The following is a 72,089-nucleotide window of genomic DNA, read 5'->3' on the forward strand; positions in this document are numbered from 1 at the left end:
TTTTGATTCTTGATCGATGTTGAGTGGTATGTTGATTTATCTGCTGATTTGTCTTGCCTATGTAAACCTTCAGGCATGGACACACGATAGAGTACCCAACATTTTTAGTTTTACAATTCGTAAATTCCGTACCTTCAATTGCAGAATCGCAAGCAACACATATGCCGCACTTGTGGTGGTCTTCAGAAGGTTTAAATTGCCACTTAGTTCATAGGTTACTTTTTGGTTGTGTGGGAAAAATGTCAGCCCTCACAATTTGTTGTCTGAGGCTTTGGTTTTTCTTCATGGCAAATAATGGCTTCTGGAAAGGACATTCTAAGTCCTGCAACAAATGCCAATTTTTTTGAATGGTTTGTCGGAATTTGTTAGTGACAGTACTGAATGTAGAAAAGCACCCTAATCTCTCTAATGGTGGTTTCACTTTAGTTTGGAGGAGTTCTCCATGAGGTGTGCAATTTCTTCGTATCCGCAGTAGACGACCATACAGAAGGGTCTCTGGAAAGGATATCCTGTACTACACTACAACTAAACTTCAAGGTATACATAGGCAAATCATCAGATAAATCAACAGATCACTCTACGTCGATCAAGAATTACAAAGAAACTTGTAGCCACACCTAAGGTTGAGGACTTTATTGAGAAATTACACAGCGAAAAAGAGTTAAAGTAGACAGTGTTATCAGTGTTATCAGTCCTAAACACAACAAAACAATTGATTGATATTGACACTGCATTGTTGCAAAAGGAAGCCTATCTTATTCTAAAATACAACAGCGCTGTCACTGGGCTGAATGGCATTACAGAATTTTCAAAAACATGTCTTTGACGAAAACCACAATAACCAAGATGCACTGGTGTGTTTGCTTTGAATTATTTGATACTTTTGAAACTCAGACCAAACCTTATTTGTACTGACCCACGGACCCAGGTCCTGAGTTTTAAGGGCCTACCCCTTTCATACTCATAGTCACTGGGCTGAATGGCATGACAGAATTATCAAAAACATAATGTCTTTGACGAAAACCACAATAACCAAGATGAACTGGAGTAGCTGCCAGGATGAACCATTAATAAGCTACATTGCAATTGGCTCCCTCGTTTATACTACATTGTCCATGAAGCCTTGCACATCGATGTATGCAATAAGTTCCATCAGGAAATGCCCCCCCTCTTCCTCACATGCAGTCTTGCAGGCTGTGAAGAGAGGAAGCAGAAGCCGGATTAATCCAATTCAAAGTGAGTGTTTAATCACCATTGAGTTCCTCACATCAGTGTTAGGACCCAATATTGATGTATCAATAAAACGCAAGTGATTATTAATTTCAAACCTGAATCTCCAATTTTGGGGGTATGCACCACAGTCACGTATCTGGAGGGTTAAGGTATCAGCCAAGGTTGGTCAAATTGTAACCTTAAACTACATACCATTACAGAAAGAAAGTACTAAACTACTAAAGAACTAGCACATGCTTCCCATAGGGATTTTAGGGAGATGTAATATAATTAAAATGAAAATATTCCCCAAGTTCTTATATTTGTTTAGGTCAATCCCCCTACTGGTTTCTAACATGTTTTTTTAAAAACTCAAGGGGGTTCTCAGTAGTTTCATATGGGGGTTTAAGAAGCCTAGACGGGCGATTGACCTTCTTAAGTCCCCCTATAATCAAGGCTGACTAGGTCTACCAGACTTTAAAATGTACTTTTGGGCTGCTTTTGCTGAACGTTTTCGCAGCCTTCGCAGTCTTGATCAGAAAGATTCCCTTTATCAGCTGGTTTTAGGAAACCATAGCCAACTATTTTTATATCATACCAATAACCCAAATTACTTTAAGCGAGTTAGGTTTAAGACAGTAAGGGACAGTATTTATATATGGCTGGCTATGGCTGCTAGAGGTAAACTATCACTATTTCATGATAAACTCCCATTGTGGAGCAATTCTGTTTCCTGAGGTGTTCCAAGACCATGCTAGTACATCCTGGTCCAAGTATCGGATTACATGCCTCGGCAATCTGTACGATGGGAGCGGATTTAAGTCATTAGAAAATGTACGACTTAATTACAAATTACCTGTCCATTCCTTTTTAAAATATCTGCAGATCAGGGATTACCTGGGGAAAAACTTGGCATTGAACGCAATAACTCATTCTATAATCTGGGACTGCCTGTATGGGGAAAAAACTAAGTCCCTAATTGGCGATATGTCCTAGCATTTGTATAATCTTAGGTTAGATGGAAGGGAAAAATTAGTGATGCGCTGAAGTCAAGTATTGGGGTAGATGTAACACCTGGTGTGATCAAACATGCCTTGGGTAATGTAGGTGATTCAGTTCACTCTGTGAGTTTACAATTACAACAATTTCAAACGATATGCATGTTGTAGTATAATCCTGAAAAGATATCTAAATGGGCCCAAGGGAACAACTTTGGTGACAAGATAAAATGCCCTAAATGCGGGACACATGCGGCTAACCTTATTCATATGTTTATAGAGTGTTCAGAATTAAAAGCTTACTGGCAGAAGATAGGTCATGTGCTCCATCTTAAATTACGATTGGATCCCTCAATAACAGTCCCGGAAATCATGTTAGGCTATAAGGGAGACAAACCAGCATTGGCACGACTTTTCTCAATTCTGATGGTTGCCGCTCGATTAGCTATCGCCCGAGCATGGGTTTCCCCGACACCGCCATCTTTTGGTGAGTGGTGGACCATTATTAGGGAAACGTTTGGCTTGGAAACTGCTCTGGCTAAAACTAGGAGTATTCGTTCTTTTGTCAAGCTTGAAGCAATATGGGGACACATGGCTATTGAGGCATCATACTAATCAAACAAGGAGGTGTATTTTTATTCCTATGTTATGTCTACATTTTGATATACTTGGGTCATTTGTGATTGCTTTTCTTGTAAATGGTAAATGCTAAATGTAAACTCTCTTGCTTTCTTTTTCATTTTATCAATATGAAAGGGTTGCTTTATATCTCTTCTCTATTTTTTTTCTCCCTTCCTTTGGTTTTTGACTAATTTAAATGTCGAGATTATATACATTATTCACATTGATCTATGTTCTGTGTTATTTGCCCTATTTGCCCTTTTTGACAACAATAAAAAACATAAAAAAAAGAAAAAAATGAAAATCGCCTACTGGTAGAATGCCGCCCCCTCCCCCCACAAGAAAATGGGGTGATATAAATGTGCATATAAACAGACGTGGTACTCTAGGAACAGTAGGGGCAGAATTGATGAATTAAGGTAGCGCTGGGAGGATGCCAGCAGCATGACAGGCCCCTACAAGGGCGTCATTGAACCATTCAATTGCCAGCCTAAGCTCCTGGGATAGGGAAACCAGTGACCCCAAGAGAGGCTTTGCTTATCATCAGGCACTTCTGAAATTGGATATTGGCCTTAATGTATTTTAGTGTTGGAATACTTGTTAATATGTACTGGGGTTTCTTTGCAGCCTGGTTGACGGTAGAATTAAGATTCTTATACTAGATTTCTTTGAATATAGGAAGCGTTGACATGAAGTTTGTTAGCAAAGAACTACAGTATATATTATCTTATGTAAACTAGGAAATGGGTTACTACCCTGACGTATTTTAATATTGATTTCCGCTGTGTTTGACTGTTCATTTTGCTTTTCATTACTACTATGCTGAAACCCTGGCAAAGCCAGTAGGCTTCTTTTGTTTTGATGATTAATGCCCTTCTCATGTTATGGTAGGTTCAGAAGGGTAATGTTTTACTATGACTTAGGGCTTGCTTGTGTGCAGACCCTTAATGGTGCCTCCAGCACAAGAGATCCAGTGTACATTTAGGTTGTTACTTCACCTCTGGAGCCTTTTATTGTTGAGCACTCTCTGTTGATTGTTAGACTAATTAGTGAAAAGTGAATATCGCAATAGACATTAACACCTGCCATTCTGTATATGTTTGTTAATTTGTGCATTGTAGTTTCTTTAATAAAATACTTTTCCTTTTTCAAAGAAAAAAAAGAATTGAATAACGGGTCTGAAACAAGTCTGCTTCGTGAGATTCCCTCTGTCGCAGGTACGCATTGAAATTAGCTTTTTATATTGTGCGGTCAAAATACTTATAGCATTGTGGCTTGTAAAAGTGAGGCACATCCTAATTTTGGTTGTTTCAAACTTTCAGATAATATTTGAAGCCGTCGGGCAGTTCCTTTAATTGACCCGTAAAGGACACAAGTGGGAGTAACACTCTATCTGTTCAGGTACGCACTCCAAAGCGATACTGGGCCACATTTAAGTATCTTTTACAGACTTTTTGTTATTGGTAGTGTTTTTCTTTTAAATTGGATTTACCTAAACTCCCTTCACGACTTATTGAGAAAATTACCGATGGTGACAATATCTTCCATCAGGTAATTTTGTCTGTGTAAATATATGTTATATGTTGTAGAAGTAGAGAACTGACAGTTCAATGGGAGTACCGAAAGTTCAGCAATTAAAGAAATATTTGTTTGCATCATTTTTTAGACCACACCAGTATTCACAATTAAGAAGCCCTTATGAGAGACCACTTACCTTTTTGCCTGGGACTCAAAACACGTTCGCATTCAATCACACTGAGGAACTGTGAATCAATAGGCGTTATGATTGAGGGCAATGTAATGATAATCATCCCCTGTCATATGCATAAGTTTGTTCCCTGTTTCTTAACGTTTCCTTGAGTTTGATGAACTAGCCGCTTCAAGGGTTACCAATTTGATAAATTATGAAATGGTGTAAGAATACACATGTTATTTATATTATGTAGTGATGTCACATTGTCAATGTTAGTTGTCTATGATGTTTTTTGTAATTGTCAATCGTTTTATTGGTTATTGTACATGACTCTGGAATGAATAGGTGTTTTTTCTTTTTCACAATGAAACGTCTTGGAAAAAAATCATATGAATATCTATAAATGAAAAGGTCAAATAAACAACCTGATCAAACCTAAGGAATGTGTTTGATCGTTGCTTCAAAGAACCAGCTTCCTAAATAATAAAGGTTTGAAGTTCTGCCCCTTTTTTCTCAATTTATACCGCCCTACCTTTTCCTTGTCCAGTCGGCCTAACCCCTTTTGTTGATTAACTTTCTAAAAGTGGCATTTTGAAAACTGTAACTTAAAATCCAACTTTATCATTATAGAGTAATTATACTTTTTTAGACACTTGACATGAAATGCTCACCTGTTCCCAATCAAATATTAGCATTAAGCATGGGCGAATTCGCGGATTTGCGAATTGGCAATCCGCAAAATTCGTGAATTTGCAGATTTTTTTTATTTTTGCGTGTTCGCGGGTCTTCGCAAGGCGCTTTGCGTGTTCGCGGGTGTTTGCGAGGCGCTTTGCAATTTCGCGGGGGTTTTCTTTTTGCCTGCTTAATCTCTGCCACCCTCTTGTTTTTTATGCCCATCTGCCCTCTGTACCACTTGTTTCTGTGCCCTTCTGTCCTCTGCCCCACTCATTTTTTGTCCCCTTCTGCCCTCTGTCCCACTTTTGTGCCCTTCTGCCCTCAGTCCCACTTAGAATGGCGCCGGCAAGCTGCCAGCGCCATTCTAAAATAGCTAGAAATAGCTTCAACAGGAAGCACTAATAGATAAAGTAAAGCAGGTGCTCCAGTTGAAGGTCAAATTAAGTTACACAATGATTAATCACCCCAAGTTTGGGGTGATTAATGATTGTGTAACTGAATTCGAGCAGCACCTGCTTTACTTTATCTATTAGAGCTTCCTGTTGAAGCTGACTTTTGTAACTATTTTAGAATGGCTCTGGCAGCTTGCTGGCGCCTTCTAAAAGAGTTACAAAAGTCAGCTTGAACTTTTGACCCAATCCATTCCATTCGCGGATTTTCGTTTGCGGATTTTGCGGGAAATTCGCGAATCTCACGGATTGCGAATTTACCGAAAATCCGAGAAATCCGCGAGCGGAACGGATTTTCCGCTCATGGTTAATTAGCATTTATTAAATGTGATAAGGCAACCCAATGTTATCCCATTGGAGAGGAATGGTTTTCAGCAGTGAAAAATGAATTTAGGAGTTTTTCACTACCAGAATATGGACATGTAAAACTTAAAAGAACATGCCCAACCTTTTTATTAAAAGGCACCTTGCGATATAGGCTACCCAGGGCCTACCTTATGGGTGACTTATATACAAACAAGGAGAGTTTAACCCCTTCCATGCACGCAACATTTTCGCGTTGGTCAGGACTTTTTTATTAGTGGCCAAGGGCCGTCCTGTCCATACGCCCATGATCCAGCAGGTCTAAAGAAATTCAGTGTCATATATAATTTCTACACCAGGATACTCACCATTATTTATAAATCTATCACTAGGCCCATATTTAGCAGATAACTGTATTTTGACCTACTGAATCACATGACCTAATTATTTTAATCAAACACATTCATTAATTAAGTCACATATAAAGGCAATGGATTAACTAATGGTAACACAAAAGAAACGATCAAAACCAGCTTGTCATTTCAAAAATCTATTTTATTAAATTTTATTTCATAAAGAAAGCTCAAACTTTTATTAGCAGTTTTATTTTTCAATCATTAATTATTAATGGCACAAAAAGGTCATGTAAATTCAATGCACCAACATCAGCATGAGAAAAGCTCAAACAGTTATTTATTTATTTCTCCATAGCCTATTTCCCTAACTTAGCTAAGAGTAGAGACCTATAAGTAAGCAAAATAATAAAGTCTTACTTGAAAGGAGAAACTGGCAGCATCTCTGGAGCACAGGATCGATCGAACAGTGCTCTTAGCAAGGGGGCAATTCTTATAGTATTTTCCTATCTAATACTAACTAAAAGAATACAAATATTCGAGCAGAACTAAATCTCATTGGCTGTTAGATGTCATACGATGCGGTCATCATCCGTCTTCCACATAGCCAGAGTCACTTTCAAAAGTACTATTGTTCATGAGTATGACACCGGCAGCTTCCGAAGAAAGTAACATTTAACAAGAGCAAAGGCTTCCTTCGTCCTCTCATGCTTGTCCGTCTTTCCGCTGCCGAACGACAAGTACGGCCTTGACCAAGGAACAAATTGAACCAAATGTCCAAAACTTCCACACAGCCTTTGTTTACAAGCCTCTCCAAGAATTAATGTAGAAAGATTTAATGTTTCATTCCTGCGTAGCTGTGCAAGGCTCACTCTGGTCAAGCTTTTTTTTTTGTCATCCATTTTAGAAGTAGGCCTCAAGCCTTTTGCATGCAATGCAATGAGGGTGTCTAGTATGCAAAGAAACACAAGACAATAATGAATTCAAGAAATAATAATTATTCTGTTACCCACCCTTTCCCACTAAGTTTAACCCATTAGCTATGTTACCTAATTTTGCATTACAAACAAATAAACAAACACATACACATGGGACAAACAATACATAAACAAAAGCACATGTAAAGAATGCACGTGCTATTATTTCCAAAACGGCTGCAGTTAATAAATAACAAACAAGAGACAAAGTGAATGTATTATTTAAAGCAAGACGACAAACGTAACAAGAGCACAAATGATTAAACCCACATGTTAATGATGGTGCATTTTAATCTAAGTTGAGTCAGTAAACATATAAATCATGCAACACACATTAGTAAAAATAAAAATCACGAGAGTTTCATTTGTCACGAACTTTTTACAAATAAATCTGAAAGTCCGCTCCATCAACTCCCTCCTCTGGTCATTTTAAAAATCACCAAACAAAACCCACAAAAATGTATACTAAATGTTTACTTTTATAAATGTCATATAATGAGTTCTCTCAGTATTAGTAAGTCTAAACTCCTGTCTCATCAGTCTGTCTCTGTCTTGGTCTATCATTTTGAGTCCTACGGAACTCATCCATTTCAATCTCCTTCTCTTGAGCCTTTTTGAGCTTATAAATTCTCTTTTTCTCCCTCATGTGCTTCTTTCTTTTATGAATCATGCAACTGATTTTCAACAGAAGTGTCACTATAACAGTAACTATAACAGGATAGAGTACTTTGCCAATAATTGAACTGCCAATGTCAGTGAACCATTCCTTAATTGCCCCAAATCTTTTTGCCAAACGTTCAGAAAAACTGTCATCTTCCATAGGTTCTATTTCAGAGTGGAATTCTGTAATATTCTTAATTAAAGATTCAATATTCTGGCTTTTATCTGGGATATATGTGCAGCAGTGCTGAACATGCAAAATACCACAGACTCCTCCCTCTTTTGCTGAAAGAATATCAAGGGCAAGCCGGTTTTGCATAACCATGCTTCTGGTAGCAATAAGCTCTGTGTTGACCAACTGGAAACCACTTGCAGTATCAGTGGACAATCTATCAACAATTGTGGAAACTTTTCTGATTTCTATTGCATTTAGGGTAATTCCCACCATAGGAATTATTGCACCAAATATATCTCCTATGATTTCTGAAAAACTTTCCCTTTTCATTCTATTTAGGTGTTTGCCAATTTCAAATGATCCTTCATTATTTCTGTCAACATGGAAAATTTTAGGAAAAACAAGACCAATGTAACATGTGCCATACCAATGGTCAGGAAGACTAAAATATGCCTTATTCCCACAGACAAAATAAATTCCTGGAAAAATTGGGTCTCTGCCACCTTTAAATCCCCAACCCCCAATAATCCGATAGGTATCTTCACATTGACTTGCACCAACAAAATAATTATCATATAGTGTATTATCTCTTCTGATACAAAGTTTTCCACTCACTGGTTCATCAATATGAATGGCAGCAAATCTGTTTTCTCCATTAGGTTTTTCATCCTCAATCTGCCAAAACTTCGACTGTCTGTTTCAACATTTCATTTCTCTTATAAATTGCCCTCCTCTCCTCAACCTGATTAAGAAATGATTTCTCTTCATCTCTCATTTTGCAGGTTAAATTATTCTTAAATGCATATTCATAGGTTAATTCATTAGTAACCAGGAAGAATTCTCTAATTTGTTTGGCAGGCTTAACTTTGTTCAGACTGCTCACAACCTTCACATTTGCAAAAGTCTCGTCATAGTCTGAATAATAATATTCCAAACAACCAGTTTGATATAACAAGCTTGATATAACACTACAGGTAATCCCATATGTTAGGGGAAGCATATTGTACTTGACCCCTTCAGAAACAGAAGTAGGAAGCTTAACACACACGTAACAATCTTTAACATCCATGACTCTAACATATTCTGAAAGAAGTCTGGAAAATGAGTTAGTAGAAAAATCCCCAACTGATCTGTCCTAATGGACATCTGGTTTGTGCTCAATGATTCTATTAGTTTTGCCTACTACATCATGATTAACTTGTTTTAATTCAGCTTTACTTGTTATATTTGCTCTAAAATGCTCTTTGTCAATTCCAAAAGGGAAAATGACTGCTAAAATTAGCCAAACTAAAATAATCATAATAACACAAATAGAAGACATTTTACAGCATCTCCTAAAAGTAGCACGCCTAGAGTTATCAGCATTTGGCATTTTACTCTATTAAACAAACATTTTAAAACTATGTAAAAATATGTAAAAATATACTACCCTCCTCTTAAATTTTTTTTTTAAGAGAACCTTCTAACAGCTTTTGTTCGACCTTGCCTCCGTAAAAAGTATTCAGCTAACACAATTTCTTCGACCTTGTGTCACTTAACACAATTTCTTCAGCCTTATGCCAAAAATGAAATCAACCCTTTCTTAACTGAAATTTAAACTTCAATCATTGTCACTGTTTTCTTCCAAATCTTCCTGACTGCTGCTGCTTACCTCCACTATCGGCGGGATAATTATATAGGCCCACTCCGGAGATGTATACTTCTGATTAGGCTTCAATGGTCTTTTACTTTTTCTGTTTATTACTTCGATTTTCTTTCCAACTTGATCTTGTTTGTCTGTTTCACCTTTTTGACTTGAAATCTCGTTTACTTGATCCTTCGACTTGTTGATCAATTTGAACTTTACATTTTCTTTAGGCCAAACATCACCTTTTCTCAAGACTTTCTTTTTCGGCTCTACTTCATTACTCTCAGCTTTCCAAGCCCTTTTTCTGAATGTTCTTATTTCTGATTCTTCATCACTGTCTTCAGAGTCAGTTTCAGAGATTTCAATACAGTATCTAGGAACTTCTTTACTCGGCAGTTTCACTCCGTTAGGAACCACATCTCTGTAGCTGGTACTTGGTAATTTGTCTTCTTCTTCTTCCTCTGGAATTACTTCTAACTTCCCAGTATCAGAATTTCCGTTCCTGTCTTCAGAGTTTTCAATCTGCTCTTCAATACTCTCCTGATCTTGAATCTCTTCTGACACAGTTTCTTCTTCAGTTCTTTTCACAAGAACATCTTCATCATTATCGGAATCAACGACAACGATGTCTAGATCTTTCTCATTAGATGCTTGTCTTGCTTCTGATTCCTCCAGATGTCCACTTCTGTGTCGATCTTCAGAATCTGGATTTTCAGGATTTGTTTCTTCTTCAGAATCTGAATCTGATGTAGTCTCGTCACTGTCTTCAGGATTGTCTGGTGCAGGTACACGAATGGTATGACTAGGATGCAGCCATCTTTTCAAGCCCTTGCATTTGACAGCATTAGTTGTTACCAGAATTACTTGCCTTGCTTTCTGCCACCTGGGTACCAAACAGTTCCTTCTTCGATGAACTTTTGTTCTCACCCAGTCTCCCGGCAAAAGATCATGAGCTTGTTCCTTTTCTTTTGAAATCACAGCTGTTCCCACCTGATGGAATACAGAGTTTACCACATCAGAAAGTTGCCTACAGTAGTCTAAAATTGCACTGTCATTTATTGCTAGCAACTTTCCAACTGGAACATGAGCTTGTCTCATTACTCTTCCCATAAGTATATCATGAGGGCTAAGACCTGTTTTCTTATCTGGAGTGTTTCTCAATGACATCAAAACAAGTGGAAGAGCGTCTGTCCATTTAATTCCTGTTGCTAGACACATTTTTGAAATTCTGTTTTTAATTGTTCCATTAATCTGCTCAACAACACCTGATGCTTCTGGTCTGTATGCACAGTGCAGTTTCTGTTTGATGCCAAATGCTTCACAAATCAGTTCAATTAGTCTGTTTTCAAAATGTATTCCGCGATCACTTTCAATAGTTACTGGAAAACCATATCTAGGTATGATCTCCCTCAAAAGCAGTTTTGCCACAGTGATTGAATCATTGTGACGAGTTGGGAAAGCTTCAAACCATCTTGAAAACAAACAGACAATCACCAACACATATCTGAGCTTATTATGTTGAGGCATGTCAATGAAATCCATCTGCAATCTGGTGAAAGGACCACCCTCCCGACCTATGGTTCCCATGCTCACCACAGTCTTTCTGTTTGGAATGATTTGCTGACAGATCAAACAACGTTGGCAAAGTGACTCTGCAATGACCCTGAATTTTGGATTATACCAAGTCTCTCTGAATTGTCTAATCATTGTGTCTCTACCTAAGTGACCTGGTCCATGGTACATCCGTGCCATGTCCTCAATCATACAATTAGGCATAACAGGTCTTCCATCTTTGTAAACCCAAATTCCATCTTCCTCTCACTGTCTGCAATCTTCCTTGAGCCAAGTATTTTTCTCCTCATCTTCAGCCTCATCTTGTAAATCTTTTACTCCCTGCCATGTTTCTACCACAGATATTAGCATGAGAGAATTCATTACATGCTCATTGTTCTTTTCCCGATTAAGTGAAAGATTATTTTTTGCACAGTAACGTGCAGTTTCATCTGCAAAAGCGTTTCCTTTAGTGATGTAATCTTGACCCTTTTTATGCGCACCATATTTAACTACTGCTATTTTTTCTGGCAATTGAATTCCATCAATTAATCTTTTAAATAATTTAGCATTTCTGATTGGAGTCCCTGCAGATGTTAAGTAACCTCTTTGAGACCAGAGCTGTCCATAATCATGGACCACTCCATATCCATACTGACTATCAGACACTATGGTAACTTTTTTCCCTTCAGCTTTTTCACAGGCACAAATTAAAGCCACCAATTCTGCTATTTGTGCAGAACAAATTCCTTCAAGAGATGAACCTTCAATTATTTCAGAAACTGTAGAGATTGCATATGCTGCTCTTAGGATGCCTTCATCTGTTCTTAAACATGAGCCATCCACAAAATAAACAATGTCTGATTCTGGCAAAGGTACATCTTTAATGTCCTTCCTGGGTTTAGTGCAATATTCTAGAACATCCAGACATTGATGTTCTACATCATCATCATCATCAGGAGTTACATCTGGCAAAGGTGTGGCTGGACTGAGATTCAAACATCTCGCAATAGATACATTATTTGATCCCAGAATAACTTTTTCATATTTCGTTAAACTATTGCTAGACAGGTGCTGTGTTTTACTTCTAGTAAGAAGTGTTTCAACAGAATGAGGTACATATACCTTTACAGGAAATCCCATTATGATTCCTTCACTTTGCTCAAGACTTACACTAGTTGCAGCCACTGCTTTTAAGCAACCTGGCAAAGCCTTTGCAACAGGATCTAGGACAGCTGAAAAGTAAGCTATGGGTTTTCTCATGTTTCCATGCTTCTGTATGAGAACTGATAAAGCACAACTTTCTCTTTCACTGCAATACAGTTCAAATTCTTTGTCATAATCTGGCATGCCCAGTGCAGGTGCTTCACAAAGGCTTTGCTTTAATTCTTCAAAAGCTTCTCGTTCTGTTTTTGTCAAAACAATTGGATCCTTAATGTCCGCCTTTGTCAATCTTTGTAATGGTTTTGCAATAACTGAAAACCCACAAATCCATTGGCGACAATAACCAACCATTCCTAGAAACATTCTGATCTGTTTCTGAGTTGTTGGTGGCTGTATTGCTCGAATCATTTTTATTCTCTCAATTGTCACTTGTCTGATGCCTTTTGCAATCCTGTGACCTAGGTATTTAACCCCTTGCTTGCAAAACTGAAGTTTTGCAGGCAACACTTTATGCCCTTCATCTGCCAAACGATTCAGAAGTGAAATGGTGTCAGTCACACAGTTTTCTATTGTTTTACCTGCGACAAAAAGGTCATCAATATATTGAACCAATGTTGACTCTCCAGGCAATTTTAAATCTTCCACTGACTTTTTTAACAACTGATTAAAAATGGATGGTCTCTCTGTATACCCCTGAGGATACAACACCATGCTAATATTCGATCCTGAAACCGAAATGCCAAAATTTGCTGGCTATCTGGATGTAATGGAACTGTAAAGAATGCATTGCACAGGTCAATGACTGTGTACCATTCTGCATCATGCGGAATCTGATATAGAATTACTGGTGGATTGGGTACAACTGGACAACAAGGAACAACTATTTTATTAATTCTTCTCAGGTCCTGAACTATTCTATACGTTCCATTTGGCTTTTTAATACCCATAATCGGTGAATTACATGGGCTGCTTTCAATTTATTTTAAAACTCCTTGCTTAATGAATTTTTCAATAACAGGAATTACATCTTCAATTGTTTCAGGTTTCATTTTGTACTGAGGAACATTTGGAAAATCTATTCCCTGCCTCACAGTAATTTTAACTGGGTCAACATGCTTCATTAAACCCATTTCATCACCTGTCAAATCCCATATTTTTGGATTCACTGTTTCTTTCAGCTCTTCTGGCATATTATTTTGATCAAAAGCAGGAAACATTTTACTTTCCTCATCAACCATTAATAGTGTCAATGTATACAGATCATCTTCTTCTAAAGTCTGTAGCTCAATACCTTCAGGTGAACAGTATATTTTGCAGTTCATCTTACACAACAGATCCCTACCTAACAGATTAACAGGACTGCTGTCACAGACAATAAATCTGTGTTTATCTTTGTAGCTTCCTATTTCTACATTTACAGGACTTACTTGTCAAAGTAGTTTTAATATGCTGATTAGCTACACCAACAACCTGGATCGTGTCACCCGAGAGAGGAAGATTTTCAATTTCCACTGATCTAACAGTAGAACGGGTAGCACCAGTGTCCACAAGAAAAGTGATAGCTTTATCATTCACTTTACCATTTACAAATGGTCCTGACTGATCTACCTCAAGAGTGGCTCCAATTACACACTCTTCTTCCCCTCCCAGGCACCGTCATGATAAATCTTCCGAATCACTTCTCTCATTTTCTTTAAACCAGAACTGTTGAGAAACATTCGACACATTTTGTGATCTTTTTACCTGCTCGGCTCCGCAGAAACCTTTTTCCGGATTGTATCTCTGTGAATTGCAGCAATTTGGTAGAGGTGGCTGTGGAATTTGGCCTTGCTGAATGTATTGATTCTGTTGCTGATTCACTAACTGTCGCTGTAGCTGTTGCTGCTGACTTATTTCATTTAACTGTCGCTGAAGCTGTTACTGTTGCTGTTGATTTATATCATTCTGCTTCTGTGGATTTAATGATGAATTCTTAAAATTTCTGGGCGGATTTTTACACTCTCTCTTCCAGTGTCCAATTTCCCCGCAATTAAAACAGGGTAGCTTTTGTTTCAATTCCTCAATGTTTATATTACATTTTGGCTTATTCGTAAAGTTTCCCTTAAACTTGCCAGGATTCTGATTCTGCTGAAAACCTTTATTTTCTAAAGCTGCTATCTGTTGCTCAGCTACCTTCACTTGTGCCCACATTGCCTTTTCCTTGAGTTTCTTCTGTTCTGCATCTATTTCATCACTGCAATATTTTGCTTTTCTCAGGATGTCATCAACTGAAAGAGCTTGCCAGCCTACAATTCCTGTCCTAATCATGTCCCCTATTTCAGGTCTCAGGCCATAAATAAATCTGTAAATGAAGTGGCTCATGTCACTTTCACTTAATTTTTCATAGCCACTGCATTGTTTAAATACCAGAAGCAATCTTTCATAATAAGAGTGAACTGATTCTTTTGGTTCCTGGTTAGTTCTGTCAATTTTAACCCAGTCCACTTCCTTCGCAAGAATTTTGTCTTTTAACCAAACAATTACTTTGTCATAATAATCCATGACAGTGTCTAAAGGAGCACCTGTTACTCTATGCCTTTGTGGTTCCTCTTTCGGCCAGCCCACAGAAATTTTGCATTCCGTCCAGAGATCTGATGGGACAACAATGTCAAAGAAACCATCAAGATCAACCCACAGAACTTTGGAAACCTTAATAAACCTGTCCACCTGACGATACCACTCCACTGGCTTTTCTCTGAGTCTGGGAAAATCATTCGTAAATAATATGTCCTGTCTTGTCCATGGAACATGAACATAACCTCCACCAGCTATTTCTCTCATTGGGAATTCACCAAAAACTACTCCCCTGTCCTTCTTTTCTTCTTCTCTTTTCTTTGTCCATTTAACTCTCCATTTACTTAAGTCACCTAATCTTTTCAGGAACACAATTAATTCTTTTATACGGGTTATTCTTCCTGTCGTATTAAGATTTTCTATGTCCCTTTCAGAAAAATCCACTCTGTAATGCTTTTGTAATTGTTTTTGACGAGTCAAATTTATTTCCAATTCAGCAGCCACCTCTTCAAACTGATCATATTTATTCTTTGTTTTCCACTGAATGGTTTTACATATAAAAAGCAGTTCATCATCCTGATATTGTTTCAGACAATCAGTACCAATTGTGCCAATAATCAATTCCTCTAAATCTGCTTTTAATTTAGCAATACCAAGCTGTCTTGATTCAGGAATTTGTGTTAACTCTGTTCTATTTACAGAGCCAGAATCTGATTCTGCAACCGATGGTGTGACATTTGACAAACCTTGATTTAAAGTTAAATTTGGCATTGTTTTATCTTTATGAATTTCTGTTAAGTCAGAATAAAAATTTTCAGCCACTTTCTGAATTTCCACATTAAAAGTATTCGCTATTAGTGACTGCCTTGTTTTATTTAAATCAAAAACTGGCACAACAGGACCAATCGTAACTGGTACTTTCACTGCTTCCATGCTTTTTGTCAATTGTTGAATTAATTCTCCCTTTGCCTTCAAATAATCTGTTATATTTGGAATATCAGACAGAGTCTTTTTATTATTTTTCTGAACATTATTTCTAGAATTCGAATTTTCTCCCAAGGACCTTGTTTTGCTTCTCGATCTTTCTCTATCAGGTAATCTCATAAATCTGGGTGACTCCTCAACTTCCTCCCTTGGTGCAGAAGGAGAAACACCTGAAAAATTTCTTGGAGTTTAATGTGAACAACTTGGTTGCTGATATGGCGGAGGACTGTTTAGCATGTCCTCTAAAACTGCATCAAATTCTTGATCTAATTCGCCTTTCTCTTGAGAACCCCTTTGATTGGTTTCTAAAACCATTTCTAATACTGGATATAACCCTGCTTGCATATCTCCTTTCCTCCAACGACGTACTTTTTCCTGATGAGTTTCTTTATATAAACTCCTTGGTGTTCCCCAATTTTCTCGCTCCAGCTCCATCATTTCAATTTCCCATTCAACTATTGCTTCAAATTGAGTGGGTCTGGTTCTTGGTGAAAGAACCATCATTTTATCTCTTAAATTTCTTAAAACTTTATCATTAAATGACCCATCCTCCGGCCAGGCTTAAACTCCATCATCCCTTGTATATTGCATCCAATTTTCAAACCAGAGAACAGTATGATAACCATGTTCTCCTTCCATATATGCCGCGGGTGTTTTATACTTATGAAGCAATTTTCCCCCACGCGTTTTAATTTTCTTGACGGGAGTAAATACATTTTTAATTTTCTGAACAAATGAAGGCTTTTTCTCTTCTTTATACCAATAACTCATGATTTAAAATGAGTTTGTAAACTTCGAAAAAGATTGTAAATAATTTCCTTGTTGCTCCGCTACTCCGACCAATCCGTGCGCGAAACACACCAACAAGCCAATGAGGTTAAGCCACTTCACGACCTTGCTCAACCAATAAGAACCCTGTTTTCAGAAACAACCAATCAGCTAACAGCTCAACTTGATCATGTGAACCAATCAGTGCGCTCACTATGACGTATGTCAGCCAATCACGGCGCGAACCCTGTGACGTACGCTGCCGCTGCAGAGAAGCTGCACTTGTCAGTGTCACTCCGTAAACTCTTAGCAAGGGGGCAATTCTTATAGTATTTTCCTAACTAAAAGAATACAAATATTCGAGCAGAACTAAATCTTATTGGCTGTTAGATGTCATACGATGCGGTCATCATCCGTCTTCCACATAGCCAGAGTCACTTTCAAAAGTACTATTGTTCATGAGTATGACACCGGCAGCTTCCGAAGAAAGTAACATTTAACAAGAGCAAAGGCTTCCTTCGTCCGCTCATGCTTGTCCGTCTTTCCGCTGCCGAACGACAAGTACGGCCTTGACCAAGGAACAAATTGAACCAAATGTCCAAAACTTCCACACAGCCTTTGTTTGCAAGGCTCTCCAAGAATTAATGTAGAAAGATTTAATTTTTCATTCCTGCGTACCTGTGTAAGGCTCACTCTGGTCAAGCTCTTTTTTTTGTCATCCATTTTAGAAGTAGGCCTCTAGCCTTTTGCATGCAATGCAATGAGGGTGTCTAGTATGCAAAGAAACACAAGACAATAATTAATTCAAGAAATAATAATTATTCTGTTACCCACCCTTTCCGACTAAGTTTAACCCATTAGCTATGTTACCTAATTTAGCATTACAAACAAATAAACAAACACATACACATGGGACAAACAATACATAAACAAAAGCACATTTAAAGAATGCACATGCTATTATTTCCAAAACAGCTGCAGTTAATAAATAACAAACAAGAGACAAAGTGAATGTATTATTTAAAGCAAGACGACAAACGTAACAAGAGCACAAATGTTTAAACCCACATGTTCATGATGGTGCATTTTAATCTAAGTTGAGTCAGTAAACATATAAATCATGCAACACACATTAGTAAAAATAAAAATCACGAGAGTTTCATTTGTCACAAACTTTTTAGAAATAAATCTGAAAGTCCGCTCCATCACCCACCGTGACGCGTGACGGCTCCCGGCCATCATGAGCATACAAGGAGTTAAGGCTTGGCATGTGGGTTATATTGCCAAGTCGAATTGGCGGTTTAAAACTGCCTTCAGGCTGCAATGGCAGTGAGTGGCACAATAAGTGCTGGAGGTCCACTAGTAGCATTTAATTTACACCATTGGGTATATGGTGTAAATTAAATCAAGAGAGTTATAAGTAAACTAAATATGCAAATCAGGTATCACATTAATGGTAAGGGACCAACATTGTGAGCATTAAGTTTGATTGCTGGTTGAAATACATGCCAGGCATCTTGTTTTTTTACTTTAATGTTGTACATTTTTTTATACTCAAGTGCAATATTCTTCCGTTCAGTGAGGCTCGCATCAAATTTACAAAAGGCTCTTAATTTTTTCGGTTTTCTTTCCTATCAATGGTTTTTATCCTCTGATTCTCTTTTCTTTGAGTTTTACAGTAGAGGACAAAAAATCATTACTTAAAAGATTTTCCCAGGTGAAAGTTGTATTATTGAGCTGGCAGTTAATGAGTGCAGTTGGATTAAGAATTTCCCAAATATGGGATTGTTCCCACAGCCTGTCCAAATGACAGCCAAATTTGCAATTCCATATTAATCTTCTATTCATTATTACCGAACCCGATTTGATGACATTTGAGGTATTACACGAGTTTGTTGTCCAGGTTAGTGTTATATATGTTGGGGGTTGTGATCACTCCTCTGTCATGGAATAAACTTCAATCAGAACATTTATAAAAGGCAGCAACTAGGAGAGTATAGTCAATTACTGGAAATGCCATTTGATCATTTAGTAGTTGTTATATACATTGTCTGTATACTAAATTTCATAGTGGATAATAAATTGACTACCCACTTTGAGTGTATTTCAATTTGTTGTTTTGAGTTTGAGGACAGAATGAAGTTTACCTAGGGTATCAAACTCCGTATTTTTGTTCTCACTAAATAGATTGCCCTTGTAGTCTCACATCATAATAACTGTACCTTCAATGCCAGAATCAATTGCAAATGTTACTTCATTTAGACATCGGTTAGGGTATTTTTTTCATTTTTGATGTGCAGGGGAATATAGGTGCTGGTCACAGTAAACCAATACAGATTTTAAATTTGAGAGACTATCAGGGGACTTTTCAGTTTGATTATGAATGCAGGTTCTTTCAGATCAAGATAATTTGTAATGAGGATTTCGTAATCACTATTTAAACAGCAGTCTCTGATTTCTTTATAATCCACGACTTGCAAAGCACCCAGTTGATGTTTATTTTTTAAAAAAGACATCAGAACTTAACTATTAAAAGTAATTACAGACACATTTTGATGTCACAATGTCTGCTGCCAAAGCCAGCAGCTGAAGTGAAAGGCAGGCCAGGTCAACAGAGCATAATTGAAGCAGCTTACAGTGAGAAGCAGAGAGAATATTTTTTATTTTTTGCACTCCTTAGATAGAGAAAAGCTACAATCTTTCTGCATGTTTCTACACATTCCAAGCTACTGCAGCTTTTTTTTTAACTGACTTGTATTGAACTGTTTCTAATATCTTTGTGCCGCGAATATCTAACAGGCTTTTTTGATAAGTTTTGCACTACAGGTTTTATTTTTATTCTTCATGTTTGCAAACATGTTTACTCTTTCATATGAAAGAGCTATGCACCAAGTTTGTGAATGGTTTGTGGAAAGGTGGTGGTGTGACCATGTATTTTATTGGATAAAGTACCTCCTGGTGTACATGATAAGGATATTGCAAGTCACCTCAGAGGTACATAACCCTGTAAAGGGACTCTGCCTCATTCCTCTATATGATTAGGGAACTCCGCAGTGACTTTCAAAATCCTTATAATGTATGGCAGCGGTTCCTTCATCCACTATATAATGGCGTTGTGTTCTCTAATTCCATTTTCTTTGACTATTGTTATCTGTTGAGGTTTGTTATATGGATCATTCAATGCTATTTTGTCTATAACTTGCAGAAAGTATGATCTGCCAAAAGAGAAGTAGAGATCATTGAAAGTGTCTTGGATGGAATCATTTGACAAAAGGTTGTGTTTACTCTATACAGAGTCCAAGTCAGTTTCATAACGTATATCTTGTTCTGATGATTTAGCTGCATGGCAGTAGTTTTTGTGATGTTGCAGTGCAGGAGCAAGTTTTTTATGGTTTCACTTCTGGTGGGAGGTTGTTCATGCAGGAGAGCCCTTTCCCCCAAGGTGACTTTATGTGTTTAAAAACAGTCTATTATTGTGCTTTGTTTCATTAGTTTATTTTTCTCAAACTCCGTATCCGTAGTTCGGATGCAAGGTTGAGCATACATTGTTTGCAAGCCAGGGGAATGAATATGTCTTGTTATTAGTAAATTGTATTTTCTTTTAATTGTTACCCTGTTTATGAACCTGGGTTGAGTACATGGGAGTGTTTTGTAACTCATGTTCATACCCTGATCAGTGTGGCGCTAAGGTTTTGGAGGCTTTTGTTAGTTTATAGAAGGCATACAGTTCCTTATATTAATGCGTGAACGAGTATGGTATCAAATTTAGTATTGCTGTCTACTATAATTTTGTTGTCATGTGTTGATAAAGCAGTCCAAACTTGGTTTTTGGAAAAACTGGCATCAATATTGTGTTGCCTGTGTCGTAGGTGCTAGCGCCTACCGAGATTTGGGCTTTCTTACTTTGTAATATTGACTTTTCTCGAACACCTCACAATTTACATTTGATCTGTCTCTGATACAGTGTAGATGTAGTCCTAAATGCTCAATGACTGAAATTAGGTGTAAGTTATCTATTTGGAAGTTATCAGTGTACCCACTCTCTTTGTGGTAGGACGAGTACCTTCAGCCTGAGACTACTCGCTAGTGTGGTGGTCTAATTTTGCAGTTGGAGAGAGGGCTGGAAGAGGCAGACCTTTGCTTCTTCACTTGCACTCACAAAGGTTTCTGTGTGCAGGTAACATCAAGGCTGCAAGCTGAAAACTCACAGCTACACCTTTCTGATTCAGGAATTAACACAAAATGTTTTTTCTGAACAATATTTGTTCAAGTATAATAAACTTAATTGTATCTGCTGGGTTTGAAGCAAGGAAATAGCCAGAACATTAAAATACCCCCCACTTTGAACTAAAGCTCTCATGACACCAAGCAAGCAAAGAAAGTCATCATGACCCTTCCCAGAAGAGCTCTCTTATACCTTCCACACAAGTATCTATCCATTTATATATTCATCTTTCCTTCCATGTGCTGATATCCACCATTCTACATTTACATTTTATCATCCATTCAATATTACATCCATATTTCCTTCTTTCACCATTCCTTCCCTCCAATTACTCATTCATATCCAATCTTATACATCCATCTCCAAACCTATCCATCAAACCCATCAATTCACCCATCCAGCCATCCTTTCCCTCATCATCCCTCTATCTACCCTTCCATTCTTCCGTGCAACCATCCTTCCATCCATCCAGCTATCCATCAACCCACCCATCCAACCACCCTCCCAAATTCCCCCACCCATCCATCTATCCATCCATCCATCAACCCATCCTTTCACCTTTTCGTTCAGCCATCCATCCTTACACTCATCTATCCACCCTTCCATCCATCTATCTTTCACTTATCCACCCTCCTTTCCCTCATCCATCCATTCAACCTTCCACTCATCATCCATCCACCCACCCATCCATCCATGCTATCTATTCATCCATCAATCCATCTATCCATCCATCCATCACCCAACCATGCATCCAAACTCCCTTTCCCATTCTTTCACTCATCCATCCTTACATCATCATTTCATTCATCCACCCTTTCATTCATCCATCTTTTCACCTATCCATCCTCCCTTTCACTCTTCCATCCACCATTTCACTCAGCTATCCATCCTTTCACTCACCCATCCACCCTTCAGCCCATCCATCCAACCTTTCACTCACAGATACAACCATCCATTCTCACTTTTACTTATTCTTCCACCCTTCTACCCATCCATCCATCCATCCACCCTTCCACCCATTCATCTCTTCATTTTCCCTTTCACCCATCCATCCATCTTTCCACTCACTTGTCCATCCATCTTTTCACTCATCCATGTATTCCTGCTTTCACTTATCCATCCATTCATTATCCATCTATCCACCCACCCTTTCATTCATCCATCCAGCCACCCTTTCACCCCCACATCCATCCTTACATACATCCTTTCACTCATACACTTACCCACACTTCTTTTTACGTTAAGAATGAGCCTTGATCTGACTATTGCAGATAAAAAAGGCACATAAAGAACCCCGCCCCCGCTGTAGCTGCTACAGCAGGGTTCACGACGCTCCTATTCTGAAGTATCTATTTCTTCAGACAGGGAGGTGATTGCCATAAAGAGGGCCTGGTTAAACAAGAGCCTCCTTTAAGGAAAGCTGGACATTGACTTTTGCAGGCTTATGTCTGTGATTTGCCTAAATGTCTGACTTCTGAAATTCACAAAAATGCTCTCAGTATATTTCTTGGAACCCATTACTGCCTCAGATCACAAGTTCTCACATTCACATTTGTAAAACAGTTTTGCATGCAAAAATGCAACACTTCTACAAAAGGCTGAAATTAAATGCAAAAGTGTAATAGCAGTTTTAAACTTTCTTTTGTGAATCCACAAGGATCTATTTTCCAGGTAGAAATCCCTTTACTCCAACCCAACCAATTTTGAGACCATTAAATCAATGGGGTATTGCCCATAGAATCAAAGGACCTGGGTGTCAATTGGTATAGAGAAAAACAATGGTCCTTGACTATTGATCAAAGAAAATACTTATTTGAAGTTATTTTGTAATTGGGGATGCAATTAAATCTGCATGCTTTAACTCAAGCAAACGGGAGACAAATGTTCAATATTCACACTGGTTTTGTACACAATAAATGCAAAACAAATGGTCGTACCCAAAATAAAGAAGGGGGAATATTACCACACTTTAGGGTTGTTCTTAACCAAATTTACACATTTATTTACAATTTAATGAAAAACATTTATGGTTATAAACGGCGCAAGTGCAGTGAGGAAAGGAAAGAAGTGCTCAAGTGTTTAGGTAGAGGAAAGAAAAGTGTATTAAACTGTACAATTCCAATATTTACAAAGGACAAACAGCGGGGAATCTTCCGCTTTCAAAGTGGCCTGTCCACACAATTTTTAAGGGGAAGGGGGTGGGACAATATGGGTACAGGCACATCAATTAAAAGGCGTCGACGTTTCGACCCTGGTGCTCTAGGGATGTTTGAGGCCTCGGCTGCGGGTCTTCTTCAGGACAGGAAAGGGGGCATGGAGGGGGTGGGGAGAACCTTGGCCGTTATCAGGCACGTATTCTGGCTGGGAACACCAAATGAAGCTTGTCAGGGAGCTTGTCAGAAAGAAAAAGATTTGTCCCGGCTTCCAGGGAGTAGATTACCTAATGATTTAGGGGTGATCTGGAGTAGAATTCACTGGGCTGGTAAGTCGATTCTTAAGGGTAAGTTGTCCACTTAGATGAGGTGAAGAGGGAAAAACCTACCGGCGCCCCCACAGGCTGGTCAGTCGATTCTTAAGGGTAAGTTGTCCACTTAGATGAGGTGAAGAGGGAAAAACCTACCGGCGCCCCCACGGGCGATCCGGTGGTAGGGTAGTTGGAGGTAGTCAATTTTCTCTCTCAGTATATGTCCGGTTTATTTTAGTTCCGGTTCCTATTTGGGATGTCTGGTAGCCTAAATTGATTTAAGCGCGTTGTGTTCCAGGCTCTGGAACACAACGCGCTTAAATCGATTTAGGCTACCAGACGTCCCAAATAGGTACCGGAACTAAAATAAACCGGACATATACTGAGAGAGAAAATTGACTACCTCCAACTACCCTACCACCGGATCGCCCGTGGGGGCGCCGGTAGGTTTTTCCCTCTTCACCTCATCTAAGTGGACAACTTACCCTTAAGAATCGACTGACCAGCCCAGTGAATTCTACTCCAGATCACCCCTAAATCATTAGGTAATCTACTCCCTGGAAGCCGGGACGAATCTTTTTCTCCCTGACAAGCTTCATTTGGTGTTCCCAGCCAGAATACGTGCCTGATAACGGCCAAGGTTCTCCCCACCCCCTCCATGCCCCCTTTCCTGTCCTGAAGAAGACCCGCAGCCGAAGCCTCAAACATCCCTAGAGCACCAGGGTCGAAACGTCGACGCCTTTTAATTGATGTGCCTGTACCCATATTGTCCCACCCCCTTCCCCTTAAAAATCGTGTGGACAGGCCACTTTGAAAGCGGAAGATTCCCCACTGTTTGTCCTTTGTAAATATTGGAATTGTACAGTTTAATACACTTTTCTTTCCGCTACCTAAACACTTGAGCACTTCTTTCCTTTCCTCACTGCACGTGCGCCGTTTATAACCATAAATGTTTTTTATTAAATTGTAAATAAATGTGTAAATTTGGTTAAGAACAACCCTAAAGTGTGGTAATATTCCCCCTTCTTTATTTTGGGTACGACCATTTGTTTTGCATTTATTGTGTACAAAACCAGTGTGAATATTGAACATTTGTCTCCCGTTTGCTTGAGTTAAAGCATGCAGATTTAATTGCATCCCCAATTACAAAATAACTTCAAATAAGTATTTTCTTTGATCAATAGTCAAGGACCATTGTTTTTCTCTATACCAACCAATTTTGAGGGCATCCTTATGCCAGTCTTTGCCAGAATGTAGACTTAGTGCTGCACTTGACAAGAACAAATCTCCAAACATGCCCAGGCTGGAAACGGGCCTGCCCAAAGAGTATGACTAACTGTATGACGATGTGACTTTCTGGAAGTTTACCTATTTTTGCAAGTAACCCAGTGGTTAATTTGTAAAACAACAAATCCCAGGACCCTCATTAGGAGGGCAGCTTGCACCGTTCATTGCCCCTGCCAGCACTGCCAATTACAGTACAAACACAACTACTAACCATCACACTCCTACATGTGTGACAATTCATACTGTTGTGTAGTACCTACTAATCTGTAGGATCTGTGTGTTTGTTGGACCATATAAACTAAAGGCTTGCTGCCTAGACTGATTCGGTACAGACCACAGGGTTTGTTGGCCTATAGATCAGTTCCCTCACAGTGCCCCCGTAAGCCCCCCTAACCTATTCAGGGAGTGAATGGTTTCTGGCAAACACTGAACAAGACAAACCTGACCCCTCAGGATCATGGAAACAGTACAGAACCTTTCATTCAGTCACTCATGCAGACTTATTATCAGAGAAGTATTCAGAGAATACGGTGGGACGTTTTCAATACATTTTTGAACCAACAATATTCTTGTATAAAATACGTGTGCTGCAATAATTAATAGACAGAAGCAGATAAACGTGATTACAAGCACCAAAAGAATAAATAGTAGATATAGTTCTACCAGGGTGCTGAAACAATGTATATATGCAGGAATATAAAACAAGGCAGTAATTGAGCATGCTCCTACTATGTGAACCCTACTCTAAGTGTTCCTAGAGTGTGTGTATGTGTGGAGTCAAGAATCTCCCCAAGCGACGATCCAACCCCATTGCCTAATGGGAGATAGTGAAGGAACCCGTCTTGGTCATGAACTGGACTTCCCTCATGAGATGTAAGACTGCTGCGTGGTGAAGTCTCAGCATGCAGGGAACCTCGGTGTCAGCTGAAGTGCCTCCTCTTCCAATCTATCGGGATGCTAATCTTTTATAATAGAAAGCAGCCTTGTGATGTGCATATAGATTAGTGATGTTATGGATATGTAGAGAGCACTGTCGCCCCGTGGATGAAGATGGAGATGACATTTGTACATGGTGCAAAAAGAGAACTTGTACATGATGTTCAGGGCATTGTGATAATGTTGTGCGAAGCTAGATATGTAAACAAGTTTAGTTTCAGGGAAACAAATCCAACATTCTCGTGCACGCAAATATGTGCAAAATTTCATGGCTGTGATAATATTGTGAGGCTAATGTGAGAAATTAGCTGCTCCACTACACGGGCCTAACCTGGGAAAATAACACCCACTCCTCATACTGAGGGTCGATATCTAAAAAGCCAGCAGACTATTTCAAAAATACAAAAAAACTTCTTAAAAGCATCGAAAAGGGGGCCTTCCTTTTAAATATTCATTTCAAAGTACTGAAATCAGTATACAATTTGAAATCCCAAACCCACTGCAAGCCATGGAACCTAGAAAAGAAAGCAAAAGCTCTTTTGGTACGATGCGTTTAAAAAATAGGCCAAATTGTTCCCACACTGAAGAAGCCAATTATCTATGTGTTCTGAGTGGTAAACACAACAATCCTATTGCTTAAAACCACAAACAATGTTCCCAGCAGCAGGTTTATGGAGCAAAGTTTATTCCATCCAATTCCCACAACAGCCACTGAGGTAGGCGTTGAAGCCCCTAAGTTTTCCACAGAGCCGCTATTTACATCACCAGGAGCTGAAGTATCCAGGGTGGCTCTAAGAATATATTCATCATCAATGGAATATGCTGGGGACAACAATACACATGGGATTTTACTTCAATGTCCAGTGGCGCAATCAATTCTTATCTGAGACATATATCCATTATGTATTCGAGGCTGCAAAGCAGACAGTAGAAGACAGGTTGCATGCAGTCAAGCCAGACAGGCCTTAAGGTTAGGAACCAATGCTTGTTAATTTCCTGAAGCCGAGGTGTACTGAAGCAGTGTACCATGCATTCAGGGCAATGCAGCACTATCACTGTTGTCTCCATTCTGAGTTGAACTGCAATGTCCATTGCGGAGCAGATAAAATAAAATCAGAATTCGAGCCACAATTAGGAGGACAAGCAGGAGCCCTCCAAAAATGCTTCCCAACACCAAGTGTGTGAAAGATGGTATAACTCCAAAATTCGTCTGAAAGGTGCTAACCAGACCAGAGCCAATACATTTATAAAAGTGTACTATTACTTTTGTATCAGACATGATAATGATACGCTAGACCAGCTGCCAAAAATGCTGCGGAAAGTTAGTGTCTGTATCCCAGCTGAGGACCTTGCAACCTGGAGATCAAACGTCTCTCTGGCTGAAGTTAAGGTCATATCCTTTTGAAAAAGCATGGCTTTCAGTTTGCTCAGAAAATCAAACCATATATAGGAAACATTTATCGAAGGCCATAGCGCTGCCTCCCTAACTCTGTGGACATGTGGAAACAGTTCTTGTGCACAACAAGTCAGTATGAAATGAACCGTAACTAGAGAAGCAATGCCCATTTTCATTTTGCAGCAGCCTTGATTATTCAGTAAGTGTGAGCGGGAAATCCGTTATGCTCGCGGATTTTTGGGAAATCCTCAATCTGCGAATTTTGCGGATTTCCAGCAAAATCCGCAACAAAAAAAAAACACGAACGTAACGGGTTCAAATGTTGAACCCCCACTCATGCAACTATTTTACAATGGCGCCAGCAAGCTGCCAGGGCCGTTGTAAAATAGTTAAAAAGTTAGCTTGCACAGGAACCACTAGATAAAACGAAGCAGGTGCTGCTTTATTTTATCAAAGTGCTTCCTGTGCAAGCTAACTTTGTAACTATTTTACAACGGCGCTGGCAGCTTGCTGGCGCCATTGTAAAATAGTTGCATGGCTGGGCACGGGTCTGCAGCTCACTCAAGGGACCCCTGCGCCCTTCGGGGCGATTGCATAGTAACACACACATGGTCGCTCGAACTAGTTGATGCTCAAATTCAGTGACTCATTCATTAGCCCAACAACAATCGTGAGCGTCGTCGAGGCTGGACAGGTGTGCCTTCTTCCCAAATCTACCGTGGAAAATCAGCTGTGATGCTGGATAGGCTTTGCATCCTTGACTTTCACGAGCGCAATACCCGTGCTGTTCCTGTGACCAGGAGCTTCTTTCTCTTCATCTGCTGAACTGATCTTTCTCTGACCTTTTATTCACACAAGAGGCACATACCCTACTGGGCACATTGTGTTCGCAAGGGTTTCTGCAAGTTCGCATGCGTTTTGTACAATTTCGCAATTTGCAAAATTGTACAAAACCCTTGCGAACTTGCAGAAACCCGTGCGAACATAAAAAAAAATCTGCAAATTCGCGAGAATTCGCGGATTTTGCGGATTGCGAGTTCGCAAATCCGCAAAATTCGCGAACGCCAGATTCGCAAAATTCGCCCATACTTATTATTCAGCATAAAATAGCTCTCATTCGAGAGCAACCAGAACACAGAATGAATCATGGAAGCTGGTGAACCCTTCAGATAACAAGACAAATTCACTTCCCAAGCATTGCATGCCCCGTGCAGAGAAAGGTCCTTGCAAACTAAGAATCGGCTTAACGCATCTTCACAGTCGGAGCCACTAAGGAAAACCTCTGTGTCCCCATTCCTGCATCTGAATCTGAATGGCAGTCCCCAATACTCATGCACATAACATTCCCCTAGCACTTCATATCTGCCTAACTGTTGGTATTGGACACAATATTGGAACTGGAAAGTGTTATGTAACCATGGATTATCCAGTCAGTGGATGGTGTCTCGGCCATGGTAAAAGATAATTGGTCTAATTTTTCATTGTGTAACATGATAATATTTTGCATCTCTGCATGCATTTTCTATTGTCTTTCCGGTAGATCATATGCCGGAAACTGACTTTTACTATCGATGTAACACCATAGGACGTGGCCAGAACATAACATTAGCAACATCCAGCTCAGTATTACAAGTGACCGTAATTGTGCCTGTTGTAAAATACACGTTTTGTTGTATTGTGTCAATTGTGGAAGACACTATGGTGCCCAGTGCTCAATGAATAAATGCTGGATGATAAAGTGGTCATACCGTGGTCAACGACAGCCAAAGCCTTTTCTACATTAACCCTGTCAATCTCGTGCAATCTCTCAGCAGCTTCCTGTTGACAAATCTTCCACAGCTCGTTGTAAATTCTGTACAAAAAGCACTTGTGACGTGGGTTCTGGGGATTTAATAAAAAATCCCTGCAATCCATGTCATCAGAAAGAAGGGAAACATACTGCTTCACCTGGGAAAGTTTTTACTCAATCTAGGCACATTTCCCCAACACTATATTACAGCACCACCCAAGTGTTCTGTCTGTACATATCACTGATCAGGCCTCTTGATCCTAAACCCTTCGGTATTACCCAGGAATCTAGATTGATAGCTGTTCATGTCTATAGGCCAAACCAACTACCCCTTCTATTTGGGATTCGATGAATCAAAAGAACCATTTTGCATCATTGAATCCAGGTGATCCTTACTAAAGTGTGTTAGATGCTGCCAGTTCTCAAAGCGTGGGAATGCGGGAATATGAGGGATGTTCAAATCCTTCATCTTGGTATTGCAAGACAGGAGGTTGTTTGCACGGTTTTGTTCAGGAAAAAATAATTTGATGTGGTATGGTTTCCAGAACCTGCCAATCTTTTGTCCCCCAGACAGATGTTGTGTCTATTGTGTCTTTCTAAAAGTCAAACCCCTGTATAGACAGTTTTGAGTTAAAGGAAGCAGAGATTATCAGTTTGTTGTTTGTAAGCATATATTTTGTTGTAGGTGTAGACCTATAATAACACAAGGCTGGGTTTGATGTACTGAAACCAGAAAATGTGCAAATGTCTTGAACTAGCTTTTGGCAGTGTATGGAATTGCTCCCATTGTGTGCAATTATAAACAGGGCGTAGGACACTAGCTTTGTGTAAAAAAAATGGTGACCATAATGCTGATAACAGAACATGCTTCCATAATTAGATGCACCATCATACAATTCATCATTAGAAAATGCAGCTGATTGGTCTAGATCTGCAGTGCTAGAGGTGATGATATCATTGATGGAAATTTTAAACAAAGAAGGAATTTGCAATAGCTCAGAAGAACCATACACATATACCATACCCTGTACCATACAATTCCTTCAGGAACTAGTACCGCTGTAATGTTCACCAGGGACAGGTCCCATAGATCACAGTGTGTTAATGCATGTGGTTTACGAACCAAGTTAACACGATTTACTGTGGAGCGTTCTGGAAGATAATGTCTATTCAGAAGTAGGAAAAAGACAGTCACTAAATCAAGCCAGAGAATCAGGAAAAGTAATCCAATTGGAATCTGGAGGTGTATCCAGGTAATAACAAAGCGGCAGATTTACAATAAACTAATGCAGCACGGTGCAGCAAGTCATTTTTCTGCACCGTGCTGCGTTAGTTTGGAAAGCACAGCGATGCAACATATTTACAACAATATGTCGCACAAACTGCTGCCATGCGCCTGCGCAGGCACCCGTGCACCATGGTGCAAGGATGCCTGCTTTATGGGGAGATTGTTTTTGTGGAACCCTTCCAGAAGAAAAACAATCTGAAATGCAGTTTTCCAACTTATATTTGTGCTGCATTAGCACACAGAAGTTGAAAAACAGCATTCTTTCAATGATTGTTCACGTGCAGGAAGGGAACCCTTCGTGAGCAAAAACAATCGTTAGAGGTGATAATCTATTTGTAATCTAGAGGTGTAGCCAGGTAACAACAAAGGGGTAGATTTACAATAAACAAATGCAGCACGGTGCAGCAAGTCATTTTGCTGCGCCGTGCTACATTAGTTTGGAAAGCACAGCGATTCAACATATTTACAACAATATGTCGCATGTCTGTGTCTCCCCCTGCACTGGCACACAAATTGCTGCCATGCGTCCGCACTGGCACCCATGTACCATGGTGCAAGGATGCCTGCGTCATGGGGAGATTGTTTTTGTCGAACCCTTCCAGAACAAAAACAATCTGAAAAGCAGTTTTCCAACTTATATGTGTGCTGCATTAGCAAGTTGAAAAACAGTATTCTTTCAATGATTGTTTACGTGTAGGAATGGAACCTGTCCTAAACAAAAACAATCATTAGAGGTGATTTCCTCTTTCAATGTGAGCTGCAAATTGCAGCACGCATAGAAACAGGGTGGCTTTTCCTGTCCTTGTAAATATGGGACAGTGTATTGTGCTGCCACTGTGTCACAAAAAGTGGCGTACTGGAAGCGCAAGGGGCTTGTAAATCTGCCCCAAAGTATGTATTTTTCAGCCAATGATAGAGAGCATTAATTCGTAGCTTAAAAGGGAGAGGTGGTGTTTCCAGTTCAGGTTCCCTTGAATCTTATGAGAAATTGTCATTACGCTCATAGTAGCCAGATGCCGTCTGGTCTGTTCTTGGCAGCTCAGCAGGTTTTGTAGAACTGAGAGATGACTCAATCTGTGACATGTTCACGTAGACGTCGTCAATTTTCTGAATTGATACTTCAGTACTAGTTGATTGTACAATTGTAGTTGTTTTAACAAGGAGAAGTATTATTTCATTGTTGTTTACTGCTTCTCTTTGGAGAGTGAAATCTTCTGTAGTTATTAAAGCTATCATCTTAACTTCCTGAATGGTAGTGAGAGGAGTGCGGTGGCTACTCTGGGGCCCACGTGGCCTACTGTAGAGAAGCCACAACATAGTCTGGTTTGATCAGATCAATAGAAACAAACCTTTTGTCTTGGAGACTGGCAAGAGGCAGAAGAAATACAGTTCTGGTACCTTCAACAGCCAGGACAGGCAGCTCCCCAATCTTCGGGACTCACGTAGGTCTTTCTGGTACAATCTTTACTTCCCCATAGGTGGTGCGTTTTACTTGGACATTGCTTTGTAAAGCCCGGAAATCATTGAGTTCCTGTAAAAGAGCCAAACATTCATTGATGTCAAATGGTGTTTCAGCCACCACTGTACTGACACTTTCGAAGTCTGTTGCTCACATTCTCACATCAAACAGGAGCTCATAAGGTGTACGACTCCCGAGGTATTTTCTTGGTATGTTGTTAAGTGCCCTCTGGACCCCATATAGAAGATTGACCCAACTGCCACAAAAGGCTAGTACTCTTGCTGTTAAAAACTGATTTAAGTCATGGTTTTTCTCTCAATCACCAAATTTCCCACTGAATTATAGGGGGGCACACAAAAACTTCCCATGGCTTTTTTATAAGCCAAGAGCTAAAAGCCGGGCATTGGTCAGAATGTAGTGTGCCAATTGCGTATGTCTTAATAAAGACTTGCAAATTCTTTATAACAGTTTGAGTGCCAGCTGAGCACTGTGGCCAAACCATAGGAACCTGGAGCATCAATCCACTGCCACCAAGATATAATTGCAAGCCTCATCTGATTGTAAGGGGCTGCAGTGATCCAAATACACAGAAGTGAAAGGCTTGTCTGAAATCAATAAACGCATCTGTGCTGGACTTGCTACGATGGAGCCATTCTTTTTGTGGCAGATTTTGCATTTGGTTCCATGATGAAATATCGATTACAAAAACACCGACCTACAAAAATATCGTCACAAAAACATAGTCTACAAAAATACCGTCACCATATACTTAAACAAGGATTTACACAAATATCGATAATTTTTTATCGACTACATTAATTTTGTTTACAATTATATCTACTACATAAATATCGACGACTACATTATCGACAAGCCTTAAAATAACATTACCTTCTACACTAATATCGATAACACAAATATCGAGTAACTTTGTACAGATTTAAATATACAAAAAATATCGCCATCTTCTCTATAAGCTTAAATACACAATACCTTCAAGTAATTTACTTTTTTATAATTATTTAAATTATAAAAAAGCGTTTCTAACATATATGTATGTACTATATATTTTATATATTTATATATAATATTGAAATATACATTAGTAATATAAACGTTACCAAACACTATAATACACTCATTTTCGATTAATTTAAATAACATTTAACAAATTTTAACATTTTTAAAATTATTAACAATTATAATGTGGAAAAAGGTAGGGCCGATGCCGATCGAGAACCTTTTTCAGTATTGCCAGGCGCTAACCGCCTCTGATACCACTCGAATCTTTCAAACAAAGAGGCAGGCGCTGGAGACTGGAAGGCAGGAAACAGAAGTTTTATTCCGACAGAGCAGAACACGTCAACTCAGACAACAGGGTATCTTCTCGAGGTGCTCTAACCGCATCTCTGAGGCCTGGCCTCTTATACACAAGTTTATTGCTTTATTGCATAAAACACATCTCTGTCAACATTTTGATGTACGGAAAGACATCTTTGGAATCCCTGCTTCAAGCCCCTTCCCACACACATTTACAGTAGAAGTCCCCACCGCGGTCACAACAGGTGATGATTGTCACACAGCTGGGCATTCCGCCGATTCCCGGAACGCATGTGGTTGATCGGATCTCATAGGGTGGGGGCTTTGATCAGTTGTGGATCCTTTGATGGGGGGAGCTGCCTACTGTATGGGGGCAATAAACAGCATCCGTAGGGCCAGGTGGCAGCCTGGGAACAGGCAGGACAACCGAGCACAGAGGAAAGGGGGTTTTATCAAAGGGATACGGGATCATGAAAGGGATGGAGGGAGGTGTTGAGCTGGTTCCGAGGCAGGGTTGGGCTGAAGAGGGGTTTTATGGCCCGGGCATGCGAGAGCGGGGGCTGTCAGCGTGCGGAGGCATGCTTGCGAGGTTAAGAGAGAGAGAGATGCGCTGGCCATCGGCAGTGGGCAGAGAGGCCATGGCATTCAAAATGGCTGCCGTTTGCGCGCACAGATGAGCCTAGAATGGGACAAGATGGCGCTGATAATGTTGATGTCGCAAACTAGATTTTAACAGTCCTCCCTTTTCAACATATCTAGCCAGCTTGCTTAATTGATATCTATCTTCATCAAATTCCTAACCTCGACATTGTACAATGCTCTCATGCGTTCTTTTTCAAAGTCCAGAGTCTTAGGGCAGATACAATTCGCACATAGTGAACACAGACGCGGCAGACATTGGATCCCTAGGCAGAACCCACATATCACAACAACAGGTATCAGTATAATTGTAAATAAACTCCATCCCCAGTTCTTTACAGTACTCCAGAACCAACCACCAAGCCACCATTCTTCTTGTTCCTGGTGAACTTCTGAGGAAAGTCTGTGGAGATATTCGATGGCTTTTTACACTGAGGGTGAATTGTCCGGTATATAGGTGCAGCAGCTGGACCCAATGATACGGCATGCTCCTCCACGATCCGCTAGACCCACATCTAGAACAAGGCGGTTCTGGAGAGCCACCAGGCGGACCGCTTGAAGCTCGGCTGTATTGTTCGTAAGGATGCCAGCTGTAATGTTCATCGTTGTTTCAACTGCCTTGGTCAAATGTAGGATGGCACGGCTGTTCGCCATCGGGCCCCAGAGTGGAACAAGTCCCTTTATTGCATCGAGGAACTGCGCTCCGGTGTAGTCGGCTTGCTCAATGTCCTTGGCTCGTTTCTGTCTGTGATGATTCGCTGGAGCCACATAGGTCGGAGGAAGGACAAAGACGAGATAATAGGTGCCCCCCCCAGCCTTTGGGGAGCCAGGTGTAAGCCTTTGTACCACAAACAAAGTACATGTTCGGAGAGGAGACAAAAGAGGGTGGGTCAGTGGAGTCCAAAGTTCTGGTGATGCGGCAAAGGGCTGCGGCCTACCAGCTGTGTCCCAAGCCCTTCGATGCACATAAGGCCTGTGACGTTGATGACGGATAGGGCCACAGTCAGGGTGGCAGCTGTTCGTTTCCGGAGGTAGGAGAAGGTGGGTCTGGTCGGATTGTTAAACACCTGCATTTCAATCCATTCTTTGACGGGGATGTCCATGTGGATAGAATCGTTGGATGTCTGTGGGCAGAAGTGTGCAGCAGTTTTCTTTGTTTTATTCTGCCAGACCTCATGAAAGAAATGTGTCATAGTTCCGCTGGAGGTGGCATTATCCCTATAGCTTTCTTGCAAGAGGATCAGCCAAGCAAGGCAGGAGCCGTGAACTGAGAAGGGTGAAGGGATGAAGGGTATAGAATGTCCAGTGGTGTGGGGTAGCAACCCACAGATCCAGCAGTTGGTGGCATTGGTAGCAAGATTGTGCTGGTGCAGCAGTTGCACGAAAGAGTTGTTCCAAAACTCCTTACGCCTTTCTCTGAGCTGGGGTGAAAGAGAAATCAGATAATTTTCTTTCATTGTGGTAGGCTGTGCAGTGGTCAGGAATGTCTCATGAGCTGGTGCGCTCTCTTCCACAATCCAGAGGGTGGTCATGAGGAGGAGGCAAAAGAGAAGGGCGATAAAAAGTGCAATAGTCTTTGAACTGTGGATTTTGTCAGTCTTTGGGTTTCTGTAGCGAATCTTCGGATGTCCGGTTGCTTCCATCCTCTTCATGCCGGGTGCTTCCATCATCTTCTTATCGGGCGCTTCTATCATCTTCTTATCGGGCGCTTCCATCATCTTCAAGGGGGCTCGGTAGCGGGCAGAACCACAAACTTCGTCTGGCTTTCTCTCCTGACAGCCTTAGTAGTGTTAGGCCACCGCTCTGAGAATTACGACTTAGTCAGTGGTCTGCTTAGCCGAAGCTCCCTCCTTTCGTCGCAGGTTATACCCTTCTCTAGATGGCACATTGGGGTCGTGAAATTTTGTTAATTCAAGCGTCTCTGTATCAGGATAGCAGTTCAGAGATGGCCGGTCTTTGTTCAGGAGCTCTTCCTGGGTGGCCACGTCTTCGGTCATCGTCAGAGTCGAGGAGATCTTCTTAGAATGGTGTGCATGCACCCAGTTGCGCTTCCCCTCCACTCGAAGAGCTGTTCGGGTGGTGATTAAGACTTGCCAGGGGCCCGTCCACCGGGGTTCCAGACTCTTTGCACGCTGAAAGTTCCGGATCAGCACTAAATCCCCAGGTTGGATGGTGTGCCCGGGACCCCTGGAAGCATCAGGGATGGCATGCAGCACCTGTTGGTGGATAACAGACAGTGTTTTAGTCAACTGGTACAAGTAATCAGACATTAGGACGTCCGGGACATCATGAATGGATGTCGGTTTTGGTGCAGACCAGATGCTCATGGGCCGGCCGAAAACAACCTCGTAAGGTGCCAAGTGGTGTTTGGTGGGGGTGGAACGCATTGAGAGCAATGCCAGTGGGAGAGCGTCTGGCCATTTCAGTCCTGTGGTAGCCACTATTTTAGCTAACTTGAGTTTCAAGGTGGCGTTATGTCGTTCAACTAGTCCAGCAGATTGGGGGTGGAAGACTGCGTGGAACTTTTGTTTTACACCCAACCCCTTCAAGATGAGTTGGATAACTTCGGCTACGAAGTGGGGGCCATTGTCGCTCCACAAAATTCAACAAAGGCCGTAACGAGAGAAGAATTCCTTTAGTAGTACTTTTGCAGTGGCAATGGCTGTGTTGTCACGGGTTGGATAGGCTTCCACCCACTTGCTAAATGCGCACACCACAACAAGTACATACTTCAGGTCTTGGCATCTTTCTAGCTGAATGTAGTCCATTTGCAGGACTTCAAACGGATGATTGGGAACCCTAAACCCTCCCCGGGGTACTATAGTTCCTTTCCCAGGGTTGTGTTGCAGGCATATCAAACATTGTTGGACCAAACGTTTGGCGAAGTCTGCGATCTTATCATTGTGCCAAACTTTGGAGACAAGCTCGGTCATAGGGGCTGATCCTATGTGTGCAGGGGAGTGTGCCATGGTCAGTATGGGGATCAGGTATGAATCGGGTAGCAACCACTTGTTCGTGTCTTTTGTCCGCCAGCAGCCTTCATCGTCTTTCAGTCCCACCCGTGCCCATTCAGTCAATTCGTGTTGTGAGCTGGCCATTTGGATGTCTCTAATAGTTTCCCTAGCGTCCGTCCATTTCTCTGCTTGTGACTTGGTCACGTACATGCGTGTCATCGTCCTATTCTCAGCTGTGGTTCGGGCAGTGATGTCGGCCAGTGCATTTCCCTGTCCAATGATGTATGTCACCCTTTTGTGTGCTTGGCATTTTATGACTGCAAGTGGTCTGGGAAGAAGGACTGCTTCAATTAAGGCGGAGACTAGATCTCCATGTAAGGTGCCGTGTAAGGTGCCGTGTGAGGTCAGGAATCCTCTCTCCTTCCAAAGGAGCTCAAAATGGTGAACCACCCCGAAGGCGTACTGGCTGTCGGTGTAAATGTTTGCTGTGGTTCCTGCTGCCAGGATACATGCTCGTGTGAGGGCAATCAGTTCTGCTGCCTGTGCAGATCGTTGTGTGATACGGGCTGTCTCTACTACAGTTCGGGCTGTGGTAACTGCATAAGCAGCTGAGGTGGTGCCATCGGGGAGTTTGATGCAAGAACCGTCCACCCACAGTTCTCCGTCAGGGTCTGGGAAGGCCTACTCCTAGTTTGTTCGTCCGTGGGGGTCACACAGTCATGTGCGGGGGACACATTTGGATCGTTCTCTGGTAGGGGTAACAAAGTCGCTGGGTTCAGTGTGGTGCATCTTTTCAGGGTGATATGGGGTGCAAGCAGAGTCAATTTGTATCCAGTCAGTCGTGCACTCGTCAGGTGTTGCGTCTTAGTCTGGTTCAGGAGGGTGTCAACCGCATGGGGTGCTAACACCGTGAGGGATTTCGAGAGCACGATCCCCTCACTTTGTCGGATCAAGATAGCAGCGGCAGCTACAGCTCGAAGGCAAGCAGGCAAAGCTCTGGCTACGGGGTCAAGAGTGGCAGAGAAGTAAGCACATGGTCGTTGCTTTGGGCCAATGGACTGGGTCAAGACAGACAAAGCACATCCCTCCCTTTCGTGAGTGAAGAGGGAGAAGGGCTTCGTGTAATCGGGGGTTCCTAGAACAGGGGCCGAGCAGAGGCCATCTCTTAGTTCTATGAAGGAGGATTGGCATTCAGGGGTCCAAGGGAGTGGGAAAGGGACATCTTTTGCTAGCAGAGAAAGCAGCGGCTTTACAATTAGGCTGAAATTTGGCAACCACTGTCGGCAGAAGGAAGTGAGGCCTAGTAGGGAACGAACTTGTTTCTGGGTCTTAGGGACAGGGGTCTCTAGAATGGTTTGGATTTGGTCGGGAGTAAGTTTCCTTCCGTCTTTGGACAAGAGGTGGCCTAAGTAAGTGACCTGGGGTTGGCAGAATTGCAACTTCTTCTTAGAGACCTTGTGGCCATTTTCCGCAAGGAAGTGCAGGAGTTGGATGGTGGCTGTGACTGCAAGTGGAGTGGTATCGGCCGCCAAAAGGATGTCATTGACGTACTGTATCAATACCACTCCATCTGGTAACTGGACTGCGTCCAGTTGTCTCTTGAGGACCTGACTGTAGATGCTGGGGCTTTCAGTGTAGCCTTGGGGTGATCGACAGAATCTGAATGAGCGGGCTTTTAGGGTGAAGCCGAAGAGATATCGGCTGTCTGGGTGGATGGGGATAGAGAAGAAAGAATTCTTTAGATCAATGATAGTGAAGGTGGTGGCAGTGGAAGGAATCGGGGTCAGAATAGTGGTGATGTCTGAGACCACGGGGTACTGAGGTACAACTACTTTGTTGACTTCTCGTAGGTCGATGATGAAGCGGTACGCTTTCTCATCTCCCTCTCCTTGCTTCTTTACGATGGGTAGGATAGGGCTGTTGCAAACATTGCTAACTACTTCCTCTACCACTCCTGCGTCTATTAGGGACTGAATAATCTTCACCAATGCCTTCTCGCCCTCGGGCGATATCCGATATTGTGGAAGTTTTGGGAGTATTGCGTTCTGTCGAACAGTTATGTGCACTGGGTCAATCATCATGCGTCCTACGTCCGAGTCAGTTTTGGCCCACAGGTACGGAGGCAGAGTGTCAAGTAGGGACGAGTCAGCGTCAGTGATGGAAAACATGCGTTGGGAAGGACAAAATCTGAGCAGAGCCGGGTTGTCGTACAGGAAGACCCGAACTCCATCTTGCGAACACCTAATAGTGGCTCGGAAATGTTTTAGCAAGTCAAGTCCCATAATGGCGTCAGGGGTATTTGAAGAAAGCAAAAACGTTGTGTCAGTGATGTTATTTTCTAAGTCAAAGGAGATCGGTGAGGACAAGGGGTTAGTGGAGGGCGTCCCATCGAAACCTATCGATGTTACAAGTGAGCCAGACAAGGGTGCCCTTGGAATCAGTCGTTTAGATAACGCACTACGTGTCGCGCCAGTGCCTACTAGAAATGGAGACTTCGTACCCAGGACCTTAGCGGTGACATAAGGACCTTGCTGGTCAACATAGAGCTCGACTGGATCCCTCCCTTGACCTAGGCAGTCCTATGCGAAGTCGTGGGGGTCGTCACAGTCAGACTGTTGGTACTGGTTCTGTCGGGGACAGTCAAATGTATTCGGTCTGCCTGATCTGTCGTTATTTGCATCATTCGTGGACCCTCGTCCCTGTCCTCTATTTCTCGGTCCACCTGCTACGTATTTAGGGTCCCTATTCTTGTTCATCTCCAACAGAACCGGACACTGGGATTTAGAGTGGCCGAATCCCTTGCAGAATGCACACTGGTCTTCACTAATATCTTTATGTCCAACATAGGGTGCGGGAGTACGGCCTTTGGGGGGTGGATTCCTAGGGGCATTTGTCTGGTAATTTCCCTTGTACTGCTCCTGTCATATAGTCACCCCTTGCAACTGTGCAATCATCACCCTCTCCTTCAAGTCCTTTTTCTTTTTCTCAGTCGCCCTATCATTTTCGTTTTTCTGATGTTCATAATATTGGGCCATCTGGAGGATAGCCGCAGGTTTGGAGGCTGCCCAACTACTCTCGCTGGCCTGCAGTTTCTGAGAGACCTCCTGCGACAGACCTTTGACATAATTCTGGACAAACAGATGGTGTCCGGTTGCAGTGGTCATGTCCTGGCCACTGTAATCGGAGAACACCGTTTCAAACCGGGAGAAGTATTCTGATACGTCTTCCTGGGGTTTCTGGCGACAGGCAGACACTATCGACCAGTCTACTTTCTTTTCTGGGATCAGGGTTTTCAGTTTCTGCACAATTTTGTCCGTGAGTTCTAAAATAGATTTCAAAGGTTTCTGTCCAGGCTCTCGTTGTCTATCTATGCCATCGAGTTGTGACCAGGTATGTCCGAACAGCTCAAGGTGGTCGACTTTCCGGATTTTCTTCCACACATCAGCTGGTAGATATAACCCGAAAAACAAGTCTATGTCAGCTAGGGTCATAATCGTTGAACCTAAGGCTGTACCTAGTTCAGTATAGAAGGCAGTGGAGTTTTTACGTAAATCGGGCAGAGATTTCTGGAACGTCAGAATATCTTGCCGATCCCATGGTTGGTAGACCCAGTTATACACTACTCTCCATCTTGCATCTTGGTGGTTGACGTCATTGTGTGTTCCCTGACCTCGTGGGGGGACCCAGTAGGGAGCAGCCTCTCTTATTGGCATCATGGTGCTAGCTTGTTCTATTCGTGGTTCGGTCGCTACAGGTGTCGTAGGTTTAGCTTCCAACCCTTGTTCAGTGAGGTGGCGGAAAACCTCAAGCGTACGCACAAGGAGATCCGTCACATCACACTCGCCCTCATCCCCGATATCGACCTTTCTATACAGAGTCGTTAGGCTCTCGGGACCTTTGTCTCAGTATCGGTCCTCATACGCATTTAGGGCATGATAACATAATCGTACAACAAAGTGCCGTCTGTGGCTCCCAGCATATGAGTTGAACATATCCATGATGTGTTCCTCACTCTCCTTTCGTTCTACTAGTGTCCTTACTACCTTGTTAATCCCTGCTCGCTCATCTTTGCTTAACCTGTTCGTTCTTGTGGAATCTGTCTTTCGGGCCTCAGGGTCATCTAACATTGTTGCTTGTGCTGTATCTAGTACAAGGGGTTCGGCCGGCGTGGAGGCCATGGGGACCGAGGCCCTGGTACTACTCTCGCCTGTGCTTGGGGGCAGTGGGTGCTGCGCTAAAGGTTGGGAAGGGGCATATGGAGGGGGCATGTAGATGATCGGGGGACCTAATAAAAGATCATCGTTGGCTCGCTTCTTTGAGGGTAATTCAGGGTAGAGCGTAGAGGGTGTTCTAACAGGACACTGGCTCGATGTTTCGGACTCTTGCTTCCGTTTGGCTTCCTCTCTCTCTTTTATTTCTTCTTCTAATTTTCTAGCAGCTAGGTGGGCTGCCTTTCGTAGCTCTTTCTCTAATCTAATTTCATTTCTCTTTTTACGTTGTTCCGTTTCTTTGCGCCACATGCCGAGACTATCAAGCATAGTGGAAGTTGTCTTATTGTTACAAAGGGCTGTTTCTAGCGCACATATTTTATCTTCATCGAAGGATCCTATCAGTGGCCACTGACTTTTCTGATCCTTTTTCGTATATTTATGCCATAGTTTGCTATAGGCTATGGCGATTAATCCATGCTTCATGAACATGTCCTTATTAGGGGTGCCTTCCAGTTGAGCTGGATGGTTCATCTCTAATAAGCGGTCCGGGCTGAACTAACTACCAATCAGTGGGGAGAAGATAGGCATGACAGATTACAACGGGGGACAAAGGTCCGCACTACCTATCCTTTCACTACTTGCAAAGACTAGACAGAATATTTCTATTCTTCGTTATTTGCAAGCAGAGAATATCTCAAAGAACCAATATCGAACAGTCAATGTTCGGACAATCAAACAATCAGTGGGGAAAAAGAATAGGCACGACGGATTACAACGGGGACAAAAGTCTGCGTTACCTACCCCTCACTATCCGCAAAGGAAGAGAGAATATTTCTATTCTTCCTCGTTTGTAGACAGAGAGAATCTCAAAAGAACAATCCTCGAACAAACATTGTTCGGGCAAACAATCAATCAGTGGGGGAGAAAAATAGGCACGACGGGTTACAACGGGGGACAAAAGTCCGCGTTACCTACCCTTCACTACCTGCAAAGGAAGAGAGAATATTTCTATTCTTCTCCGTTTGCAGACAGAGAATCTCCAAAAAGAACCAACAATTCGAAGAGTAATACTAGTATTTTCCAAACAATCAAACAATCATTTCGCAATTTGTCGTGTTACACGACCTTACCCGGACCGCATGGACAGTTTCTTGTCTTCCGAATCCAGCGCCCGATCATCCTCTATTCTCCGTGACTGTCGCGGCACTCCTGATGGTTCCCAGTCAGGACCGTAGATCACTCGAGAGAGGTCTGGTCGGAACCAGTGAAGTTCAGATGATCGGCTGTCAGACGAGGGTCTATCGGACAGGAGCTCTCCCGATCGTTGCAGTCGTTCACTCTGTCGTCAGGACCTCTCCCACTGGATCCACGTGTCACTGATGGGCCCCACGTTTGAGAAAAAGGTAGGGCCGATGCCGATCGAGAACCTTTTTCAGTATTGCCCGGCGCTAACCGCCTCTAATACCACTCGAATCTTTCAAACAAAGAGGCAGGCGCTGGAGACTGGAAGGCAGGAAACAGAAGTTTTATTCCGACGGAGCAGAACACGTCAACTCAGACAACAGGGTATCTTCTCGAGGTGCTCTAACCGCATCTTTGAGGCCTGGCCTCTTATACACAAGTTTATTGCTTTATTGCATAAAACACATCTCTGTCAACACTTTGATGTACAGAAAGACATCCTCGGAATCCCCGCTTCAAGCCCGTTCCCACACACATTTACAGTAGAAGTCCCCACCCCGGTCACAACAGGTGATGATTGCCACGCAGCTGGGCATTCCGCCGATTCCCGGAATGCATGTGGTTGATCGGATCTCATAGGGTGGGGGCTTTGATCAGTTGTGGATCCTTTGATGGGGGGAGCTGCCTACTGTATGGGGGCAATAAACAGCATCCGTAGGGCCAGGTGGCAGCCTGGGAACAGGCAGGACAATTGAACACAGAGGAAAGGGGGTTTTATCAAAGGGATACGGGATCATGAAAGGGATGGAGGGAGGTGTTGAGCTGGGAACAGGATGAGGTTCCGAGACAGGGTTGCGCTGAAGAGGGGTTTTATGGCCCGGGCATGTGAGAGCGGGCGCTGTCAGCGTGCGGGGGGATGCTTGCGAGGTTAAGAGAGAGAGAGAGATGCGCTGGCCATCGGCAGTGGGCAGAGAGGCCATGGCATTCAAAATGGCTGCCGTTTACGCCCACGGATGAGCCTAGAATGGGACAAGATGGCGCCAATAATGTTGATGTCGCAAACTAGATTTTAACAATAATAAGACACATAGAAAACATTTTCTAATATAAAGTCGAACAAAATAATTATTGCTACAGGCTCATTAAAAAATAACGTTCTCATCCAATGAATTTAAAATACATGTCATTGAACCAAAAAATAACGTTCTCATCCAATGAATTTAAAATACATGTCATTGAACCAATAAAAAACAACAATTACTTAACTCACTACTATAAATACAATGACATACTTAACTAAAATTACCATTTTTTGGCCAAACTTGGAGAAAAACGGTTACTTTGCTGAAGAGAAGATAATACACACCTACAACAACGACTACAACACAGTGTACTACAACTCAAGTAAGTGTACTCCCATTTGATGTATCATACAAACCTCTCGAAAAGTAGCTAAACTCCCTGAACTAAAGAAATGCTCTCTCTTTTTTGTAAAATATAACTAAAACATCCTGTCAACAACAGCCACAAGAAAAAAATAAATGAAAATATGAACTGCCTTATCCATGTCTACTTAGAAACCTTTTAAATAACTAAAAATATAGCAAACAGAAGTTCCAAAAGACTTGATATGTTATGAGCTACAAATATATCCTATTATAATAAATAACAAATATAAACTTTTTTCCAGAATATGTAAACTTCATCTACCAATCTACAACTACACAAACAACATCTTCTACTACATTAAGTAAGTATACCCACTGTGTCTATTAATAATCAGAAAGTAGAAACAAACAAGTATACAACTATACCTTTAATTTCTACTATTCTCTACCACAACTACAGAACATTAAACAGTGAAACTCTACATACAAGAACAGAAAACATCTAATTAGCAGGAAAACAACATTGTAAGTACATTTTGAAATTTCTCCTTTTAGCCTAGACATTTAAATAAATCTTTATCACTTTTACTAAAAACACATATATATGTCTTCACAGATCTACCTTAAACATGGCAGAAGGAGCTACTTTTATAACTTCTCAAAAGGGGAAAATAATGCTGAGCTACATGGGTTATACCTACACCCAAGAAAGAGTCAAAGAGAATAAAACCCATTGGAAATGTAGTAAATATTACTCAACTGCATGCTATGGTAGAGCAACTACTGTTGATAACAATGTTGTAAATGTACGTGAGCATAACCACCCACCTAATGTAACAGAAGTCAAAGTAAGAGAAGCACTAGAGACATTGAGAGAAGCTAGTACAGGCTCACAAGAAACAAGCACCACTATTTTGAAAAATGTTTTAAGCAAAGTGCCAGAACATGTAACAGGACAGTTACCTTCAATCCCCAACTTGAAAACATTAATAGCTAAAACAAACGAGCTTTTGATCCAACTCCACCAGCACCTGAAACTTTTCAAGAGATTAAAATATATCCAGAATATACTATCACACACAATGAAGATACATTCTTAATATATGATAACCAAAGTCATGATAAAAGAATTTTACTTTTTGCAACAAATAGCAATTTGCAAAAACTAAAATCATGTGAAACATGGATGATGGACGGAACTTTTAAAGTTTGTCCCAAACCTTTCTATCAACTTTACACCATCCACGGTGAATACCAGGAAACGAATATCCCTTTAATTTATACACTGCTGCCAAATAAAACAAATGCAACCTACGTAGAAATTTTAACAACTATCAAAGATTTTACTGATAATTACTATCCACAAAGAATCATAATAGACTTTGAAATCGCGATGATTCAAGCTATACTTAAAATATATCCCCACACTTCAATACAACGGTGTTATTATCACTACAACCAAAGTATATGGAGGCACTTACAAAAATCTACTTTAAGCATTGAATATTCAACAAACAGTAACTTTGCTTACCCGATTAAAAAGTTAATTGCACTGGCATATGTGCCAACAACAGAAGTGACTAACTATTACAATTTACTACTTGACAACCCTTTCTACCGCAACAATTAGAAAAAATTAACTCCCTTCTTAGACTATTTTGAAGACACCTGGGTGGGAAGATTATATCGTTCTGGTCACCGCAGACAACCTAAATTCCAAATTCCATGGTGGAATGTGTATGCTAGTACTATAGCACAGAAAGCCAAAACCAACAACGCGGTAGAAGGATGGCATAATGCCTTCCAAGCCACAATAGGAAGAACACAACCAACACTTCATAAACTAATTCAAAGCATCAAAAAAGAGCAAAGCTACCATGAACTAAGAATAGAGCAATCTCTATCAAAAATCGGCCCTAAACTAAGTAAACAAACATTAAATATGTACGAATACCTACAACAAAAAACCAGAATGTAGCCAAGTATCCAAGGTCTAGAATACTTAGACCTAATTGCAAAATCTATCCTTTAACAAAAGACAAATAAAAATGCATCAAACAATAAATGAAACAGACCTTTATTTTTTTAATTTAGTTAAATCATGTCATGTAAAAATAAATGTAATGTATTATTACAAGACATAATGGAACTAAATTAAAAAATATTTGACAATTTTGCAAAATCATCCCCAAAATAAAAAATAATAATAACTTACGGTTCTGCAGCTGTAGAATGTGTTGCAAGTAGATTGTTTCAACACGAATACAACCAAAATCAATCCACATCGTTAAAAAAATACCCACAAAATGCTAAAAATACAACTGTTTAATAAGGGTCCAACGTAGCAATATTTATTTATATATAATTTTTTTTAAATTAACAATTTTTAATAATGTAACTACAAATCAAACATAACTCATAGAAAATGTTTAACAGTAATCAACAATAATTTATTATTTTAAATCCAAATGCAACAAAAGTCAGGGAAAGTGCTGGACAGTAAACCATAATAATTTACTATTCTAACTCCAAATCCAACATAACTCAGGGAAAGTGCTGGACAGTAAACCATAAAAAATTACTATTCAAACTCCAAATGTAAGATAACTCCGGGAAAGTGCTGGACAGTAAACCATAATAATTAACTATTCTAACTCCAAATCTAACATAACTCAAAGAAAGTGCTGGACAGTAAACCATAATAATTTACTATTCTAACTCCAATCCAACATAAGTCAGGGAAAATGCTGGACAGTAAACCATAATAATTTACTATTCTAACTCCAAATCCAACATAACTCGGGGAAAGTGCTGGACAGTAAACCATAATAATTTACTATTCTAACTTCAAATCTAACATAACTCAGGGAAAGTGCTGTACAGTAAACAATAATAATTTACTATTCTAACTCCAATCCAACATAACTCAGGGAAAGTGCTGGACAGTAAACCATAATAATTTACTATTCTAACTCCAAATCTAACATAACTCAGGGAAAGTGCTGGACAGTAAAGCATAATAATTTACTATTCTAACCCCAATCCAACATAACTCAAGGAAAGTTCAGGATAGTAAACCATAATAATTTACTATTCTAACTCCAATCCAACATAACTCAGGGAAAGTGCTGGCCAGTAAACCATAATAATTTACTATTCTAACTCCTAATCCAACATAACTCAGGGAAAGTGCTGGACAGTGAACCATAATAATTTACTATTCTAACTCCAAATCCAACATAACTCATGGAAAGTGCTGTACAGTAAACCATAATAAATTACTATTCTAACTCACATCCTACATTACTCAAAGAAATTATTGGACAGTAAAGCACAATAATTACCAATTCCTACTCACCCTTCACCCTATACACTCAACTAATAAATATTAAAACTTAAACATTTTATTACTAAATTAATGTTTAATATTTTTTTTAATTAGAACTTAAAATTTTTAATATGTATAATTATTTCTAATTATTTTTGCTTCAAATATTGTTATTATGATACATTAACACACATTTTTTAATATTACTTCCCACTCTTATCTATTATTAAAAAAATTACCACTAATAAAACATTCACACTAATTTTTTATTAAAATATCATTTACCACATTTATTAAAAAACTTAAAATTTCGCTTTTAAATTTAAATTTAATAATTAATACCAATGTCACATTTTTGAACTCATTAACACACATTATTATTATTTACTACACAATCTTAGCATGTATAAAAATACTACACAGTCATGCTTTAAATAGCAATTTTTTTATTTAAATACTCTAAATAAACAATCACACTTTAAAGTTAAAATTTCAAATTAATTTGTTTTGTTTAAATTTAAAAAAAATGTACACATTTTTATATACTACCCACCCTTATCCCCTATATAACCAACAACCCGCTACTAAATCTTTTACATAATTCATTAAATAAATTTGTTTTAAAATTTTGAAAAAATTAAATTTCGCATTTCAAAATCAAATATTATTTTTCTATTTTCTTTTTTTTTTTTACAATTCTCTAAAATTATTTACCCAACTTTTTTAAATTACTACCCACCCTTATCCCCTATAAAACCAATAACCCGCTCCTAAAATATTTACTAATATGTATTAATTTATTATATTTTGTTTCCTATAATAATGACAATAGACATTTAATTACTTAAATTTAAACATAAAACATACATTTTTCTACATTTATATAACACATTTTATTATTGTTGCGATATTATATAGAACAATATTTCTCTCAACTATATTCTATACAACGATATTTTTTTGGGACGATATTTATGTCATTCTACAAAATCGATATTTACAGCAACGATATTTTCTTTAACGATATTTTTATAACTCGATATTCTTACCTCAATATTTATGCTAGTCGATATTATCCTGTCGATATTCCTGCTATATACCGTTGCATTTAAGGACATAGGGCCATATGTATCATTCCAAATTGCGATCGGAAACGCTAGAATTCGCAGAATTTTGGTGTTTGCGATTGCAATAAGGCTTAATGCTATGTATGAAAGCAAAACTGCCTCACAAAACAAAGAATCACAAAATTTGCAATTCCTTATTTTGTGATTTCATTTAAGGAATTACAAATTTCTATTCCTTAAATGTAATGTAAGAAGCACAGAAAAAGTGCAATTTGGCCTTGAGGAATCGCAACTTACCACCAACTTCATTTTGGTGTTAATTTGCGATTTCTTTGAAAAATTGACTTTTTGCATTTTTCAAAGTGCCATGTAGTGCAATACATGCCCTTAGGGAATGTATGGATGCCACATGTGCACACATGCACTTTTCAGGGGTGCAACAGGGTGTCCTTCTGACACCCTGGCACCCTTGAAATTGCATTCTCAATGTGCGATTCTCTAATCGAGAATTGCGAATTGGGAATGTCTTCCCAATATAGGAATGAATGGGGAGGTATTCCTTAATTGCGAATCACAATTTGCAATTCGCAATTAAGGAATATGTAGGATTCGCAAAATTATTTGCAAATCCTACATACATAGTATTTTGTGATTCTCAAATAGCGATTCTCTAAAAATCGCTAGTTGAGAATCGCAAAACCTAAGTTTCATACATATGGCCCTAGGTCCTTGGTTTGTTTTGATAGACCTGGCCACCAATAGCGGTACTTCAGTGATGAAACTGTAGCAGTAATCCCTGCAAGAGTCAAACCCAGACTCTCATGTGGAGCTGGTAGCAGTCCTTAACTGCAATCAATCTTTGGTATTACTCTATCCCCCGCTCCTGGAATCTGAGCTTACTGAATGTTTTGTGCATCTAACTTGTAGGAGTAGTTGAGTGGATAGTTTTTTGGCAGGGCTGTTCCATTGCGTATGGCATTAACATCCAACATTGTTTTTCCATCTATCCTTGTACTTAAGCAAGCTATTGCATCAATGGTAGCAGTATGAACTGTTGGCAGCTTCATCCACCATCCAGTTCCCTTCAACGTGAACACCAACACGTTGATGACTCAATGAATCAATACCATGAGCACATGGCAGGACTTCTTTCAGCTTAGCCACCTGTTCCCAAAGCAACTTGTGCATTACTGTGCAACCTTTAGAATGTCTAAATCCATTCTGGCCCCAACAGTGTAAATATTCATTATAGGACTGGACACAGTAAAATTAATCACACATAAGTTTACGATCCTTATTTTGTAGAGCCAGCATCAGAGCTTTGAGTTCTGCCACTGGCTGTATAGTCTCCTACGGACTGTGTGTTTTCCGAGGACAGAACATTCCATCATGCATGCAGCCTTTAAGAATTGCGTATGCCATGAAATATTGCTGTTTCATTCCTATGGCGTCCTGGGCAGAACCATTGGTATAAATGATGCATTCCTATCGATCTAGAGCAGGGGTCTTCAAACTGTGGGGGGCGACCCCCAGGGGGACCGTGGAGCGATGCAAAGGGGGGTCACTCCTTCCCAGTCACAATTCTGTCCAGGCTCAAGGGCATCACCCTTCCTCTTCCCCCGTCCTGTGTCTCAGCCCGAGCTGCTGCAGTGCAACTCGAGCTGCTGGGGCTCAGTCAGTGGCATAACACAGGCCCCCCACAGCCCCCGCGTTGGGGGTTGGAGGGGCAAGTTCCAGGGGGCCTGCTCAGCACAGTCCAGTGAATGCCCGGCCACCAGAAACCCAAAACAGCTGCATTCTCATGCTAATGCCTCGGGTGGGGGGGTATTGGCTGAGTACCAAGCGAGGTGCAAATCCGCGCGTGCTGCTTCTCCATCCTGACAAACAATGGTAACACTTGACCCCTGACCTCCTCAGGCTGAACAGGACACCCCACCAACAACCTTAAACCGTTTTCCAACTGCAATTCCATATCTCATCTACTACTGCACCCAATGTCCTTGTTGACCGAATGTCAGAAAAAATATAAAGCAACCACTAGTCTGGTTAAAAGAGCAGATTTAGATGCAAGGTCGCTAATTCACCTTTTGTTAGCCATTTATTTGCAGGCCAATCAGAACGAACATGAAACTTAACAAGTAAATAATCCAATTATTAAATCACCAAAAAGAGGAGACTTCGGAAAAATACTATGCAAAGAAGAAAGTAAATGGATACATGCCAGTAAATCATTTAAGTATAGCCTGAATATGTTTGAAGAATAGCATTTTGTTTTAGTATTAGGAACCAGAATACATTCATATGTATTAATTCCTATTTTGAGCTGCATCCAGAACAACACTGAGACGACACACCCCTAGTGACAGATTGTTGACTGCGCATCCTCAATACTGAGATTAAGAACTGAAAATGCAGGAAGAAAATGTTGTCCATCCCACAATTCTTACATTGAGGACCTGTGAATAAGAAAGGATTATGTGGCTGCCTTTCTCTGGTAGAACACATCTCGTACAATCCAGGTATGATCTCGAGACCAAACATCACAATAATAATATATCTTGTCTAACAAAGAACTGAATGCGCATACATTTATACAACTGTAACTTGTACTAAATTAGTTGCTCGTTCTCATGCCTTATTAGTCATTGACTGCTGTAATAGCTTGAATTTAGACCATCTCCGAGCACAGTGTTTTCTGGAATGCTCTGGTTCCATTGCCTTTCTAAAGTTCATATGCTAATTCCTATTTATTTTTTTATCAGTGGAAACCTACTTGTATCACCATTAAGCATTTTGTTTTCTGCGATTCCATTATTTCTAATTTTAAATCCCTTTGACTCTCATTCATGCCATGAATGCGATCTGTGCCACATGCAGCTTTGTTCTGGCACCTCTGCGCTTTTTGAAACCTTGCCCAGGGCAGTTAGGATTTGCACAGCTGCACTTGGACGTCTTGAATGATTTGGACGCATTTTCACATTTGCTGTGCCTAAATGTAAAGATTAAGCAATTTTCAGCTCATTCACAACTTTTGCTCCTTGTGGCTTTTGCGGAGGTCTGATCAAATTTTTCTTTAGCACAATAGCAATCATAGCCTAATCTGCGAAAAAAGTACATGTTGTCTGAGTCAGATGTACTTCACTCACAAATGCGCACTTCAGTTGACACTTTCTCAGCAATGGTAATTTTCCTACATTTTAGAGTTGAAAGACACTACTTTTTTAAAGGTTTTTAAGCTGGATTTTGAAGCCCTTGGCTGGTAGTCCGAACCTGCCGTGATACACCAGTGCAGGGGACTCACTACGCATGCTAGGGTCATGCACCCGGTCATTTGTGGAGTTGAACTTGCTTCACCCTCTTTATTAAAACTTAATTGGCAATTCATTGTGTCATAATGTCGCCCTTTGCCCACTCTTGAAGAGATGGTGGCATGCAAAAGCCTCCATTACCAGTGTATGTACAAGCCTCTATTGCCAGTGTGCTGGCACAGGCTTTGGGCGCTCTACTTCGCAGCAATGGCAGCCCAAGCGGTGCCCTAGCACAACAAGCCTGTCCTACTACCAGTGGATAGAACTGAGTCCATATGGAAAGAACCAGAGAAGGTTATGGAGAGAGGGACATTGGCACAGGTGCTTTGGACTTCAGTGAGACTCCCTGGGGGTGAAAGCATCTTCTGAGGGCATCTGTGTGACACAGCAGCACTGCCTGGAGTCAGCGGGGAACAGTCTCAGTGGAAGTAAACTCTGGTTGGAAGGAGGCCCAGACACCCTGGAGGTCCCACCCAGCTGAAGCCCCACTGGAGGCAGAGATCTGCAAGAGGGAGGCCCAGATGCCCTGGAGGTCCCACCCAGCTGAAGCCCCAGTGGAGGCAGAGATCTGCAAGAGGGAGGCATAAATAACCTGGAGGCCCCACCCAGCTGAAGCCCCACTGGAGGCAGAGATCTGCAAGAGGGAGGCAGAGATACCCTGGAGGCCCCACCCAGCTGAAGTCCCACTGGAGGCAGAGATCTGCAAGAGGGAGGCAGAGATACCCTGAAGGTCCCATCCAGCTGAAGCCCCACTGGAGGCAGAGATGTGCAAGAGGGAGGCCCAGATACCCTGGAGGTCCCACCCAGCTGAAGCCCCACTGGTGGCAGAGATCTGCAAGCAGGAGACCCAGATACCCTGGAGGCCCCACCCAGCTGAAGCCCCACTGGAGGCAGAGATCTGCAAGAGGGAGGCAGAGATACCCTGGAGGCCCCACCCAGCTGAAGCCCCAATGGAGGCAGAGATCTGCAAGAGAGAGGCAGAGATACCCTGGAGGTCCCACCCAGCTGAAGTCCCACTGGAGGCAGAGATATGCAAGAGGGAGGCCCAGATACCCTGGAGGTCCCACCCAGCTGAAGCCCCACTGGTGGCAGAGATCTGCAAGCGGGAGACCCAGATGCCATGGAGGCCCCACCCAGCTGAAGCCCCACTGGAGGCAGAGATCTGCAAGAGGGAGGCAGAGATACCCTGAAGGCCCCACCCTACTGAAACCCCACTGGAGGCAGAGATCTGCAAGAGGGAGGCAGAGATACCCTGAAGTCCCCAACCAGCTGAAGCCCCACTGGAGGCAGAGATCTGCAAGAGCGAGGCAGAGATGCACTGGAGGTCCCACCCAGCTGAAGCCCCACTTGAGGCAGAGATCTGCGTGACTTTTCTGTCTTTGTTCTCTTTAATTATCAGTCATGGATCATTGAGGCAGCCCTAGAACACAATTAAAAGTGCTTTCTATTTATATTTGCTGTTCGAAGTACGTACAGATAGGTGCTGAAATATGGCTTTAGGTGACAGCTTATTTATGTAGCTTCTGGGCAATCAAAATAATGAGATGGCAACCCAAACCATAGGACTGGAAGTTTGGTGGAGGATCAGCACATTATTTATTTCCTCCAACCTCAATCCCTGATTAATGCCAAAATAGCAATAGTTTAACTTAGATTTTAAACCCTACACCGCCGTCCATAACATGCTGAGTTACTTCAAGTGTCTGGGTTTGCACTCTGCATTCAGACAACTCACTCATTCTCGCCCTTCATTTTCACGCTCACCCTGGACTCACAGGGATCACAATGAATGTGTGCTAACTTACCCTGCAGTCACTCAAGCACACTACTCATCCTGCACTCATGTGACACTTCACTCACCTGTCCCCCTCACTGCTCAATATGCAGCTCACTCAAACAAGTTCATCAGTAATTTACATACATTCTTCCCATTCCGAACTTGCATCCGTACCCAAATTCATACGCCACCTCACTCACCCTGCAGTCACTCCTCTTAATAAAGCAATGCTATCCTAAAATATGCGGCATCACATAACATCTTTTACATTTTCTTCCCACACAATTTAGTCAAGCCTGTCGCGTAATTTGGTCCTCACCTGCCTCATAATTCCAGTAGCCCTGCCTACAGGTTTAAACATTTTTGTCAGGTGGGGGTCCTTACACCTCAAAATGTTGACAGGGGGGTCTCGGCATCCAAAAGTTTGAAGACCTCTGATCTAGAGGCATAAGTTAATTCAGCAGAGGATATTTTTGTTTATACTGCAAGACTGCTTTTGTTTGTAAGGTCAAAGCCGTAATCAACATCTGTTGCAGTGAGAGAGTTATCTTATTGAATACATCATGGATGTAAAGCTTTAGTATTTGGAATGTTCGCTTTTGTAGACGCTTTTAAGGTCAGTACCGGTGTCATGACAATTATGCATTTCCCCTGGGCTAGTGCTAGCTCTCTCACTACTGGGGAAAACAAAGGTCTCACTCAAGCAGGGGAAGATCAGCTTAGAGATCAGAGGATCAGCAAAATGAGCATGATCAGTTACATAACTTTCGGACTCCCCACCAGCTAAACCGCACATTTTTCGCTTTCCGACGGATCCCGCATTGCCCAGCTCGTCTCCTTAATTGCGGCGCCCGGTTCACCGGTCACGCTCAGCTTCAGCGCCGATTCAGGTGCCGGTTGTTGCCTGATGTGGACATTGCTCCACCCCATCAAGGACCAGCACTGACCAGCCCCACTTGCTGCTTTCCCACGCAGGTATCCCGCTGCATGAATGCGTTATTTGATTGATATCACAGACGTGATACCAGCGCTTAATTAATTAGGACAATTTCAACTGCTACCCCTTAGTGGTTCTACTGATCAGGCCCATCTTGCCACTCCTCTGATCTCTAAGCAGGTCTTCCCCTGCTCGAGTGCGGTACCAGGCTGGTATTCCCGGATGGGATACCAGAAATTTGTCTTAATTTGGACGTGGTTCTGCCGCACTTAATTGCTACTCCTGGACCAGCAAGCTGCCAGCTCACGATCAACCTCACCTCATCGCAACCCTTGTCTCCATCCGGATCCTCGCAAACTTCCCAGGCACTCGTTCCATCGCCTTGTCCTGATGATATCCCACTATCTCTCATGGATCGAAACATCGTCGACACACTTCTCTAACTCTATACTACAATTTGTATCACATTACTGAGTATGACATGCTAACTGATTGTGACTTTTTTCATTTATATTTCCACACCTTTTTAAGTCACTTGCCTGTGGTAAGAAAATTGGCTGATTACCTTCTACCTCGTCACAGTTTGCTCACTCACCTTTTGTATAAATTGTGCCGTAAATTATTGCTTAAATACATTTTTAAATACATTTTTATATTTTGTGAATACACGCTTATACCCCAATCTTTGATTGTGAAAATTGTGGTATTGTACTTATCCTACTTGTATAGGACCTTTTTTTCCCAATAGATGTTTGACCTTGGTCCCATCTGACTTCTAGGGTCTCCTTGTACCTTTGTTTATCTCTCTCACTACAGTAGTCTGTACCGCTGTGAGTATTTCTTCAGTTGGTGCAAAACGCATTTCCGCATTTGTGTACAAATGGGATTTTTATGCATTAGGAACTGTATCTCCTTCATTGAAAGTAAAATATGTGTACCTAGTTGGTCCAGCGAGTGCGGGTAACACCAGATTAGTCGTGTTAACACATGTAGAAATGTCTACAAGCTGTCATGTCAGCTTGTACGGAACATAGAATATCTGTATGTTCCTGTGTCCAATGATGCACTGAAAAACCAAGTCTAATTAAGTCGCAGAAAGGTTTTACTCTTTCTGCGTAATCCAAATTGTAACTCATGCCAACATTTAAAAATCCTAAAATGGATTGTAGTCTTTTCAGAGTTGTCGGTGGCTGGAGACATGTAAATGTTTCTAAGAAATGTGTCACCAGGTGGGCAATTTTTCATCTTTTGAAATTGAATTTGTAACCCAGGCGTGTGAACTCAAGAATTATGCGGTTCACTCTTGCCAATTGTTCCATTAATTCGTCATCTGCCAGATAAATATCGTCTACAAAGGACCATACCTCCTCATCAAAATTTTGAAGTAACTGTCACTCTGGGACTATTCTTATACCACTGTGGTAATCAGTAACACTGGCATTAAGACCCTAGCACTGAGAATGCTGTCAAATATAGGCTCCCAGGCGTTATATATTGACAGAAAAATCCATTTGAGATATCTAATGTTGTTTTGTATTTTTTCTGCATAATGTTATTGATTAGTGCAGCACTATGTGCCTTTTATACTGCAAATGTACATGTGAAAGCGTTTAAATGTCTGTAATCTAAGACCCGACAATATGATTTATCAGGTTTCTTTACAGGAAACAAGGGATTATTCATGGGTGAGGTGCAATTCTCTATCACACCCTGGCACTCAAGTTGATCTAGGATCTCCCTGACTTGTTTCTTTGCTTCAGGTTTTATTTGGTATTGTCTCTGTGGTTAAGGATTGGATTTTAATGGTATTTCGTGATGAGGTGACTCATCATCGCACCTAACATGATTGGGGTAAAGTGCAGGTGGTAGCGCTAATTCCCAATCCTGCACGTATTAATTTTTAACCCCTTCACTGCTAGGCCTATTCCCCTCCTTTACTAAACCTTTTTTTGGCTATTTGGGGTAGTGTGCGCTTAGGCCCCTGTAACTTTTTGACCACATAAGTTATCCACACCAATTTTGCGCCTTTTTCTTCCAATAACCGTCTCGGTGTACGTGCGCGGTACAAATTTTTTTAACATAACATAACATAACAATATCATGGGGATTTTAAAGGCACCCAGGATTTGTAAATTCCCATAGAGGGGTCCCAGAAATTAGCCAAAATACAGTAACATTTTTGTTTTTTTCAGAAAAATGGGAATAACGGGCTACAAATGAAAGCCTCTGGGTTTTTCCCTGCAAATGTTTTCAAAAAGGGTTTGTGAGGCTGAAATCACCATTTTCCCAGCTTTTAGGTAATGACAGTCTTTTGTCAGAGACCCAACATTTTTTACACAGTTTTGGCATGTTTCTGGGACATAGCCTATTTTTGTTATTTTTAGTGCTTTCAACCTCCTTCCAGTTAACGGTAAAAATGAGTATAAAAGGAATAAAGGATCCTGGACAGCTATACATTTTAGAAACGTAGACAAAATTCTGAGTCCAGAAACGGGTCATTTGTTTGGATCCATCAAGGTTTCTTTATAGAAATTAACAGTTAAATATTGAAAAAATAGAAAATTAGTTGAAAAAAAACAGCCTTTAATGTCAACGTTTTTACCTGTAACTTCTTGTAATTATGACAGCTCTTTGAAATCAATATACCGTTACATTCTCTGGACCTTCCTAGTTGTGGGGATATATAGGACTTGTAGGTTCACCAAGAAGCAGACGAACCCAGAGTTAAAAACTGAGTAGCAATTTGCAATGGCTTTTTATTAAGTACTGGGTATATAGCAATTATTGTGCGAAAATGTATACATGGAGAAATCGGCATGAAAGACACCTATGTATTTCTGAAATGGGTACAAATTATAGAGTTTAGAAACAGTGCATATTTGCATATTTTCAAAATTGGGAATACTCATACTAGCATGAGAATGACTTATTTTTTACACAATGCTTTTCATATGGAAGGCAGAAATGCATCAAAACTCGATAGGTAATAACAGTTGCTTTACAAATCTGAATTACCCTAAGTCTCCAAATAAAAATTATACCTCACTTGTGTGGATAGGCATAGTGTCCACGACCGGAAAGGGCTCAAAACCCAACCTGAACACACCACATTTTTACAATGAAAATTTACCCTTTTATTGCGAAGTGTGTAGCTGTGGTTTTTTAACCCTAGCTCTGCCGGCACCTAGGGAAACCTAGCAAACCCATACATTTTTGAAAACTGAACACCCAGGGGAATCCAGGATGGTGGGATTTGACTGCCTGCCACCATGTTCTATTACCCAGAATCCCTTGCAAACCGAAAAAAATGTCAAGAAAGCCACATTTTCCCCACATTGCCGTAGTGGAAAGTTTTTGGCAAAGTGCATAGCTGTAATTTTTTAACCCTAGCTCTGCCGGCACTTAGGGTAACCTAGAAAACCTATACATTTTTGAAAACTAGACACCCAGGGAAATCCAGGATGGGGTGACTTGACTGGCTCCCACCAGGTTGTGTTACCCAGAATCCCTAATTTTTACCACATTTCTGTGGTAGAAAGTTCTGGAATCTGCGTGGATCCACAAATTCCCACCCACCTGTGTTTCCCAAAGTCTTCTGAGAAAAATGGTACCTCACTTGTGTGGGTCAGCCTAGTGCCTGCGACAGGAAACAGCGCAGAACTCATCGTGGTCGCACCTCAATTTCGCAGTGAAAAATTACCCTTTTTTGCAAAGTGTCTAGCTGTTGTTTTTTAACCCTAGCTCTGCCGGCACCTAGGAAAACCTAGTAAACCTTTACATTTTTGAAAATTAGACACCCAGGGAAATCCAGGATAGGGTTACTTGACTGCCTCACAAGAGGTTGTGTTACCCAGAATCCCTTGCAAACCTAAATAATTATCCAAAAAAACAAATCTTTCTCATATGTCTGTGGTGGAAAGTTCTGGAATCTGTGTGGATCCACAAATTGCCACCCACCTGTGTTTCCCAAAGTCTTCTGAGAAAAATGGTACCTCACTTGTGTGGGTCAGCCTAGTGCCTGCGACAGGAAACAGTGCAAAACGCAACGTGGTTGTACCTCAATTTTGCAGTGAAAAATGACCCTTTTTTTGCAAAGTGCCTAGCTGTTGTTTTTGAACCCTAGATCTGCCGGCAACTAGGGAAAACTAGTAAACCTATACATTTTTGAAAACTAGATACTCAGGGAAATCCAGGATGGGGTGACTTGACTGCCTCCCACCAGGTTCTGTTACTCAGAAACACTTGCAAACCTTAAAAATTGTTAAAAAAAAAACAAATTTTCTCCAAATTTCTGTGGTGGAAAGTTCTGGAATCTGCTTGGATCCACGAATTTCCACCCACCCCGCATTCCCCAAAGTCTTCCGAGAAAAATAGTACCTCACTTGTGTGAGTCGGCCTAGTGCCCCCGACAGGAAACGGCACAAAACACAATGTGGTCACACCTCAATTTTGCAGTGAAAAATGACCCTTTTTTGGCAAAGTGCCTAGCTGTAGTTTTTTAACCCTAGCTCGGCCGGAACCTAGGGAAATATAGCAAACCTATACAATTGTGAAAACTATACACCCAGAGGAATCCAGGATGGGGTGGCTTGACTGCCTCACACCAGGTTCTGTTACCCAGAATCCCTTGCAAACCTAAAAAATTGTCCAAGAAAACACATTTTCCCACATTTCGGTGGTGGAAAGTTCTGGAATCTGCGTGGATCCGCAAGTGTCCACCCACTCCGCGTTCCCCAAAGTCTTCCGAAAAAATGGTTGGGGGCAGATGGGGCAGTAGCCCCCAATCTGCCCCCCGGAGGGGGCAAAAAGCCCATTAGACACCAGGGAGTTTTTGGTGCAAATTTTAATTAGGGTGGGGTCTGTGCAAAACGGGCAAGCCAATACCACACCCTAATAAAAATTTGCCTAAAAAATTCCTGATGTCTAATGGGCTTTTTGCCCCCCCGGGGGGCAGATTGGGGGCTATTGCCCCATCTGCCCCCAGGGGGGACCGGAAGGCTGTAAGTTTCGTGGTGGAGGGGGTGGGGGCATGGGCATGCCCGTTTTGGGCTGCCCATCCAAATTCAAATTTGCCCCCAAAAAATCCCTGGAGTCTAGTGGGCATTTTGCCCCCCCGGTGGGGCAGATTGGGGGGTAATGCCCCCATCTGCCGCCCTAGGGGGGTCAGAAAGTCCACTAGACACCAGGGAGTTTTTTGGGCCAATTTTAATTAGGGTGGGGTCTGCCAAAAACGGGCATGCCAATGCCCCGACCCTAATTAAAATTTGCCCAAAAAATCCCTGGCCTCTACTGGGTTTTTTGCCCCCCGGGGGGGAAAGATTGGGGGCTAATGCCACCATCTTCTCCCGTGGGGCAGAAAGGCTGTAAATTTTGTGGGTGTGGGGTGGGGGCAGTGGCATGCTCATTTTGGGCAGCCCCCACCCTAATTCAGATATGCCACAAAATATCCCTGGCGTCTAGTGGGCTTTTTGCCCCTCCGGGGGTGCAGATTGGGGGCTACTGCCCCCATCTGCCCCCCAGGGGGGACAGATAGGCTGTAATGGTGGTGAGGGTGAAAGGCATTGGCATGCCAGTTTCGGGCATCCCCCACCCTAAAAAAAATTGTATGAAAAAAAAATACCTGGTGTCAAGTGGGCTTTCTGCCTCCCGGGGGGCAGATTGGGGGCTACTGCCCCCATCTGCCCCCCAGCAGAAAGGCTGTAATGGTGGCGAGGTGGGGGCATTGGCATGCCTGATTCGGGCAGCCCCCACCCTAAAAAAAGTGCCCCAAAAATAATCCTTGGTGAATAGTGGGCTTTCTGCCCCCCGGGGGGCAGATTGGGGGCTACTGCCCCATCTGCCCCCCAGGGGGGCAGAAAGACTGAATAATGTTCATTTCTTTATGGGGAGGAGTGAAAGCCCTTGCCCAAGGGGCCGCTCCCCCCTCTCTGGTGTCTAGAGGGTAGATCCCTGCTTTGGGATCACCCTCCTGCGGCAATCCCAAAGCAAGGATCCACTGGGGTGGGATACCATTACAAAGGGGAGATTCTCCTCTTTTCAATGATACCTCTCCTGTCTTTCTACATGCTCAGAGGGCTGAGACAGCCCCCTGAGCAGGTAGAAAGTGGAACTGAAATAAACCTAAAAGCTCATTTCAGTTTCCGTTTGTGTTCAATGACGACAGCGCGAGGGTGCGTGCTGATCGTCATTGAACAGAAACCAGGGAGGGGGCCTCGGGAGCTAGGGAAGCTCTTCCCCAGCTCCCAAGGTCACAGGGGAGAAAAGGAAATCCCTCTTCTGTCTGCAGCAGAGGGATATCATGTTTCGGGCCTCATGACGGAATGGTTCCGTCATGAGCACAGGAACACAGATGATCATGACGGAACCATTCTGTTATGAGCATCGAAGGGGTTAACTGATTCTGTTACGAGATCAGAGAAGGAAGGTAAAATTATTTCTCCCCCAATGAGCAATCCACTATGAACTCAGGTGGCCAATCTTTTTCAGCTTAAAGAATGTTGTATCTATATGTCAGGTTCTCTCAAAAGAGACCCTTCACTTGCCTGGGTATGTGTCCCTCCATTTGGAGTGCTATTTCCTATAAACTATGTGGGACAATTACTATTGTAGCAGGTGTTTATATCACACTGTGATATGCTCACTCAATGCTACTGCCACCAGATAATCCATATTCTGGTGAGCTGTTGTGACTTCTGCCATGCTGTCTAGCATTGTCACTGCCCATTCCCTTTTCAGAAGCCCGGTCCTCATTAGTCTTGGCATTTCTGATGTTGATCCTACCTACTTTTTCCTTTTTAGATTGAGGTTTAGTACTCATTTTGTTTGTCTTCCTGTTTAATGATGTAGTCCGATATGCGATGTGTCTCCCTTTTCAGCTTGACTCGCTCTTCCAATCTGTGCACTGACTGCCCATCTCTTACTTAATGTTTTTTGGATGACTCCTGAAAGGAACGAGAGGACTGTGTATCAGTATACCAATACCTGTCAGGCATCCTAATATTGTCACGGTTTCTCAAATTGTATTTTCTCTCTGTGTGTTCATGTTGAGGAGACCACCATCTCCCATGGCTGTGTTTGGTTTGTTTATTTTTTGTTTATTGTCCCATTTCTTCTTAGAAGAATTGGGTGCTTGCTTAGAATTATCCTTTTCAGAATTGCTCTTAACTATTGGTTTCCCAAGTCTGGCTCCCATATTATCTCTACCAAGCGAAGCGTATGTTTCTTCGATAATCTTAGGCAATTCTTGCTACTTCTTTGCAGGAGTGAATTCCCTCAGGCGTTGGAGTATAGCCACTCCATCCCCTTTTATGTCACGTAACATAAAGGCAAACTCTTGGATAAAATTGCCCATTCGTTTCATCCCCAGATCTAGGGCAGGTTCTGCACTGTAATCATTTTGTATTTGTTTCAGTACATCTACTATAACAGCTGTTGAAGAGGTACCATGAGTTCTGGTATAAACGGCAGCCAAGATCGCACCCCAAATGACACATTCCTCTATTGGGGCAGCCAGCCCCCTTGGCAAGCAAATTGCTACTATTTTCTGTTTTTCCTGCTGGCCAATATGGGGAATAACTGCTTCAAGCTGAGCCGTTTTCTGCCCTATCCAGAATGGGATTTGATCACGGTTGTGGGAATATTTCTCATAACGGTGTTTAGTTTTCGGGGTCTAATACCTATGGTGGCCAATTGAGGTTGTGCAGCCGGAGCAGCCCTCGTAGGTTGTAAGGTCAATGTAATCAATATGTATTGTGTAAGATTTCTGAAAATGTTTAATAAATCCCTATAAAATGTGTGCAATCTTGCTGGAAGTAAAGTAGCAATGCCTGGATGCAGTGCCTATGAAGCTAGGACCGGTCAGGTCACTCTGTCTTTGCTGAGCGAACCGAGCCTACCGTTTTCTGTGGTATGGAGTGGGGCCCCTGTAAACCAATAAATGTATTGTTGGAGAGTTATTGGGACTTCTATGTACATGTATGAAAAATACTCTTCAGGTTGTTCATCTTCAATGTAAGTGTGAAACAACTGTGTGCCTGCTTCTGCAGGTGGGAATTTAACCCAAGAGTAGAATACCTCTGTTCTGAATGCTTCATGTGCATTGACCACAAAGGTAACATCTCCACATATTGTTGGGAGGCCATGTTGTAAGAATTTCATAGTAACTACCTTTCTTCAAATTTCTGTAATATTTAGAGCAACTACCTGTTCTTCAATGTCCTCACCCGCTTCTTCATTTACGGACATTGTGTGAAGAGAAAAGGTATTTTATTTAAATACATTTTATGGAGATATGGTATGCACAATGCAGGAATCTTTTATTCCTCCAAGCTCAAATAACCTACAGCCAATACAAATGTTACACCTACTCAGCTTAGGCGGATTTTCCTTACCACCATGTATGTCCCCGTTTTAAAAGTGAGTAGGGGGTCTCTGAGAAAGTACAATTGAACTACTCATATTGACCGTTGATTAGGAACCCAACAAACATTGGGGGCGCCATGTTGTGAGGTTCCTACTAATCGATAGGATATGCACATTTGCTGGACAACATAAACTAGGGTCTTGGTGCCTAGACTGATTCTGAACACACCGCAGTGTAGTCTAGTTCCTATACCCCTTATAGGCTCTGCGCATTGGAATAAAAAACACTATAGTTTTGACATAGGACTGAGGTCAGTATGTCCCTATCGAGTACATTAAACTTAATTACTTGTGTGTGCCAGCTAGCTCAGAGGTCACTAGAAACTTCTCAAATGAACATGAAGGGATTAGTCTCTGACAACCGCATAAACATGACAACTTTGTTTCCCTTAGAATTGGAACAGTTCTTCTCAGAATCGTGGAAACAATAGATAACAGTTTCACTCAGTCAATCATGCATGCTTTGTGTTTACAGAGTTACACAGAAATAGATAGACGGGCGTTTCAATAAAAAGAGTTTATTTTTCATCCAAGAGATATGAGCTGCTACAATTGTAAGACGGAATGCGAAGTATAATATGTACAGCGTTAGCAGTAAGATAAAATAATACTGCAATAGCATGGTTTTTTTTTTTTTTTATTGGCAAATTCAGAAGACAAAAACATGACAGTACAAAATAAACAATATGGAGTGATACGATATGCGAGGATTAGAAGATACATACTTAAATATGAATAATCAAAAATTCAAATATTCTACCTCTGGGAAAAAAATGACAATTAGGAAAAGAAACACTGAGATACAAATGAATAATAATACGAAAAGAAAGAACATGGAGACAGAAAATGGGGGAAGATACAAAATAACATCGAGGCTAGAAACAATCAATCAAAAGACCCTATAACTAATAACCCCTTATTTCATTATACCACCGGGTAATAGGTTCCCATATCTGTTTACCTATTGCTCTCATTTTCCTACCTCTTGTGGTATATATTAGGATTTCTTGTTTATAGATAGCAATAAAACGACTTAGCCACATATTAAAGGTAGGAGGCTCTGTATCTTTCCACCTAGCTGCAAGAATTATCCGTAGCACGGCATATCCCAGAAACAAAACTGCCTGTTCTTCACTATTGTGTTTCAAAGAGTCATCATGACCTAGTAAGAGCAATGTTACAGAATCCTTAATGCGATGTCCAAAAATTTGGGTCCAGAATTCCAGCATCATAGTTTTAATAGTTACGAGTGTAGGGCATTCAGCAAACATATGTAGGAGATTTGCGAGTGGTTGTTTGCATCTAGGACATTTATCATCAGTTCTGAGCCCCCATGCAAACAATTTGGCCGGAGTGTAATACAAATTATAGATGATTTTATAATATTGAGCCTTTAAATTAGAGGCTATAAAATATCTAGTTGAGAGGGCTAAAGAGAGATCTAGATCTACATTTGGGTTAGATAATTTTAAAGCCCAAGATTGTTCCGTGCGCTCTAAATCATCAGGAGTGTTAGCTAAAAGTAGCTGATATAGGACCCCAATTCTAGTAGATTTTTTACCTATAATATCAAGAATTGGGATATTATCTAGTAGAATTTTAGGGTTGGAATTGTAGATACTAGCAGATATTTGGTAAAATTTTAAGAAGTCACTTGAGGGGACATTATATCTCTCTTGAAAGAGCTCAAAAGAAAGAGGGAGATTATTAACATAGAAGTCTCCAATTGTTTTAATGCCAAGGAGCTCCCAGCTCTTGAGTCTGCTGTCAATGAGGATAATAGGAAAGATTTTGCACTGCCATAACGGTGTATATTTCGTATATATGGGAAGGCGTAGATGTTTACCAATAGCTTTCCAGACTGAGCGAGCATCTAAAACAGTTTTTAATTTAATTTTTTTATAATAGGATGCTTCAACCTGTCTTAAAAAAATTCCCTTATGTTTTTTACCTAAACTGAGCTCATATATCGATGGTATATATGGAGTTATGAAGGTTGGGCCACCAGGTTTTGAGGTCAAAAGAGGATCCATGTGTTGTAATAATGATGCCCAAAAATATAATCTTAAATTTGGTAGGGTTAAGCCACCTCTACTTTGAGGAAGTGCTAGCAAGGGGAGGGCCCGCCTTATTTTTCCATAGCTCCACATAAATTTTGCTATGAGAGAGTCTATGGTCTTCATAAAGTGCTCCCCGGGTAAAAGAGGGATTGCTCTGAAAAGATATAAAACACGAGGGAATATATTCATTTTAACGTAATTGGACCTACCTATGATAGAGAGGTGTAAACTATCTACCCTTCTTAAATCACTTTTGATTTTATCAATAAGGGGGATATAATTAATGTCACTAATCTTACTTATATCTGCCGAGAGCGCCACTCCTAGATAAGTGGCCTGCTTAACCCTAAGTGTGCTTTCATATTGGGTATTACTAGTGGACAATACCATAGTCTTATCCCTATTCAAAGAGTACCCTGAATATTTGCCAAAATCTCGAGTAATTAACTCGATTTCCTGAACTGCTTCAGATGGTTTAGTGGTTATTACGGTAATGTCGTCCGCATATGCCATAACTTTGGTGGAAAAGGGCCCTGTGAATACTGGTAGTATAGATGTTGACATTAATAACTTTTGAATAAGGGGATCTATATAGAGTGCAAATAGAACCGGGGAGCACGGGCAGCCCTGCCTTGTACCTCTCTGGATCGTGATAACTTCCGACTCGTTACCTGCTACACAAATTTTTGCCGTGGGATTAGTATAAATGGCTTTAATGGCATTGATACAATTTTTGCCGATGTTTTTGCTTTCCAAGATGTTCCAGAGAAACTGCCATGATACTCGGTCGAATGCCTTTTCGGCATCAAGGAAGATCATCGACATTTCGCCCCCCGTGGCGCCCATGATGTCAAATAGGGTTATGGCTCTACGGGTGTGATCTGTAGTACCTTTGCCGGGTATGAAACCGTGTTGCCACGGGGAAACGAGCCGTTCGATGACCCCACTCAGACGATTTGCTAAAATTTTAGCGTATAACTTTGAATCGGAATTAATCAAAGATATGGGCCTATATGAAGAAGGTAGGTGAGGTGGTTTACCCTTCTTATGAAAAATTATTAAATTTGTTTGTTTCCAAGACTCAGGGGGCGTTGTGTGGTAATGAACTCCAAGAAACAAATCGAATAGAAAAGGAATTATCTGATGGCCAAGAATTTTATACAGGTCCAATGGAATTTTATCTGGTCCGGCCGCCTTACCATTAGTCATCTCGGCTAATGCAATCTCCACCTCCGTGATAGTGATCTCTCTATCCAGGTAAAGCTTACTTGCTTCGTCGATAGTTTTATGATAAGTGTGATCTGGGAGCCAATTATTTAGAAATGATGTAATTTCATTAACAGGGTGTGAGATATCGCTACTATAAAGTTTTTGATAGTACTTTTGAAATACTTTAATAATATCTTTGGGGGTAGTATACTCATTCCCTTCAAATTCTATCTTTTTAATATTACTACGTGATTGCTTTTGTCGGGTACGTAGTGCTAAGTGCTTCCCCACATTTTCCCTTGATTCGTACAGACTATCTTTGTTGGCCTGATATGTTTCTGCTGCTTTTTGAATAAGCGTGCTATTAATCTCATTTTTTAAGACCATTATTTTATTTAGGGTTTTCCCGGGATCTAAAGTAGGATGGACTACAATAGCATGGTTTGTAGCCATGACATATATTCATACAAATATATGCATAAATAACATAGGATAACATTTAAATACTCATCTGGTGCTTCTAAATAGTTGTACCCCAGTGTACCTAACCTAAGTGTAGTACGAGGTAAGAAGTAGGTGCTGTTTTCTAAAGTATAGCTAGCTATAGTTTAGTTCTGCCAAGAGTTGCCAATAATTCCTCTAGGTTCTAGTCTGCTCCATACCTTAGAATGAGAGAGGTTGGAATCTCTTTCCGGGTCTTGATCTCGAACACCCCACAAGGTGAGTCAGAAACACTGGAGCTGGATTCTCTGCAAGGAGGATAACATCGTCTGGTCAGTGCGTCAGGCGGGGACTCAAATTCCTTCTGAACTTGCCCTGGCAATCGGCGTAGCTGAGCCGTGCAAGTTTGTAGCCGAACCGTGCTTTGTCATGGCAAGTAGAGGTATATTCATACCTTGAAAGTGTTTAGGAATGCCAGTATTGACGTAAAAGTCGGGCAGAGGAACGTCATGAATAAACCCCTAAGGAATAGATGTTCATGCAGAGTAAATGAGTTCTTGGAGAAATCAATATTCCAAGCAGATGAAGTCCTAAAGGCTTAAGAGTATGGTTTTCCATGAACTCGTTGCGACGTGAATGGACGGATGTAGGTGACCATGCCTGTATTTTGTTCGCATGGATAATGCCTAAATAAGGGTTGGATTGCTATGCCTAAATAAGAGCAATGTGAATTCTGCCTATATAAGGACATAAATCGGGAAACCTATATACAGTATAGCTAGCTATAGTTTAGTTTTGCCAAGAGTTGCCAAGAGTTCCTCTAGGTTCTAGTGTGCTCCATACCTTAGAATGAGAGAGGTTGAAATCTCTTTCTGGGTCTCGATCACTAACACCCCACAAGGTGAGTCAGACCACTACAGCTGGATTCTCTGCAAGGAGGATGACAGCGTCTGGTCAGTACGTCAGGCGGGAAATCAAATTCCATCTGAACCTGCTGTGACGAGCCGCGTAGCCAAGCCGTGCAAGTATGCAGCCGAACCGTGCTATGCCATGGCAAGTGGAGGCATATTTATACCTTGAAGGTGTTAAGGAATGCCAGTATTGACGTAAAAGTCAGGCAGAGAAACGTCATGAATGAACCCCTAAGGAATAGATGTTCATGCATAATAAATGAGTTTGTGGAGAAATCAATAATCCAAGCAGGGAAAGTCCTAAAGGCTTAAGAATATGGTTTTCAAAGAACTTGCTGTGATGTGTATGGACGGATGTAGGTTTATTTATTTATTTTTTATTTATTTATGCAATTTTATATAGCGCGGACTTTACCCGAAGGCGTCAGAGCGCTTCACAATAGGAACCGAAATGATACAAACTGAGAACATTACACGAACAACAGATTGCAGAGGCATACGTTACGTTACATACGGTAAAGAGATAATTGTGAGCAAACAAGAATACATGAGGTAGTAAAAATTGTGGGAAACCAAAAATACATGAGGTAGACAAGGTAATAGTGACACTTGTGTGCAAACAAAATACATGAGGTAGTAAAAATGTGAGCTACCAAAAATACATGAGGTAGTAAAAAGTGCACAGGAGGAAAAAGTGACAAGTGTGCAGGCTACAAGAGAAAATAGAGTATAATTTGCGGTATAATACTGCAATATATTTTAGACACTCGAGCACAAGAACAAACGATTACGTAGGCAAAAGTGGCACTTGTGCAAGTATCAAAGGTAAAAAACATGTGAGAGGAAGCAAACCGTGTGTTACAGGGGCAAAGTGGTGAGTGCAAGTTGCAAGAGGGTACCAAACACAAGTACATGGATAATACTGCAATAAAAGGCAAACACTCTAACCACAAGAACACACTGTGAAGGCACTTCCATGGACATGAGAAGTAGAAATTTTCAGTAGTGGGAGGTCTTCCTTCAGATAAAAGAGAGGACGTGAGTTACTTTTGGAGGTGTCTCTGGAGGAGGAGAGCTTTGAGGTCCCTTTTAAAGGCCTGGGAGGAGGCGGTGGTCCGGAGCTGAGGCGGTAATGAGTTCCAGATTCTCACTGTGTTGCCTGAAAAGGATTGGGCCATCGTTCTTTCCTTCTTGAAAGTGGGAGGTTCAAGCAGTAGATTCTCCGCATTGCGTGAAGGTCTAGAACCTCCAGAGAGTTTCAGTTTATTCGCCAGGTAGCGAGGAGAAGAGGAGTGCAGGGCTTTGTGGGTGATACAAGCGGTTTTGTAGATAGCTCTAGCCTCAAAGGGAAGCCAGCGGAGGGTAGATAACATCGGTGTGATGTGATCGCTTCTTTTGGCCCCATAAATGAAACGAGCTGCTGAGTGGAAAACAGACTTAAGAGGGGACAAGTGGGATTTGGGGAGGCCAGAAAGAAGAGAATTGCAGTAGTCGAGTCTGGAGAGACCAGTGCTTGCACCAGGGTTATAAGGTCCCGCTCCGGGAAGAAGCGACGGATTCCCCAGAGAAGGCGCAGTTGGTATCGAGTTGATTTTGCAATGGAATTGATGCGGGGAATTAGATTGAGTTTTTTGTCTAGTATGACACCAAGGGATTTGGCGCTGTCGACAATGATGGGTTTATTGTTTAGTAGATTCATCTGATCCATACATGATTGAACCGGGGGAGGAGAGAGTGAGGAGGAGAAGAGGAGGAATTCAGTTTTGGAGGGATTCAGAATCAGTTGATGAGTTGACATCCAGTTTTGAATGGAGTCGAGAGTGGAGCTTAGGATGGAGAGATCGTGAGTAGAGGCAATCTTGAGGTAGAGTTGAGTGTCGTCAGCATAGAGATGATAGTGAATCCTGGATTTACTTACGAGATTTCCCAGTGGTTCTAAATAGAGATTGAACAGTGTGGGAGCAAGTATCGAGCCTTGGGGAACACCTTGACCTACCGCCACAGGAAGTGAAAGACTGTTCGCTATTTCGATCATTTGGGATCTGCCAGAAAGGAAGGATGCAAACCATTTAAGCACAGTGCCCTCCATGCCCATTCTCTGTTGAAGAATATTGAGGAGGGTGTTGTGATTGACAGTTTCAAAGGCTGCGGAAAGGTCAAGGAGAATTAGAAGACAGGACCCCCGTGAATCGAGTATCCTCAACGCGTCATCAACCACTTGCAGTAGGGCTGTTTCAGTGCTGCAGTTTTGGATGAAGCCGGACTGACAGTTGTCAAGAAGATCATTGTCCTTGATATGACAGGAGAGTTGTTTTGCTACACATCTTTCTGTGATCTTTGCCAGAAAGGGAAGGTTAGTGATGGGGCGGAAGTTGTTGAGGTCATTCACATCAGCAGTGGGTTTTTTAAGAAGAGGGGTGACCTGCCCAGTTTTGAAGGAGGCAGGAAGGGAGACTTGCCAGAGTGAGAGGTTGATCAGAGTGGTCCAATAGGAGAGGGAATGGGTATAGAAGTCAATGGCAATGGCACTGGGGATAGGGTCAAGAGAATGGTTGGATGGCTTTGTTTCTCGAATGCACTTGAGAAGGGCATCTTCAGATATGGGGTCAAAGCTCTGCCAAATGGCTAAGGATTTGCGCTCCTCTAGAGGGGTAGGATGAGCGACCTGATCCACAAGTGATTTCACTTTTTCATCGAAGAAAATAGCAAAATCCGCTGCTCTCTTTGTAGAATCATCCACTTTGGAGGTTGGGGGAGAGCAGTTAGGCATTTTGATGAGATTGAATAGTTTTTTGGGTCTATTTTTGGCGGAGTCAAGGAGGGTTTTGAAGTGTGTCGCTTTCCCAAGGAAGATGTGCTTGTGGTACTTGGATCTTGCTGAGCGAAGCATGGCCAAATTGTCAGAGGAGGGCACTTGCCTCCATTGTTTCTCCAGGGATCTTAGCTGCTTCCTTTCCTCATAAAGGGATTTGTTGAACCAAGGTGCTGAGGGAGTGGGCCTTAACCTTTTGCTTTTGAGTGGAGCGACTTTATTAATTTCAGCTGCAAGAACTATGAGGCTTTGGGAGGTGAGTTCGTCAACATCTAGGTTCGGGTCGAGCCTTGGAAGAGATAACAAAGCTGATTCACAGAGGGGACCGACATCAATATTTTTGGCATCCCGGAACCATGAGATGGCCCTCTTGGGTTGGCCAAGAGTTATAGAGTGTGAAAGTTGAAGAGAGAATGGGATGAGGAGGTGGTCAGACCAATCTACATGAATTGGGGTAGTGGTAGAAAGCATGCCTGCTTTAGAAATAACAAGGTCCAGGATTGCGCCCTTAGAATGTGTTGATTCAGTGCAGTGTTGGATAAGATCGTTTGTAGAGAGGAAAGTGGCCAGTGAGTTCGCAGAGGAGTCATGCGGTACTCCCCAGTGGAGATTGAAGTCACCCACGAAGGTCTGATTGTCACTTCGCGAGTATTGGTCGCTGATGAAGTCGGTGAGTTCATCCATAAACGAAGGGCCACTACGAGGCGGGCGGTAAATGACATGGAATCTGAGGGGTGAACGGTGTTGCAATTGAAGCTCAAGAGAAAGGCATTCAAAGGTTTTGGAGGAGCTGTTAGCAGAGGCCTTGAGTTGGAGGGTGTTTCTAAAGATGACTGCAACACCTTCCCCCGTGTTGTCAGTTCTGTCATTCCTAAATAAAGAGTAGCCTGTGGGTAATAGGAGATCAAATATAGAGTGAGATGTATCTTTGAACCAGGTCTCTGTGAGGAAGAGCATGTCAATATTATGAAGGGTGATGGTATCGGAGATTTCAAGTTTGTGTTTTACTGCAGATCTGCAGTTGTGAAGCATGCAGCGCAGCTCTGTCAAGACTGTTTTGGTGACGGGGGCACTAGGGCTCTGAAGGGTGATTGGGATATGGTACTTATGAGGGGGTGCTCGGGGGGGTTTAGGTGGATGCTTTGTTCTGACAGAGGTGATGATCGGAATGGTGTAGATAGTGGGGTTGCTTGGGTATGCCGGTTGGGGAGGGGTGGCGTTCAATGGCTTGAGTGAGTTAACAGAGTTTTCCGACGATAGGTTAAGCTTGGCTGTACTGGGGTGAGGGGCGAGGTGCATCTCGTGGGAAGTTGGGAAGGAGTAGCGGTGCAAGAAGGGGTGACAATCTTGAAGTATAAAAGTGAAATGGCAGCTGTAAGCTGGGAGATGGAGGTGATAAGAGAGCCTAGCGTGTTTTCCAGTGAGAATGAGGCAGAGCACGGAAGGTTGGGTTGGGGAAGGTTGGGTGGCTCTATTGAAACAAGGGGGGGTGGAGTGGGTGGTGGCAGGCAGGGAAAGGTGGCAGGAAAGGAGGTAATTTTGGGTGTGGGGTTCATAAGTGGGGAAGGGTGGTGGGTGAGAGCGGGAGTTAGTGAAACGGAGGTTAAGGGAGAGTTGTCTATGTTGGTGTTGCAAGAGGGAGAGGAATTAAGGACAAATTTAGGGGGAGAAGGGTGCGGAACACGGCGGTTGGGTAGAATGAGAGGGGAGGCCTGTGTGGAGTCATGAGAATATAAGAGGTTTGGGAGGAAAAGAGGTGCGGTGGTTGTGGAGGACCTCGCAGCTAGGAGAGTTGGCTGTGAGGGAACGGGCATCTGGCAGAGTGAGGGGGGTTGGGAGAAAGGGAAGTTGAAGAGAGGAAGTGGTTCTGCTGGGCCCGGGAAGTGGAAGGGGTTACTGGGCGGGGAAGGGGAGTAGTGCAGCATTACTAGCGGAGTAGGAGGGAGGAGAGAGATGCAGTGGGATTGAGGAGGAGACGGGGTGAATAACGAGGGGAGGAGGGGGTAGGGGGGAGGGATGGAAGGGATGAGGGGAGCATAAGGAAAGTACACTGGGGGAGAGGGACAGAGGAGAGGTGGGCTAAAAAGGGGGGTGATGGGAAGGAAAATGGGGGAGGAGAAGAGATTGGAGAAACGGGATGGTGCAGATGGGACGAGGAGCGTATTGGCTTGTGGTAAGGTTGAAGTGATGTGTGAAGGGATATACTGTGAGGGGGGAGGAATAGGAGGGGAGGTCACAAGGGAGGGGGAGGGAAGGGGGCCGACCTGTGCTTCTCGAGGGAGCAGCCAATTGGAGTGAGGTGGGGTCTGCGGAGGAGAAAGGGAGTAATGGGTGGAGCTGGAAGGAGAGTCATGGGGAAATCCGGTTGCAGAGGAGGGGAGTAGGGAGGGGAAGAGGCAGTCAAAGAGCGAGAGGCAGTTGTCTTTGCCTTGGATCAGGACAGAACCGTTGTTATAGAGTGAGATAACCATGCCTGTATTTAGTTAGCATGGATAATGCCTAAATAAGGGTTGAAGT

Source organism: Lissotriton vulgaris, chromosome 3_1 (assembly GCF_964263255.1).
Source record: "Lissotriton vulgaris chromosome 3_1, aLisVul1.2, whole genome shotgun sequence".
In the NCBI taxonomy this organism is placed as follows: domain Eukaryota; kingdom Metazoa; phylum Chordata; class Amphibia; order Caudata; family Salamandridae; genus Lissotriton; species Lissotriton vulgaris.